This window comes from Buteo buteo, chromosome 11, assembly GCF_964188355.1.
Source record: "Buteo buteo chromosome 11, bButBut1.hap1.1, whole genome shotgun sequence".
Taxonomy (NCBI): Eukaryota; Metazoa; Chordata; class Aves; order Accipitriformes; family Accipitridae; genus Buteo; species Buteo buteo.
In genome coordinates this window covers 3,923,014-3,985,568 of record NC_134181.1, presented here as the reverse complement: position 1 = coordinate 3,985,568, position 62,555 = coordinate 3,923,014, and the positions used below count along the sequence as shown (strand labels likewise).

General features: G+C 37.7%; 1 protein-coding gene across 1 annotated transcript; it reads left to right on the top strand.

The window, feature by feature from the left end:
• Positions 1-4,676: 4,676 nt before the first annotated feature.
• USP10 (ubiquitin specific peptidase 10) lies at positions 4,677-60,767 on the top strand. The gene is made up of 14 exons (XM_075039917.1): positions 4,677-4,798; positions 25,501-25,569; positions 29,267-29,312; positions 34,038-35,063; positions 41,009-41,100; positions 42,654-42,763; positions 43,231-43,286; positions 44,708-44,811; positions 45,588-45,687; positions 46,957-47,137; positions 50,773-50,938; positions 56,058-56,202; positions 57,199-57,264; positions 59,691-60,767. Exons 1-14 carry the CDS (start codon positions 4,778-4,780, stop codon positions 59,876-59,878), a joined length of 2,370 nt encoding a protein of 789 aa, XP_074896018.1. The 5' UTR covers positions 4,677-4,777; the 3' UTR covers positions 59,879-60,767.
• Positions 60,768-62,555: the final 1,788 nt, after the last annotated feature.

Below are 62,555 nucleotides of genomic sequence, written 5' to 3'. Positions count from 1 at the left end.
ACCTCAGGTTTTCTCTTCCCACGCTTCCGTGCCTGTATCTTGGCATCAGCATGTCAAGGAGCTGCTGCCTGTAACACTGACGTTAGATAACATAAATCCCTCGAGAAACCCTGAGGAAAAATTACACTGTGGTGCGAGATGTAGTTGTTTTGAAGGCTTGAGAAAGAAGCTGGAAATATTTTTGTTCTCAAGTTGAAACCTTAAATTGAGAAAAATGGGCCTGGGTGTCTGTCTTTCTCCATAAGAGATCAGACTGCTTTCTTCCAAATGCTGGTGATTTTCTATGTGCTGTTTAGGATTCAGTATTCTTACATGACAGCAATAAAGTGTCTCGTGTCTAGGGAATTGAAAGAAATAGTTTAACCTTTAGTACTCTTTCTGAGAAGCAATTTAACTCACAGAAAAAAAGTCCAGATTCTAATTGTGATTGTTGCCTTGCCAATAAGTCTTAACGAAGCTTTGACCAGTAAGAAGTTTCTATGGAAAAAAAAAAGCTAGCGTGACAAGCTTTATATATTCTTTTATTTCAGTTTCTTGTCATATTTCGGTTCTCATGAATGTAATAATGAGTGAGAAGCTAATTACGCCTTCATGAACTTACGGCTTTGAGTTGTCTGACGGACCAGGTCAGGGCAGATGCATCCTCAGTGCAGAGAGAGATGTACTGTCACTGCGCTGTGTGAGTCAGAGCAGAGACGAGCTCCAGCTACTTACAGCTTCCTTCCCCCTTCTGAGGACGCCGCTGCTAAATGAGAGACACACAGCCCAGCAGCGGGTTTGTTGATACCACACACATTTTTTAGCATCACATAGGCTTTTTCTGGAGCTCAGAGTAGCTTTGGGAAAAAAATGTACCTTTGCTTTTATCATGATGGGTTTGGTGACAGAACATGAAAGGAAGGTGAGATAAAGACTTGCAGGTTCTTTTGAGACTGTAGCCCTAAAATAGACGATTGCGTGAGAAGAGAGAAAGCTCATATTTAAGATAAGGATGAATAAGTCACAAATAATTCAGCCAAAAGCTCTGCATAAATAATTGAAACACAGATCGTATTGAGCCAAGCATCCACATGATCTACCAAAGGCTTGTCCAGACTTCAAATTTGTTTCAGGTTAACTTGAACTAGTCCATGCCTAAGTTCCTTACATTGTGAAATTAAATGTATTTTTTACAAATTTTCAGCAAATTTAGGAATATGGAGTTTGAAGTCAGGATTGCATTAATGCATTTTTGGAATGAAACACCTCCCATTGGTGTCCTGTGCTACTCTGCTCACTGCTGCTACCTGAGTAATCATTCCTGCGCTGCTGCAGTCTCAACTTCCCTTCATAAACACTGGGATGCCTGTTGCTGACCTGTGCAATTTAGGCCACAGAAAGTTCAAAACTTATTCTGCCAGCTTGTTTCAGTACTCAGAGTACTCTGAAGTATGAGGCTTTGGGAAAACCTCAGGAGTGACTATCCAGCATGAGCAGCTGTCCAAAAAAGAGGTTCGACAAGAAGGACCTAAGCAAGTTCTATAAAGGAAGGAGAAGCACTTTACCGGGGCTGTAAAAATATTTTATTATAACCACAAGCAGCAAAAGGGACCTGCTTCAGCAGTGAATTCTGTTCCTCTTCATAGGCACCACATCATATAACAGCTTTAGTGCCCCCGTGACCACTGTGAAAACAGCTCGATTTACCTCTGGCAAAGTTCACGGCGTCTCTGCGGACCTTACGCTGGAGGAGCACTGTCGCAGCTGCCTCTGGCAGACTATGCCAATGACACCTCTGCGGACGTTGACCTCGAGAAGGCTGGTTTTCTACTGGAAACTTAAAATACAAGGAGCCAACTGACCCACGAGCAGAAGCCCCTCCCTGAGATCCAACCAGGGAAGATGACTGCTGCTTGTAAATCCTTCACGGTAGGCAACGGTGCGGATGGAGTGAAAAGAGCTCCCTCCCCAGCACTATTTTTGTGCCATTACGGGCACGAGGCTGGTACTACCATGGTCCCTTAGAGTCCTGGTGGTTTAAATAATGTTTCTGGTTTTTCTCTACACAGCAGCTTTTAGTGTCTTGGCCCCCCCAGAACACAGTATAGTGCTGACTGGTTTTTTTCTTCCCAGTTGAATCTCATTACTAGAATGACTGGCAAAGTAGCAAAGCCCTTACTATACCTCGAAACTATTGGGACAAAAGTTCTGCATCTCTGAAGAAAAAGTCTGCAGAGCTCCTAAAGCTCTTAGCCCTGGGAGGAAGCTTTACATGGACAGCAGTAAATCTCCCGCAGCGATCAGCCAGTTCTTGCAACACTGCAGGAAGACATTCCCTTCTGCCCCTGAAAGAGTGGATGTGTGGGTCCTGGTTGTTTCAGAAAAGTCATACGTATAAATCCTTCACCTCCTGGGCAGTGCCGTGAGTACAGGCCTTACGATCTAGTGAAATCATGAGGAGTATGGTATGGAGGGGTGAGCCATTCCCAAGCACTTTGCATTTACAATAGGATAAGAACTGCATAGGATAAGAATTGCAGTAGTTACTGGGAGGCAGCTAACTTGGGAGTAGTTTATTCAGCTAACCAGCTAACATCAGACAGTCCTTTATTTCCCTAGCCATGGACCTCATTCGTTGTTGAACAATTCACAAAATAATTAAGTCAGTACCATGTTGTTAGGAACATTACCCCATGAATCTTAAGAACATGGATACACAGAAAGAATACAGCACCATTTTTTTGAAGTTGGAAAAGCAACATGTTGTTTGGGAGGTATAATTTGTGGCCACTGGCATAAAGGATGGAAGAAAATAAAACCGATTTGTGCAATGCAGTAAGCGATAATGCACTAACAGACCACTAAAAATGGCAAAAATGAATGACAAAACAGAACTGAGGTGGAAACTTTCCAGCAGGTAAGTTTCTTCAAAGCATACTATTACAATAAAACTTACAAAACTGACATTATTACAAAATATTGTGGTAAAATGTTAACAGACTTCACAATGAAACTGTATTAAGACGGGATAAAATTGAAGGCGTTTTAAATATTGCTTAACTAGGAGACAGTGACATCCTTTCTGCCCACATCAGTTTTCACCATCGGCTGTGGCTTTTAACAGTACTGGTATTTGAATTAACTGGTTTTCAGGTGGGAGGCACTGCGCACATTTGTATTTTCAGCCATTTGAAGGGGCAGCCTTTCCAGCAAAAACAGTCAGTTTACTTAGGCAGTATTGTGGGCAGAAGGGAATTTTTGCCGTCAACCAGATGAGCTACGGAAGGGTTTTCACTCCATTATTTACCTTGTAAATTAGACTCCCGAGGGGAGAGGGGGTTTCAGATGTTTGAAATGCTGTATGCAAAAAGCCTATACATTTGTCTCCCTTTTGTGTTTCTCTCTTTTAGTATTCAACAGCCGTTTTCACTGCTAGTTCTCTGCCTTAGGACAGAAGAGCAACATTTGCTAGAAACAAAAGAAAGGGAGCGGCAGCAGGGTGTGTCAACTGAAAGGACAGACGCTGATATAGAAAATCATTTACTGTCATGAGCACACATTAAGTGTTGCACTTCATGAAACTAGAGGAAATATCCTTATCGTAGAGAGGCTGATGAATTCTCTTTCCGCTTCCAGTGAACGTTCTCTTTGAACGGCCAAAGACGACACAAAGTTCTTTTTTTCCTTTTTTCCCTTCAACTTTCACGGTAACGTTAAGCTTTCTCTAACACTCGCTTCCCAACTGAAGTAGACTTCTGTAGGGTTTGGTAGTTTGTTCAAGGAAAAAAATATGGAGTAAATTAGCGATTAATTTAATGAATTCTTGCCTGGGGGCTTCAGTATTCAGTTATGACTCAGTCATCTCAAAATCATGAGATTGGCTTAGTCACTAGATTTTTATTTTTTTTTCCAGATACAAACACTGAACCCATTCCCACTCTCGTTATTTGGGACAGACAGGGGTCAGCTTGGCTCTGCCAGCACACGGCCACGCAGCCTACCGCTCACCTGCCGGCGTAACCCTCGGCACGGGGCCTTTTACAGACTTTTGAGGTGAAGCCACCACTATTCCTTTGGGCCAGGCTGGCTGCTTGCACGCTTGCATTTTTTCAGCTGCGTTTCTCCTGCCCGGCACGACCTCGCTGCAGTAGCACTGGGCCGGCCGTGCTACCTTGCCCGGGTTCCTCAGCTGGGCGAAAGGCTGCCCGGCTCCAGCTCCAGCAGCCTGGGAACCAACCTCCCGCCACCGGCTCTGGAGGCGGCAGGCTCCCCTCAGCCTCGGCTCTCCTCAGCCCGGGCCCGCCTCACAGCGGCCTCATGGCCGCCCGCCTCACGGCAGCTTCCCCCATCCCAGACGCTGCCTGGGAGCTAAACGCGAAGTTTCGGGGTTTTTTTTTTTTTTTGGCAGCCTCGCCCACCTTCCCGCCTCAGGCTCGCCCCTCTCCCCCCCCTCCACCCCGCCTCAGGGAGGCGGCCCCACGGGTGGCGACCGCCCCACGGGTGGCGACCGCCCCACAGCTCCCCGCCGCCCGGGCCCCTTCCTCAGGGCCGCCCCGCCCCCCTAGCTCGGCCCTCCACTGCGCCTGCGCCGCCGCCGCCCGCCACCGCCGCCCGGCCGGCACGCATGCGCAGAGGCGCTCCCGCCCCGCCCCGCCCCTCCCCGGCGGCGCTGTGCGCAGGCGCAGTGCGGTGCCGCCTGCCCGCCCGGCTGGTGCGTGCGAGAGAGAAGATGGCGGCGGCGGGGGCAGCAGCGTGAGGCGCCCGGGAGACGCCGAGCTCCCCACGGACGCGGGGCGCCATGGCCGTGAACAGTGCCCAGGTACCGGCCGCCCCCGCGCTGTCGGTCGCGGGGTGTTGCGGAGGGGGGTGTCTCCGACGGGCTCCGAGGGGCGGCCGGGCCCCGCGGCGCGGTTCGCCGAGGGGGGGAGCGTGGTGGCCGGGACTAGGCCCAGGGTGATTCTGCAGCTTCATTGAATCTCCGAGGGGCGGTGGAGGGGCTTCGCTGCCGGCCGGGACGGCGGTCTCCCGCGCTCCTGGCGGCGGTCGTGCCCCGCCGAGGGGCCCAGCGTGCCGGGGCTGGCCCCCTCCTCGCCGAGCCGGTGTCACGGCGGCTGGGCGAGGGGAAGGGAGCGGAGGGGCGGAGGAGGCCTGCGGGAGCCCTTTGCGGGCTGAAGTCGGTGCTGGACCCCATTGCGAAGAGGGGATGGTTGGAAGAGTTGATAGCTTGGGCTTTTTCTTTCTTTTTTTTTTTTGGGGGGGGGGAGACAAGCGATTCTAAAATGAGAAGGGAATAAGGAGATTTGTAAACTAATCTCCCCCCCCCCCCCCCCCGCGCCCAAACACTCAATAAACCTCAGTGCATTGGGGTGCAAAGGGCTGAGTGTTGCAAGATTACTATGCATGGGGATGCGTGTGCAGTTTCCCTGTCTCCCACGAACTAAGCCAGCCAGAAGATATGTGCACGGAGTGAAAAAAAAACCCCAAAACTGCAGTCGCGGTAGTTTTTCACTGGAAGTTAAAAGCTCGATTCCTGGTCTAATCTAGTGTGTGCTCAGAGCAAATGATTGAATGGGTTAACTTCAGTATTTCTTTCCTGTAAGGCTTTTCTCCCAGAAAGCTTTAAAACAAAAATGTCAGGCAATGTGTGTGGTGCACTGAGGTGTTTATTTGCAAGACTTCATGCAACTTTGTTTTTAGCAAATAATGAAATTTAGAGAACTTTCATCGTGTTAAAGATAATTCTGTTATGAAACCATGTCTTTTGTGGTGGAAAATATCTTTCATAAAATCGAAGTGTTTCAAACAAGGTGATGCTTTTTTCTGAATTCTGTATTTTTTTTTTTCTGAAGAGCAGTTAAGGTACACATCTAATGAAGTGACGCACTAGTTTCACTGACAATTATTTTTCCATAAACAAAAGCTTGTAATCAGTGAAAACTATCATGACATTTCTTGTCCAGCTTGATTTATTTATGTTTGAGAGAAAGAGGGATGTGATTTTATTAATGTAGGTGTTCTGAGGGCAGTTGCCGTTTCTGGAGTTTGCTTAAAATTTAAGATTGTTTTAAAATTTTGTATCGTTCAACTTTTCTTTCAAAGTGGAGGAAACTCACTTAGTTTTGGACTTTTTTTCTTACCATCCTAATGAATGATAGTTAAAATGCACATATATCAAAAGGATTCAGTGTCCAACTCGGAAGCTGTTTTACTTGCTGCTTTCCCCTCAGTACTAGGCAGCAGTTGGTGCATGTGGTCAGTTTGATAAGACTGGGTTTTACATTGCAGCTTTTTTCTTGATTTAGAAGAATTAAGGACACTCTTGTGTCTGTACTTAATTAAGTTGGTGTACCTTGAAACAAAAAAAAGTTCAGTTGATGATGTAGTTTATGATGAAGCGCTGCATAGCTGTAATTAAAACTAGACCGTAAATTCATCTTTAGTAGTAACTTGTACGTAGACTATTTTAAATCAACCCCCTCTATAGGCAAAGGTAGATATTCAGGTCTTGTGAGGATTACTGCTTAAATTTACAGGAGCAAATCTGTGAGATACCTTTCAGTTAATGCTTTGTTCGTGTCATTAAATACAGCTTATTTTTGTGTTTAAGTCCGTCCGTCCCCGTCCCCCCCCAATGTAAACAGTTTATTTAAATGCTGTCTGGGACTTATGTGAATACATGTTCTAGACTAATATAGTGCTATAATGCTGAAGGAAGGTAATAATGTTTTGGACTCTTTTGGATGGAGAACCTGAAGATAAGTTCAGGGATGTGGTTTTACATGCATGTGTTTCCTTTTTATTTTAGGATGGTAGTGTTGCAGATCAGTAGAAAAACTAGAGTTTTGATAACAGTTGTCTGTTCTGAGCACAAGACTAAATAACATTATGTAGTCCTTATGTTTGTGTCATAATGCAGAGACGTAGGCAAAAGTGCTTTGTTTTTCCATGTGACTGTAATTTTGGTGTACTGTAATTGAGACCTTTCTTTTTGTCACACGGGAAAAAAAGTTCAAGAAAATCATGCTCTTCTAACAGCTAAAATGCATAGTCAGATTTCTGCCAATTAATGGATTCATGTAATAATGGGCAGAAATATTTAAGTCAGTTTGCACGTTCTAACAAATGAATCATGAAACATGACCGTATCGTATATTTTCAAAGGAGCATTAATTTTGGATGGCCAGCTAGTTGGCAAGCACATGAGTATATGGTGACACAGTTTAGATATTGCTGGTCGTTTGTACCTCTGTATTCCATGTCATTATTTCATAATCATTTAATGAGATATTTAAGTGTTGCTGTCAGTTTTCTGGGTGTGTTCTGAGTATATTCAAAAGCTGTACTTTTTTTTTTTTTAATTAAGGTGAGCTAGTAGTAAACCTGGTGTATCACTACAGGTTTTGTATGACACTACAGATGTTGAGCTGATTTAGCACTGGATATAGTTGAAACCATTTGTCATCAAGGTCATCTAAAAATCTTCTGTTAAAAACAAAAAAGAAAGACTTTAAAAACTATTTCCCTGTTTGGAAAGAGTAATACTCTGTAGGAACTGTATAAACAGTTGTTTTAGCCACTTTTCCTATTGTTTTTCATAGAAAGAATTAATACAAACGCATCATTTATAAATCTTGTGAAAACAAGTTAAGCAGAAGAAAGGATACCATAGCAGAATGAATCATTTATGCTTGTTTTGTTCTTTCACCATTACTGTGGTGTCACATTAACTCAGTGCCATTTTAAATGTACCACATTGCCCCCAAACCCAGCTGAAGTACAAACCAGTAGAGTTTGTGTTCAGAAAAAGCTGAACAAGCTCATAAGCTGCTCATCCTCACCCAGGCCTGTGTCTGGCCTGGCAACCAGAATAACTGGAACTCAGAACATGGCATGCAATCTGACTCCCTGAAATACTGCACTGCAAACTACCGCTTTTATGGCTGGCTTGGAGTGTTGCTCCCTGGCAGGGTGTAGTTTGATGTTCCCTTAAGCCAGTGCTGTTTCTGGAAGGAAAAAAAAAAAAAAAGCAGCAGTCTGTAGGCATTTGTTCTGTGCTGTCATTACAGTGTATTGCCTGATGTTTGTGGGTGACCTTGATTAGGAAATTGATCTGTCTCAAAAATAATCTTAAAAAATGGTTGTTATGCAGCTGAATGAGTTTCTTGTGCTAGCTTGCTTGCATCCATGCAGATGTGTCTGATATTACAGTGTCCTTACAGGCAGAAAGAAGTGTTTGGAGAGAGGGCGATGTGGATGCTGTCAGGTTTGTGAAATACGCTGAAAACTATGGGGGACACCCTGAACACAATATGAAAGGTGTCTCTGGGCGAGGGCTGCCAGTGGGTGGATTTGTGAAGAGGTGTTTGAGTGCATCATCTTGCTGTAGCTGCTGTTTCTCCCCTGTCCCGCTCAGTTGCAGTTCTGTGTTTTAAAGAGGTAAAGAAGCTGGATTTGTCTCCCCCTCTCCCTGTTTTTTTGGTTTTTGGGTTTTTTTGGTCCTGCTTTCATTGCTGAGAAGGGCCTGGGTTTGTCCTTTTGCTAGAGCTTTTGCCAATGGAGTGAGAAGCTGTTCTAGGCTTCCGTGGTCTTGGGAATTTAGGCTGCAGCTGAAGCTGTGAGTTTAGGTAGCCAGAAGGTATCATTTGCCTTTCTAAAATGTGAATGGTGAATCCATGCAGAGTACAGTGGGTGAATGTGGGTTGGTTAACTTAAAAAAAGGAAGTCTGGGAAAACTGACATAGAACATAAATTTGGAACTATATGGCAGCATGCAAATAATAGAAGAAAACCCACAGGTTTTGTGAATCACTGTTACTTATTCTGTGCATTCTAAACTATAGCACTGATTTGGAGACTTTTTAGAATGGATCCAGCCATTTACCTATTAATAAAGCCAGTTTTTGTAGGCAGTTGCTTAGACACAGTGCTTTTTCCATTCATGTAGCTGTTAAAATACTTTTAAAGTTAAGTGGGGTTTTGTTTATAGGTAAACTAAGCAGTCTCATTTCTGTTTAGCGATATACATGCAACATGCTGTGTCGTACAAAACAGCCAAATCTGTTGTAATAGAAGTTGCTGGCCTTGGGCCATTGGATTATAGTCATTTGTCACTCTAATGCCATTTCAGCAATGTAGATGTTCATTTCCAAAGAATTAAACGTGCTAGAACTGCGGTTTTTCTTTTTGATGGAAGTGTCTTATGTGTGATCATTAAACATACAACTGGGGATTATGGAACAAAGGGTTATGCTTCATGGTGGAAAAAAGTGTGTGTGTGTACATGCGTGTGTGTATATATACACACACGTGCCAACACTCCATAATGGAGCAGTCTGGTGTTCTAAAATTGGGATTCTAAACCCTATTTTACTTAATGAAATTGTAACGTGAGTGTTTAAGACTCCATGTTTTAAGTATTCCCAATAATGGTGCCATGTTGATTATTTTTAAAACGCTTTAAAGGTTTTCATTAGATTAGCGGTCATGTTAATATATTCATTAATGCACTAATAGAGTAAAATTTTGAAGTACGTTAGTCTTTTTCGTTTTGTGTTTGACTTTCTAATACCTAATTTAATTGCAGATGCTCTTGATATTTTAGATATGTCTAAGAACTTTTCCTCCTTGTTCGACAGCATAAGATTTACTGATTTTTTTTTTTTGGTCTGCGCTACAAGGTCTGTTTTTTCTTCAGCTGTAGTTAGGCAGAAGGTAGCTTTAATCACAGTAGCCCTAATAAAGTGTTTGTGTAAGGTTTATTTAAATCATACACCTTACAGAAAAGCATGTGTTTAAAATAAAATTAAGAAAGGTCTTCCTGAGATCCTATGATAGTCACAAGTGTTAGTGCTGTACAAACTGAAAGAAACGTGCAAGAGTGCTTTTGGGAATTTTGCAGCTTGTAGTATTGTATGTGGCTTCATATGATGTATGGAAGTTTTAAAAGAAGCATTGTATGTTATTTGCATTGGAATTACAGTAGGAAAGAAAGGGATATGGATCACCTTCTGTTGAATGGAATATTAACACAAACTGGAAAATCACTTAAGGGTTCTGTAACTTTTTTACTTTGTTAAAAAAGTAAACCCCCTGATTTGGGTTCAGCTTTGAGGTAGAAGAGAAAAATGCCCTACCTGTAAGAAACTGTAAAGAATAACATATCTATAAAGGTTGTGTGAAAAGTTGCATTTAAAAAAAAAAAACCTATAAGAAAGTAGGTTTTCTTCAAAGAATTCTGTGTATGAAAGACTTCTCTCTGTTCGTTTGAACCTGAAACTGAACATAGTAGCAGAAATAACAGTGCTGTATTCCCTCAGTGCAGTGAGCATGTTTTTTCATACAACATTTAGAGCCTGTTGTAGTGATTCACAGGTTTCCTGCCTCATTTTTCCCCATGAATGTTGCAGGCCAGCAATGGATTTACCAGTGTAACTTAAAATACAGAAGTTGTACATCATTCATGCAAAGAAGTGAAGACCTTTGTCGTGAAAATGTTCTGTCTTGGAGTGGGATTCCTTTGTGGGTAGTGTAGCAACATGTTGCCAATAGCGATTCTTACAAGTGTCAAGGCAATGTTCCTATTTTCACGAGTACTTAACAGCTTTGCCATATGCACATACCTGTCTCAGCAGGAACATGTATGTAATTTGCTCTTTAGCCTGTATTGCAAAAATACATGTATGTTTTATGTTGGTTGAAGATAACCTGTTATTAGCATTGAAAACTTCTAGAATGCAAGTGGGATTACCAAGTATTGAGTGACAAGAGTGACTTCAGATGTGCTGACTTTCATTGTGTTAATGTATCAAGACTTCGAATGCTGTATGTGGTATGAAACCACAGGTATTCTCAGTCCTGGTTGTCTGGTGAAGCAGAGTTCCTGTTGCACATGGCTCTCGTTTGAACAGGCTGAGTGTAAGTTTTAAAGAGTGAAATGAATTTAAAGCTAACCTTCTTTACAAGGTGGGAGTTGAAATTACTCTGACAGGAAAAGAGGGGAGATAAAGGCAAGATATTGATAATCGCTTTGATTCTTGCTGTAAGCGTTAGAACAGATGGAGAGGGAAACGGAAAAAGTTCAGTTGCTTAGCTTAATGGTAGCAACAAGCAATTAGATTAATTGTATTCAAATAATGTTTTTGGACTGTGCTACTTAGGAGGGTATTTGGTTAAAAATGATGCTATACCAGTACGTAATATGGGATGGTTTTGTCTTTTTAAACCTGAGTAGGTATGATAAAAGAAGAGGGAAATAAATCAGAGAGAGTCATTGTGAGCACAAGTTAAGTTCCATTGGAAGAAGAATCAACTTGTCTTGAGTTCCAGTCTAGTTCAGTCGATCCATCAAATCGTATGGTCTCTAATAATAGCTAGCTGTTACCAAAGAAAATAAGAAATAGTGCTGTAATGTCTTTAAAGCATGGAAAACCTCACTTTCTGTTCCTCTGCTGCCTTTGGGATACAAAACCAAAGCTGCCACTGTTTGAAAATTTCTGTGGAGCACTGTAGTTTGTTGATACAAAGTTGGAAAAAAGTCAAAGACAACTTAATTGGGCAATTCCCAATACTCCTTTTCTTTTTCTCAGCTAAAGGCTGTGACCATAGGCTATTGGCCCTTAAGAAGAAGTTTAAGCTCTCAGGTAGTGAAAGCTCCTTAACAAATCTTAGGACAACAAAAAAAGGGTTTATGCTGTTAATATGCTTTCATAGCAAGCAAGAATGAGATAAATAAAATTATCATCCTGGCATTGCAAGCGACAGAAAACGTAAGTGCAGCAGAATCATAATAGTGTGAAAGAGTAGTCAGCTTTCAGAGCAGAAGAAATAAAGCTCTTGACTTTGCTCATGTCAACAGGTTTGCATTCTCAGTCTTTTGAACTTTACCTTTGTTCAAACACAACACTGCATTGTGGTGGTCACTCTCGTTGCTGTGAGTCAAAATGACTGTAAATACCAGATGCTGGCATGCAGTGTTTCAGATGTTGCCAGACTCAGAGTTTCCTTAACTGGGGAGGATAAAGGCAATGGACATGTATTACACTTAGTACTAATGATTGTCACATAAAGGCCATTATGGTTTTCTGCTTTGGTGTAACTGCATCCTTAATACAGATTTCCCTGAGGTCTCATCAGTGTTCACCCCTGGAACGATGCGTTAGGGCAGTTGTGCACACTTTTTTTCCTTCGCTTTATGCTGTTGCTAGTAATGGTGGATACCACCTTCAGAAGTTGTGGTGGACTAGAGGGATCCCTCATTCCCAGAAGCAGTGCTCAGTTGTGTGCTGAGCTACACAGCATGTGCGTGTACAATATTTACATGGTAGTACGACTTTATAGTTAGTCTGAATTCTTCACAGTTTTTTCTAGCCAGAAATCTTAGGGTTTAGCTAAGAGCTAAGGTGTTTTATAGCCGTTTGGTTTGCATACCAAGTTTTGTGTGTTTGTGCTTCAAATTTATTTATTTTATGACAGCTTAAAAAAAAAGCGCTTTTAATTAGTGAACAACTGCTTATTATATTACTTTTGAAGGTCAGCTCCAAGTATGAGTGTCCAACACATCCAGTGTGTTTACTGAGTATCCAGAGGTTGCAATATTTGATAATGGTAGATATCACTAATTTGAAACTTTTGTTCAGTTTGTTTTTTCTGTCTTATTTGCAAAACAGCCATTTTGAACAACCGTATGAGTGACTGATTGTGTTTACCAAATGTTTTTATGATTTGCAAGATTTTTTTAATTGGATTTGGGACCAAAGGAGGTAATGTACAGCCACATGAGAAGCATGTTCTTTCAAAAGCTGCCTAAATTGGTGTTTTTTGGAAGTGGAAAGTATTATAAATTCACAATACGCAGGCTGAAATACGAGGGTGTGGTTTCATCGTTGTTGCTCAAGCTTGTCAGCGTTGTGGATTAGATGGCAATTTGCTCATATTTATGTGGGGTCCCCTAAAATGCTCTTGCTCCTTTGTACCGTAGGCGGATGAGGGAGAGGATAGAAGGTGCTGGAGTTGCAGACGTGCTCGTGGAGGTGAGGGGTGTGAGCAGGGACGCTGCAGACAGCAGCTGCTTCTGTCCTTGCAGTGAGTAAGCTGAAGAGCCAGTGCTGTGTTGTGTTTGTCTCCCCTGCCGTGTATCCATATTTCTGTTTGTAGATGGCTGGATGTGCAGGCCAAGGAAGTGGCCGTCTCCTTCCTGGATGGAGGGAGTACATGAGCTATTGGTTGTGTACTGTCATCTCAGAGCCTCGTGGGCCTTAACGGTAATAGTACGTCAGAGTATACTCTGGTTTAGTCCCCCTTTCCTCCTCAGAAAGCAAGAGAATTTCAGTATCTTCAATATTGTAAACATGTTGGGAAATATCTTGAGTGCTCTGTTTTGCATTCTGTTCATTCATATGTGCAAAAGAAATCTGAATGCTAAGAGAAGATCTCATATAAGGAAAGACATGAAGTAGCACCACTATCAGTGTTATTCTTTTGAAATGAGCTACCTAAAAAACCCCAAGTTCTAAAATTGACAGTTTTGTTATCATACAGTAAACCTACTGCCATATTCATGCCCAGTTTTTAATGCTGCCATGGAAAAATATGGGTGTTTATTAGGCTTACTATCTGTGTTTTAGTTGCAGCAGTGTATTAATTTGTGCATTTGTTTTAACAGTTATCTTGCATCTACATAAAATTGTGTTGCAGATGCTTAAGCTTTAAAACTATCTCAGGAGGAGGTGGCGTATGTGTGGTGTCCCAATTTTCATTTTAACTCGCATGCCACTTCAAAATACAAAGTTGCTGTCACGGGCAGTGCCAGATCCTCGCAAGTTTCCACCTGCCACTTACCACACATCAGGCTGGTAGAGGAAATGGATGGCTGCATATATACTGAGAATCAAAACAGTAGATGGTGTCCTCAGTTTCTGTCTGCCAGGGGGACGTATGGCATACACACGTCACGTGATGAAGTAGTGGAAGGGGCTTGAGTTCCTGCAGAGAGAAAATAGAGTAAGAACCTCTGTAGAATTACTCTCAAACTTCAGCAGTTACAGAGCTTAAAATATAGGAGACTTTATTATGTGGTGGTAGTTGTGTTTTGTTTCTGTGATCCCCTTGAGTCATTTACCAATCATTGTGTTTTTTTGCAAGTTCTCTGGTTTATTTTTGGCTGTTTCTCTCTATGAGATTATAACCCATTTTTGGCAGGTCACAATTCACAAAGGGGAAAGTCTCATTCTTTCTTGCTCCTGGCCACTTGCATCTTTTGTTTTATGCTGGTTCCTTATCTTCTATTAACCCTCCTTCCCCCAGTGCAATAAATAAATAAATAATCTGGATAATTTTCTCTCAGTTTGAGTATAATCGTCTTGCTGATCATTCAGCGTGTGCCACAACTGGCACAGGGGAAGAGGTGGGATTGTGAATCCAGCAAAATGAAAAGGTGAGTAAAACCTGTGTGGCCTTGGTGAATGGAGCAGGTGATGCTTGCTTTTAATGATGGGCCAGTGTTTTCTCTTACTGTCACTGTTAAAGGTGTAGTGCCTTGCCGGGGTGGTTACCCCTGTACAAGCTCTGGGTATCATTAGCTTTTGCATTGTCTTTTTTTTATTCTCAGTGGCCAGTGTGGTTTTGATAGGACTTTGCACCACATTTAGATTAATACTAAACTTTCTAGGTTAAATCTCATTCAGCTGTAGGTCTAAGCATTCAGCACTTCTGAAATGTAGGGTTGAGATGTGAAGTTAGGCCTTCAGAAGAGGTGTATCAGTCCTGGGTAGGTGGGCTCAACTGCCTTCTGAAGGTGCTAATCTGTATTCCTTGTCAGGATGGAGTCCAGGTAGCTAATTTTTACCTCACCTAATCTTAGCCATCTTAAATCCTGCCCTGAGTAATTGCTTGTGAAAAGCATTGTGTGGGTGACTTGGCTAGGCATGGTGCTGTTAGGGATAGATTTTAGTTTTCCACAACATTTAGCTGCACTTTTCCTACTTTTCTTTATCTTCCAGTGTATTTTTCATCTCGCTTTTCAGACTGGAACAGCTGTCTCCTTATTGCCCAGGGTGGAATTTTCCCCTGGAACAGGTCTGTATTGATCCTGTGAGGCATTAGTCCTCGTGAAGATGTGAGTAGTGGAAATAAGCAAAGAAAATATTGAATGTACACAAAGTAGTGGGAATCAAATGAACATACAAGAAGCCTTAATTTTTGTGCACCTTTGCTTTTGATTACTTGATTTTAGAGGCATAGTTTTTAGTGTAATTTCCTTATCTTAAATAATAGGGTGCCATCCTGAATCTCACATGCTGTATCTGCAAGGTTAGCACCTTTGCGTACATGAAAAGGGCGTCTGCTATTAAAGCGCATGAAGCAATTCACAAGAGAGGGAGTATTATTAAAGGAGCTGAGATACATACTGCTGTAACTGAATCAAAGAGCCTTCTGACTAACAGTTGAAGGATTATGCGATTCCAGAATTTTGGGTGACAGTTCAGCTTTTGGAGAGGAGGGTGGTCTGGCAGGCACAGATCAGTTCTTTCAATTTCTTTTTTTTCCTGTGCTGTCTCTACAAATAACTTCAGATCCTGTGTCATCTCTTCATCTAACTCTTGTTCCTCATCTTTGGCCTCATCAAGCCAATTGTAATCTCCTTGAACCACTTAAAAATGTGCTTATAGTCAAACTTGTTTAATTTCTTAAAACTCAGGGTCTCATTGCACTTTCTCTTCCCAGAGCTCTACCTCTCTTTTTTTTCTTCTTTTTAATAACCTCATCCAAGTCTAGATGTATTAGTTTTTACTTTTTTAAATCATGGATTTGGTGGATAAAAGTTGCCTGTGAGGTAAATGCAAGTGTAGTAAGCACAGAAGAAGAAAAGCTTTTCTCTGCCAGGGCGCTGCCAAGCACCTCTGAAGCTTGTTAGCTGGAAGCCATTACAGGGAAAGCCTGTCTTTGTACTGGTAGCCCAGAGCATCCTGCCTTGCCGGAGTAGGAATGTACTGGCTCCTCAGTGCTATGAACTATGTGGATGGTAGAAAAGATAGTGCATGGGCTGTTCTTCCACCTGGAGGAATTGAGAGAAGCTCTTTGAAAACAATCCCTCAAAATCTTAGTTGCTAAAATGCCTGCTAAATAAAGATTTTGTAAACCTCAGAAAAATGCTGATTTATATAGCATGTCTGGAATTTGGGTGGACTGCTGTGACGTGTTCAAAGACAATTTGCTACTTAATGTGGCCAAAGCAGCGTCCTCTAGATGCAAAACTGATTTTACTACCGTGTTCTTAGAAGTTTGTTCTGCTGTAGGTATCTGGCACAAAAGGTTGCAGCCCTAATGATTTTAGTCTGGCAGGGAAAAAAAATGGCTAACACCAAGGCTTTTCTGCTGGGAAGTATTAGATAAAATTAGTCAGATTGTTTTGCCTGCCCCACCTATAATAAAATAGTAGTTAAACTGGCTGCATTCTTGAGTAACTTCATGTTCCAACTTCTCTCTCCTCAGTACTTATCAGGCTATAGTAAATCAGAACAATTCAGGTGTTAATTATTTTTCTTCTTCATTATAGGAAGAGTTTACTATTTGTACATTAGACTCAGTAACTAGTTCAGTGCAAGCAGAGCTTGAAGTAATGCTCAATTATGAGCAACCAGCTTGAAGCTGGTGTTTTCAAACTCTTCAAGGGTGTGAAGATAGAGGCTTAGCAACAGGTGTTTTACCAAGAATGTTCTTGAATTCAAAACTGAGGAAGGACCTATCTACACATTTTGGAAGTATTTATTTTTCTTTTGATATTTGCAAGGACTGCTGCTTGGAGAATTTAATAGGAAAGTATTTTTGTTTGGCTTTTATTTTGATTTAACATTGCAAGAAAATAGATTGGAAAATGTTACTTCTCTGAATCACTGGCAGATGTTCTGTGGGCTTCTAGTGGTGGAGCTGCTGGTGTAAAGGTGTCAGAAATTCCATCATTTGCTCTCCAAAAGGCTAAGATTTGATGTAATCAGCCCTGACAATTCAGTTGTTATCCTCCCTCTTTCTTGCTGTCTGGAGTGCACTTTCCAGGTATTCCTGCTGTAGTCCCAAAATGGCTGCTCTTCACTGCAGCTCTTGTTTGTGTAACACATGAACGTATATTCTTACCTTAGGCTCTGGTGGAAGGTACAAGGAAGATACTTCCTAAGCAAGAATACCTGATGCTCTCTAACAGGATACAAATGAAAAGGTCTATAAAATGTATATGGAATCATCCTGTCACTAGGCTGTTGCTTTATGATCACATGTAAGTGATACAGCTGCATTGCCCTCTTTATACTATTATTATTTACAAAATAAAATTGTGGCTGGGTTTGGGCGTAATTTTTTTTTCTTTCATTTTGTGGAACAGAGGAAACATATCAATTGGGGAAAGCTTTAAATGTGAAAGAGCAGAGGTTTTTTGCTGGGGTAGTCCTGCTTTTGAGACCAGAAGATAAGAGAGTCCTTCTGTAGTTGGGGAAGGTACTCGTAAATGCAGTGGTGTCTGTGTAAGATGATGGGGGGTTGTTCTTCCACTCCCTTTTTACCCCCTCTACTAACTACAACCAGCACTTCATAGACAGCTTCCTTGGGCTGGTTGTGCTTTGTAGCAGCTGCTGTTTGTTTGAAATGGAAGAATGCCAACAAGCACCTAACTTTTGGTAATAGAGTTGAGAGTGTACATAAACAGAATTTGTTTGGGTGTAAGAAATTGACTCGTGTTTTGGAAGCTTTTTGTATGGTTGTTGTTTGGTGTGTTGCTCTTGCTTGAAATACGTAATGTGATTGAAAATGAATAATAAAGAGTCCAACATGCTCTGTTTTTGTGAAGATTTGAATTACAATCTTCAGGATAAACTGCTCTGATCCATGTTGTGTCCCCATGATAGTGTCAGGCTGTAGGGGCCATTTGTTCGTTAAACCTGCCCTTCCAGTAATGCTGCGGCTACAGCTGAAATTTCACTAACTTGTGCTTTCATACTAGCCAGTGATCTGTTTTTTCCTCTGATCAGAAAATGAGCTTTTGAGAATGATAATTCTTTTTTTTTCATAATGGAATAAATTCCCCTCACATTAATTCATGTAAAATGTGTGGAAAATTCCTAACTTTCTTCAGCTGCAAGAATTCTGTAATAACATCCAAGAAACCCTGAATGGGGGGGGGGGGAGGAAGGGAAGGTACACTTGTGCTATATTTTTGAGCCTTTGCTTAAATGGTAGACAGGCAGAGCTGCATTGACTCATGGGCTTAGTTGACCTACATTTACCTAGCTGTGATCTTTCTCCAGGCACTGTGTAGATTTGTTAATATCCTAGTTTTAAGCTGCAGGCTAGTGATAAAGGACTATAAGCTGTACTAAGAGTTTGCTCATGATTCGTTGCATTTTCAACTGTTAAAAGCTTTAATATGCAACTACTCCGTATTAAAGTACAGCTTCATTTCCATATATTTTGTTTATAAAAATGGACTTTATTTTTCCATAAAGAGAATAGATCAGCATCGGATTTTTTCAGAAATGGATTTGCCTAAAATACTACTATTTAGGCTGTGATACAGCTGTAAATATATGGCCAGTGGTCTTCATAGCACCTGGTTTTGGGTTGTTGCTTACAAATTCAGAATCTAAAAAAAACCAACCCCAAACCCAAACCTGTTTTTCAGTCTCACAATTTTGTCTGTGTTTTTATAAGCATTTAACCAGTAAGTTTCTTGAGATTTGGAAGTTAGAAAACCTTGTTGTATCAAATTAAGTAATTGTCTGTGTAGTAAGACTTGATGGATTTCAGCTCAAAAGGAAGGAGAACATGAGGGAAGGTTGTCTTTCCCTACACTTTCCAGAAAAAAACAGACAAACCTTGACAAAATGAAAGAGAAGTAAAGGGTGAGGGAGAAATAACCTTACTTGCTGCTGGGATGACTAATGTAAGAGCTTTTTCTCTGCTAATAAAACCCAAGTGTAGTCATATGCATGTGCCCTTTTTTCCTTGCCAGAAAACAGACTTCTGTCTGAATGTTTCATTTTCTTCCTCTACCACAGCCTATCCCGGTAGCTTTAAGAATAAGTACACTTTGTAGAAGTAGCTTGGTGAGCAAGATTGTATAGTTTATGGTATACATAAACTATTTCATAATTTCAATTTATATGTGAACTAGTTTTGACTTGTTAGGCCTTCTGCTTAGATACAGTTGAGTTTATTCCTTGCCACTATTAGTAAAAGCTGTATTTTTAACTTGTTTGTGGAGAAGCGGTTGAAATGGGTGTATTTGCAGCTTAAACTAATTTGACTGGAAGAGCTGAAGCTCTTGGGTTAATAGGTGAAAGCCATGTTAATTCTTCTTGAAAGCAGTTGACACTTCATTTTCCTGGCTTTCTTCTAGCACAGGTGATGCCAAGATGATGATGCATCAGCAGTGCTATTTCTACCCATTTTTCTAGGACAAGCAGCTGTGTAACACGTACTCTTCCTCCATGTATTCCTCCAGGAGAGTGTTCATGTTGCTACACTGGAATACCAGTAGAGATTTCATTACAGGCAATGGGGTAATATTAGCATTCATTTTTTAAGTGGTTAAGGAGAGCACAGCAAAAACAGTTGACGTGGAGAGAGCTTGCATGTCAGGCGTTTTAATCTTTTGTGGTCTTCAGAGATAGTTAAGATGCCACTTGGGCAGTTACGGTAATCAGAGTTATTGTATAAATATAAAAGTAATCTTACTTTCATTCCTGTGCGGTAGAGAACAAATTTTCTTGTATAGATTTGGTTAATTGGTTTTATGTAGTTTGTGTTAGTTACCTAGATGTAGTTAGTATCTTGACGATGTAAAGGTGGTATAATTGATGAAATGTTTTGTTCAAAGTGGTGTAGAATCTGCTGGACTGCAGATGTTATACTATTGTAATCATATTATAGAGATTAGCTTAGAAACTGATTCTAGTTTTGTTGCAACTGGTAACACCAGTGACTGACAATCAGGAGGGTTTGGGTTGTTGCTCAGAGAGGTATTATAACAGGTGGGTTTTTTTAGAGAGAACTAATGTTGGGAGGCAGGTACTTGATGCAGGAAAATTTGATCTCTTACAGCATGTCAGACTGAACGCTAAAATTGGTGAGACCAGCTCGCCTAGTGAGCTTTGGAAACACAAGCTGAAAGTCCTTTCCACTATAACACCTTCAATAGTGTCATTCAATATTCTTGACTTGTATTATATAAAAAAAAAATGTATTGCAAGTGTCATATACTTTTAAAAAAAATTCTCATCTGCAGAGTATTTGTATAATATTCTAGTCTCACAATTTTAAGTTCTTCAAGAAAGTGACAAAGATACAGGTCTTCTGATGTCCTCTCTACAGGAGTTCAGAACTACAGTTGTATCTGGTTCTTTCAAGCATTTTCAGGAATTTAGTTGTAACTTTTTTTTGTACTCTCCAAAGGTGTATGAGAATGTTTTGAATTCAATCCTCAGACTTTAATTGCAAAATCTTGATGGGTAGAAATAAGGCAAATAAATCTGAAGTACTGGTAACATAAGAAAGTTTAATTAAAAACTGGAGTACCCATACCACCAGCAACTTCATGTGAAAAGAGATGCTGTTTTAGAACTGCACAAAGTATCTTTAATTTTGCATTGATTTTTTTTTAATCTATGTGCTAGTTGTTGTGTCGGTATCTGGAGGGAGAGATTTTGTGTCTGTCATGTATCCTCTGCCTAATGCTATCTCATTTTTAAGGTTTATTCCAGCATTTTTTTCTTTTATTTTCATCTTTGGTCTCATAGATGTGAGCATCTGCAAGAAGACATTCACATTTGAAAAATCCCAGAAGTTCAGAGTATCTTGACACTAGCATTTAAAAAAAGGGTGGAAACGAACCCTGGTGAATAATTTTCTTTTTAAAGCGATTGGTTGATAAACCTCAGTATGGAAGGCACTAGATGGAAAAAAACATTAATATCTGATCATGCAGTGTAAGAAAGGCATTTTGTTATGTTGGTATATGTTTACTCACATTAGTTAAAATCATGTTAATTTTAATGTTTAATAACATACTGTACGTCTCCAGTACATGTTCAAATTGGGTTACAGTCATGAATTGCAAAATGGAATAGATCCATCAGTATGTTTTGGGTTTGCTATCTTGTTTTTCCGTTCCAAAGGAGAGGTTTGGAAACACTGATGAGAAAGTGGAAAGGTAGTAGAGATAGGGTCGTCCCCCCCCCCAAGAATTTCACAAAACCTTGTCCTCTCCACACCCTCATGCCCCTGTCTCCCCCCAGAGGAGACTGTTATTTTCCATCTGTTTTTCTTATACAGCTGCAAGTGGAAGATCATTGAAATTTATATGATACTGTTTTGACATTGCTCTTAATCTGTAGCAGAAATCAAGCTCGCCAGAGTGAGCTATCTGAAGGGATCCTTGAATACACTTAATGCAAGGCTCATGATAGCTCTGCAGAGTTGAATAATCTGGAGAGTAGTGTGAGAAATGCAGTGTGAAATATGTGCTCCCAAAAAACTGAGAGAGGATTCCTTCCCAGGAGCCAGAACAGAAAGCTTCTATGTAGGTTGCAGAGATGGTTTGAGAAAGAGGGAGATCAGATTTGACTCTGAATTAAGCCTCTTAGGGATTATGTATCTTTAAAAGTAAGTCTCGGGGTAACATTACAATCAGAATTTTTCAAAACTTCTCCAAATCCAGGGTTGGTGTAAGACTGCACTCTCTCTTCTAAGCATTGTTCATGCTCTACCTTGTGAGTTACTACTTATAACATTGACTACTATTTAGCATGTTTTTCAAGCAGATGCTTTTTTTGTCTGAGCATATAAATAAAAATTAGCTTTTGAAATATGTAATTGAGTGCCAAACAGTATTTTTTGCTTGGAGAAAGCTTGATTTCCCCCTCCCCCCTTGAAATGAAATTTGTGTAGAGCTCTAATTAAGCTTCAACTTTTCACTGGTAGTATTTTTAAATATTTGGGGTTTGCATGTTGCCATGCATGCTTTAGTTTATGTACTATCAATGGTAATAGGCATGGATTTTGCTAACTGGGACAATTCAGCTGTCTGTTCATATGCATTGTCACAGCGATTGTGCTCATCCTTTGCTCAGGTAACTGTACAGTTGTAGTAACTGTAAAGTAAGAGGCTGTTGATATACTGACACATCGGTAATGGTCGGCATGACAAGCAGCTTACCTCCGAGCAGATCACAATCCCTTGCCTGCATTAGGGCTGATGGTAAGCAGGCTGTATCTGAAACCCACTTTTTGCTTGGAACTTGTGTGGTGAAGTCCCAGTCTATTATCTATGATTGAGACCTCGGAGTACTGTGACGTACATGTAAGTTTAGAGGTTGATACAGTGTAGGGCAAATTAGAGTTTGGCATTTAAAGGAATCAATTTGATGTAGTCCTAATGGATATGTTTTTCTTGCGCAAATGCACACCTGAAAATACTAAAACTGGAATTGAAATAGTGTGAAACAGCTTTCGCAAAGCTTTAACACATGCTAGTGTACCTCTGCTCTGTGTTTTAAATGTTTTTTACAGAATGTGGGGTAAATTAATGCTGATCGTGAGAAGCTTGTATAGGAATTGTGTAAATAATTAAACTTCTGTTTGATTGTTCCAAATTGACAAAATCTAATTATTGGACAAAAGCTAACTTTGAGGCTTTTGAAATTACGTGGAATAATTTAGAGTGTACAAGCTAGGACCCCAAAAGCTCCTACTGATAATGAGATTATTTCTTGTAAGAGTGTATTGGTTTTATAAAATCCTAGTGCTCTCTTGCTTAAATATGCTTACTACTTAAGCATTTCAGTTGCAGAAAAACCTTTTACATTTGAATTAATGGTTCAGAGCAAGTACTACAGTGATGTTTTTCTGAAGCTGTTTCACAGCTAAACCAAGTATTTTCTTACACAGATCATTTGTATAGTGCTAGGCACACTAATTCATTGAGATGTAGGATGGACGGACAGCAGGCAGGGAGCTAGCGTGGTATTTCAGGTTGCTTAAAATGTAATGGCTTTCCCCTCCACGTCCTTTTTTGTGTAGATTGTTTTACTTCCCAAGTGATGTGAAATCTCAGTTCTCTTTCACTTCAACATGTAGTTGTGCCTTAAAAAGGGTAGAAAATTCTGTCGTGCTAGCAGAGGGTGCTGTGTGTGCAGCTTGCAGAAATCTTATTTCTTGAGAGCCAGAGGACAGGAACGTTGGTTAAGTTGGGTAGGTTTAATGTCATCATCAGTCATATGGCCTAGTAAATTTATTTTGAAACACTGTTTTTCTCAGTTATGCAGGCATCTTTTAACTGGTTTACTTTGTGTTTGCAGGTGTAAAGCATCATTAAATAAAGCCATCAAATCAAATAAAATTCTGGTTTCTTCAGGCCCAAATGGGACGGGTTTTTTTGTGCTAGAGTCAGACTAGGATTAGTTTTTGGGTTAGATGTTGATAATGTGTTTTAAATTAAGAAGAAACAGTTGCATAGACACAGCATTTCCCTATGTGAATACATCATTATATAGTAAAACCATTCCATTAAGATAGTATTAATGATCATTTTGTTTCACTTTTGTTTGGTGTTCCCTAATTAAAAAAGAAGCACTTAATTTGCTCAGAAGTACCAGGCCTGTAACATCTCAGTTAAAAATGCTGGTAAATGAAAAGATTGTCTTATTATATGGAAGAATTAGGGTTGGATTTAGATAACTTTTAGTAGTCTGGAGTTGAGATTTGTTTTGTTTTGAGGCATGACTGCATCAAAAATATCTCCTAAAAACATAATTTAGTTATGATTCAGCAAGTGGGTTTTTTAGGCATGTTTTTGGAATATGATAAATTCTAGATGGTATGTTACTGAATAAAAATGACTTGGTTATATTGAGAGCATAAGCCAAGTTTTAAGTCCTGTGCCAAGAACTGCGAAACCATTCACAAGTACAGTTTAGGGATCCTGTTCTGTTTAGGTGTTGTACTGTCTCAGTTGGTACTTAGCAGCTGATTAGTGAAGGGGTTTTTTTTAAAGCATTAATTGTTTCACTGGACTTCAAACATTGTATCACAGACGTTCCAGTTAATTTTGACTGTTGGAATTGTTTGTTGACTAAACCAGATTATATTAATATTTGTTTAAAAACACTGAAGGGCATTAAAATGGTTAAGCTCTTTCCACACATAAGTGATACACATATAAAAAACTTTTTGTGTAAGAAAATACATTTTGTAACTGCTGTGGAATTTAACTTAAACGTTGAAATTTATGAATGTAGATGACTGAGTCATGCAAACAGCAAGTACATGAGTTATTGGAATAAACCACCTGAAGTCTGAGAAAAATACTGTGATTGATTTACTGTATCTACAGTTTGTGGCAACAGTCTGTGCTTCACTAGAGGTGATTTTTCAAATTTTAAGAACTTTTTTCTATGTTTCAACTCCCAGTCTAGTTAGTTGTATCTTGATATAGCCAAGCTAAGGATTTACCATGAGCAAGACTTGACACTGCTGAAAAAGCTTTTCTAATGGAAGGGTGGAGGATAGCAAAGAATGACTGTCAGAGTACAGCGAAGGTGAATGAGAGTGGTATTGTAAGGTACTGGACCAAACTGACCTTTTTTCCATAGCCATAATATTTGTGACTGGTGACTCTTAATGTGAATATCCTTCCACATGCCAACAGTTTATGGAAGCTTCCAGGTGCTATGAAATGCCAACATCAGGCCTTTTTATTGGGAATGTTACTTTTTATTGGGAATGTTTCATTTTCTGTAAACTAAATATAAAATCTCATTTTAGTGTGGGGGTTTTTTGTGGTCTTGTAAGGTACTTTTTTTTCCTTTTTTTTTCCTTTTCTTTCTTCTCCATAGAAATATAGATGCAAAATATCTAAAGAGATGCAAGGAGATAATGTTGGGAAAAGACATTTCAACTTAGGTTTGTTGTGCAGACTTTCAGGCACAGGGGTAACAAAATTTGTAAGAGCAGTTGTACCAAAATTGATGATATTTAGATCTTGTGTATTTTTGTACACCTAGGCAGTTTCATTTCTGTGCTTGTGCACTCAGGTAGTGGTACCATTAGTCTTGCATAATTCATTAGTTTAGCAGAACTCTGGAAAAGTAATTCCTGTGTTTTCTGTTGTGAAGGGTAGGTATTTGTGTTGTTTTAGAAGGTAAACTAGCTTGTGTCTAGGGCTTATATGAACTGATGCAACTTCTGACTGTACATGTTGGTTTAAAACCAGTCATGGGATGAGCTGCAGTTTGTGCTGTGATTACCTCTAGTGGGAATTTGAAGGAAAATGCATTGTATACAGTTTTAGAGCCTGAAGTACTTTGCTAAGGCCTCGGGAAAGAATTAAGATGAGAGTTGGGATGCAAACAGGTGAGTTTCTGCATCCCAACATACAGGTCTATTTGAATGCTAGTACTTGAATAGATTTTTATCATAAATTTATTAATTGTATTGAATATAAATAATTCTTTAACAAAGATCCTTCTCTTTTATTTTTAGTATATTTTTGGGGAGTTCAGCCCTGATGAATTTAATCAGTTCTTTGTGACTCCACGATGCTCTGTTGAGGTAAGATCTACTTTAAACCTCTTTTAGAAATAACGTTTTAAAGCTACATCTCTTTGTCTGTATTTGAAATATAACAATACAATTATTTTTTTATCATTCTCTTAGCTTGCTAATTTGCAAACTGAAGATATTGAACAGGAGTCATTTTTCCATGTATGTGGATGTTAAGTCAATTTTTAGAAATAAGAAATTAATTATTCCACCTTCTGCTTGTCATCTTTCAGAGATGGTATAGCTGACATAGTAGTGATAGGATATTGAAAGTGAGTTATCCAGCCCTATTACCTCAGCTTTGATTTATTTATTTATTTTTTTTTTAGAGGTGTATCTATAGAAAACTTTTTCAGCAGTGCTCTTGGTTGTAATTAAGGTGGGCTTCTAAGTCTTGTGAGCCTTTTGAAGCACAGGGATTCTTAATATTTTTTGACAGGTGGAGCACTGCTAACTGTGAAAGCTATGCTTACAAGGAAGGCTGTGCATGAGGTCTGAGAAGTGGATCAGTAATGAACTAATTACAGTGACAGTGAGGGCCATGGAGTGGAAACAGTTGTCTTTGTGTGTTTGAGTTCATAACATACTACAGATAGTAGACTCTTATTCTCTGTAGTCCTTGGTAGAGAATGAAGAAACCATTTCCCTTTGTATGGAAGAGTATTAGGCCATTGTCCTAATCTCCAGACTTGAAAAATAATTTTCCTTTATGTCAATTTCCATGTTTTTCCTCCAGACATTTCCATTCAAACATTTCAGTCATGCTTCCGTCCTCCCCCGTCAACATAAAGGAAATGAACACTTCAACTGTAGATGGGGAAATCCTTTTGTCACATTTTACAGATCTGATGGCCATTGTTAATGTGACTTAGTTTTCTGTAACTTAATTTCCAAGCATGGTTAGTATAGTATACCAGTAAACAATAAAAGTGCATGAAGGGAATGGAGTGAGGTGGGGGAAGTTTAGAAAGAAAAAGATAGCTTCTACTTGCCTTTAGGGATAGCTTTGTATCTTTTTCTGGTAGGTGGGAAGCAATGCAGAGTATATCTTCAGGTAATAGTGTTTCTTCTGATTATATTGCTGTTTTCCCACCATTAAATACAGTAGCAGCAGTGTGACGTTTGCATCCTATGTAGTGTCACCTTAAGGGTCCTACATGAGCTATTCTAATGCTTACATTGTGGAAGATGAAAATGTCATATCTTGAATTCTATAATGCTGTTCTCAAAGTATGTTGAGGAAACATGAACCTACAGCATTAGAACCAGTCTTACTTAATTTTATAACTGTATCAAGTGTACCACTTACTGGTTAGCTATCAAAATAAAAAACTGTGTTGAACGATGTTCCTTAAGTTTGTCCTTGATCTGGTTCAGTTTAATGTTTTAATTATCTGGATGATGAAATAAAAATTATGCTTATTAGTTTTACACTGTGCAGATATTTTGGAGAAAAGTGGTCTGAAAAAAATAGGGTGAAATTCAAGAAGGACAAGACTGAGATTATAATACTGCAGTGGTGTTTGACATACATTCTCTTAGGGGCAGTGTCAGTTCTGGGAGTCCCAGCATCTGTTGATGCTGGTGTCCTCCTGAAGTCCCTTACCTATGGACTGAAGGGTGGACTGAGGCAAGGGACTAGTTAAAGCTAAAAGTTGTCTAGAATGTCTCTTTATACATGGCGGTCTTAATACATGTTCTATTAGATACCTGTTGACTGAGATGATTCAGATGACCCAGTTGTACAAAACAGGTCAACTCAGAAATCTCTGCTTCACAAAAGTGCTGTTGATTAACCAGATATGTAGGGGACCAATAGGTGGACTACTTTTTTTTACTTTGTATTTTCTTAAGCCCTTTGAATTGGAGAAAAACAAGAATTACATGTTTTATCATAAACTGATAGACTTTTAGGGTAACTTTTTCTTAGCTCTAACTATAAAATTATATTGAATCTGTGTTCAGTATTTATATGGATAATAGGTTCTTAACAGCTTGGAGCCTCTTTCTGACCCATTGATTCTTATTTGCATTAAGATATATTATGGTTTATAAATGGATTTTACAGTATGTGTTCTTTTTATGCACTTTTTTATAATGTAACTTCAGAAATATTTTTCTTGCCACTTCTGATGCACTGTTGTCTATAGTGCTTTAAGAAGGCAGTATGTAAGTATCTGTAGCTTCAGAGAACTGAAGACTCCAACAGAGAAATCTTTGATATTTGTTACACCATTATAATTAATATTTAGAATAGCATTATAAAACTGCACTATACTCTCTCTCTATACTGTTTTATCTCCCTCTGCAGAAACAGTTCAGCTGTTCTCCAGACAGCTGCTGGATTGTAATGTAGCAATGGCTGCCAGTTCACATGCAGACACAGGAAAAGGCTTTCAACTTCTGGGGGAGTTTGGGGGCAGGCAAGGTGGGGATTAGAAATTGCCCACCTGTATTTACACAGTAGCAGGGGTTCTGTCAGCCACTGAGTCCATAAAATGATGCCAGTGTTCTATGCCAGTGTTTTATACCAGTGTTGTGGTTTAACCCCAGCGAGCAGCTAAGCACCATGCAGCCGCTCACTCACTTCTCCCCCACCCCAGTGGGATGGGGGAGAGAATTGGAAGAAAAAAGGTAAAAGTCCTGGGTTGAGATAAGAACAGTTTAATAGAACAGAAAGGAAGAAATTAATAGTGATAATAATAACAATAATAAAATGACAATAACAACAAAAGGATTGTAGTATACAAAACAAGTGATGCACAATGCAATTGCTCACCACTTGCCAACTGATGCCCAGTTAGTTCCCGAGCAGTGATCCCCCTCCGCCCCGGCCAACTCTCTCCAGTTTAAATACTGGGCATGACGTCACATGGTCTGGAATACCCCTTTGGCCAGTTTGGGTCAGCTGCCCTGGCTGTGTCCCCTCCCAACTCCTTGTGCCCCCCCAGCCTTCTTGCTGGCTGGGCATGAGAAGCTGAAAAATCCTTGACTTGGTATAAACACTACTTAGCAACAACTGAAAACATCAGTCTGTTGTCAACATTCTTCTTGTACTGAATCCAAGACATAACACTATACCAGCTACTAGAAAGATGATTAACTCTATCCCAGCCAAAACCAGGACAACCAGACATATTTGCAATCCAGATAGAAACCATATGCTATGGTTACATTATGCTTAGGCTGATGATCAAAAATTTTTGTTTTTTAAAAAATATGATTAAGAGTACACCTTAGCTGAAACATTTCAAGGGCAACACTATAGCTGAAGCAGGTTGAGAATCAAAAGGTTTAGGTGTCACTATTGTCTGTGCAAAACTTTGTTTCATCCTTTCGCAGGTAATTTGGTCTATCTTCAGTTTTTGCCTAAAAAGAGGATATGTTCCTCATTGTAAAATTGTGGTGAGTACTGTTGATGAAGGAGGATCCTGATGCTGTGAGGTGAATTGCTTGAGAATTTGATGAGCCTATGGTGTGTAACCAAGATTATCTTTCAGTAATTGTGGTAATCTGCAAGGACACTTTGAAGCTACAGTGTGGGATTTGATAAATATAGAAGCATGTGTTCAAGACATACTCTCAGAAAATCAAACCTTAATAATGGTGTTACTTCTAAAGGATTCAGATGTTTCAAATGAAACTGATATCAAATGTTAATAGAGTTGCTTTGTCTTTAAATAAGTTTCATTTCTTTTTTGTACAGCTCCCCCCATACAATGAAACAGTTTCATGTGGTATTAAGTCCACAGGTAAGTTTTATGATGGTAAGAAATCAACATCTATTTTTTTTAACTTAAAGGTTGTGGTGCTTACCTTAGATTTACTACAGCCTCTCTTTAAATTTAATCTTTAGAACACATTCAGCAGGTATATGCATATATTCTGCAGGTTAGTTTTTTAAACAACTTTATTGAATAAGATCCATGAAAGTATTTGAAAATGCTGCATTGAACATCAGCTAATTAGAGTGGACATGCTTACTCCTCGATTGTGCTACCACACACTTTTAATGTCTTGCTCAAATATTGCGGGATGTAGCTGTAAAAATGTGGGGGGCTGAAGTTCGCTAGAGCACTTGTACTGAAGAAATAAGTAACCAGTGTGGCATTCAGCTGGCCCTCCTGTAAGAGCCATAGCATGAATATTTTCTGGCAGTTGCAACCTGAAGACAGCTCTACAAGCAGTGCTCTGTTTGGTGTTCCTTTTGACTCTTGTTTCTGTCTGGCTTAGCTATTTCTCTGGAAAATCCTTTTTCTTTTGGTGGAAGTATGACTCTTGATGTAAAATGCATTACAGAGTTCCCGTTGTAAAGCTGTAGCAGTCACACATGTACTCTGTCTCAACCCATAGTTTAAGCCGAACTTTCACAGTATTTTAAGTGGAAGGTAAATTAGTGGGGTTATTTTTGCCTGAACCAGAGGGAGAGCAAGGAAGCTGAGACTTACCCAGATCTCCTTCAAAATAACGCAAGTGTCTGACTGGACATTTCTCAGAAGTACTTAAGAGGACCAAAATGCACATATTGATGTTTAAGAACACCTAATCATTGTGCTTAGCTACTTTGGCCTTGATTTAAAGGTAAATAAGATAGCCAGTCATAAAGAAGGACAACAGGTCCCATTTGAAAGCAGATATGCAACATTTCTGAAAATTTGGAACCTTTATTTAGTACAAGACCAGTTTTAGGACCCTGAGTAGTTTTAGGTAGAAGTTTGAAAAGTTCATTAAAAGGACCATATGTTATAAATTGTCAACTGTTGTTGATGACGGGGTGTCCAGTCATATATTGCTTTGTCTGACTATGGATTTAAGTTCTGTTCTTTAAGACTGAGATTTTAATGTTCACAAGCCATACAGAAAGCTGGTTTGTACAAATGTTTTTCAGATCATTCCTAGATCCTGAGAGAACCCCTCCCAGCCCTGAGATTAGGTAATGACAGCAAATTAGGTTTTGCCTGAAAAATGTCTTTAACAAGCTTGCACTGTACTGTGCATGCATATTGTCACTGTGATGGCTGCATAAGAAGCTGTGGAAACTAAAATGGAATGCTGTGCTTATGCAGAATATCTATAATTATAATAAGATGACATACACTGACCATGTTGTCACTCCCCATAGTCTAATTTTTTTTCTATACTTATCTGCAGTATTTAACTTTTATGGAATTAGAAGTTCTGTTAATACTCACTAGGAATAATCAAATCATGGCTGAAGCTCTAATATGCAGAATTCTGTTCAGACTGGTTAGTACTGTGTATTCAAAGCTTTTGCTATTGTACATAGGCTTTGTCCTTGGAGTATCTGTTGATACTTGTTTCAGTATGCGTGTCATGTTCACGACAGATATACCTGTTTCAGTCCATTCAGAAATAGCATTGTGAACTAGATTGAAACAAAGATGCCCAGAAGCAAAGTGGAAAGTCAAAACAAATAGAAAAAAATCCCTCTCACTTTTTTGAAACAAACTTGACACAATCTTACGGCAAATGAGCTTCTGCCAATCATTCCATAGACTAACTATACATTAGCTACTGATGTTTATTATTCTAATCCTGCTGTGAGGTGTAAAGTTTAATTCCTCAGCTGTAACTTCCTAATTTGTGTGTTAAATGCTAGAATATCAGTTATGCTCTTGGCAGGATTTTAGCTTACGATGTTCGTGTAGCACCTTCAGCTAAATTACCATTGTGTCATAATTGTAAGGGATGTGTTTTGTTTTCTGCTCCCCAGTTGCCCTGAGTTGGCTCTTGTGATTGTCTAGTGTACAGTAAGCTGATAAGTTCACCAAAAATGGGGGGGGGGGGAGGAAATACTCGCTCCGATTTTTTTTTTTTTTTTTTTTTTTTTCCCCTAGGTTAGCTTTTGGTAACACAGCTACTGGAAGCTTGTTGTAGAGTAGAGGAGCAGGACAGGAGTGCAGAAGCGAGAACTCTCACTTTTGGCTGTCGTAGACTTAACTTGCCCACGAAGGGGAACCATGTTCTTTGTTTTGAAGCAATTACTATTTTTTTAACAGGGATTTTGGAAAAGCAGAAGTCCCAGATTATTTTGAACTGGTAGGGATTTGAAATGTGCCAAATAATTCATTCTTCTCATGGTTGGAGGAATATTAGGTGTTATCAGTTGTTGCTTGTGCTTGTTCCTGTTGTAACAAAGGGTAAAGAACTAGCTCTTGGTTCATGCTTGAACTAACAAGTTGCTCTGTAAGCAGATGAACTAATGAGAAATACTTTTGTTGTGGATTTGTGTCCCGTACCCCTTAAAACCCCATGCTCTGCATTTGCAAGCAACTGAAGCTGTGGCTGGTTTCGAGCTGTGTGTGTCCTGACAGGTCAGCCAGCATATAGCACTGATAGCCAGTTAGTGTTGCTGCTGAACAATTAGGTGATGTCCGAGATCTCCCAGCCCTTCCCTCTTAAGTGGATATTGATATCAGGCAGCAGCTTTCCAACTCCCTGCCTCTAGGGTGCTGATTTTTTAAAAAGAAACTTAAGCCCTCTTTTCTGGTTGGAGATAGCAGGTCAGTGATTGCAGAAGTAGTTGATGAATGGTGGATTGACAGGCATGGTGTTATAAAATGCTTTCTCATGGGTGTAGGGGAAGGGTGAAGAAAATTTGAAATTTAGGCTCTTGTTAACATGACTTAGAGAAATCAGATGTGTAGGGAGAGGTTTTCGTTCTTTTTTTTTTAAAAAAAAGTTTCCTTTAGTCTGACTGGCAGCAAGATTGAAATGTGTTTACTTCTCATTTAGGTTAATAGATAAAAGCAGAAAAGCAATTAAAATCTGTATTATATATTTTTGTTCATTAATTCATAATATGTTGGTATTGCATGTGTAAGTCAGACCTCAACACACATTGAATGTTTGTTACCCTTCATTTGATATTAAAAAAATATGTACCTTGTAGGTTCTTTTTCTTTCACTTTTTAAAGCTAAAACTTTCATCAGCAGACTTCTCTAGAAAGTATTTGGAGAGTTTCAAAACAGTTATATTGACAGTTATGTATCAAAACATTCTCCACTAGACTCTGTTCTCCCATAGGATTATTTCTTTAGTTGTGCGAATAACTTTTTTTTTTCCTTAGGAACTGTTGCTTGCTTTTTGTTATGTTGTTGGGTTTGGTTTGTTTTTTTTTTTTAAAAAAACCCACTTCATTCTTAGTGTCTGTGGTACAGTTGAAAATAGGTATTTGTTGATGTGTCAAACATAACGTATGTTGCACAAAATCTTTGAAGTTGCGTGGTGTATTCACTTACATTCCTTTCAAAATACCTACCTAGTGTTATTTGGTTCTCTAGTAACAGTCTTAAAAATTTGAAATGTGTTTTAGCCCCCCCATCTTTGAGGAAACAAAATATTAAAATGAATGCCTTTGAAACAGTAACATATATATCACAGAAAGACCTACAAAACTTTAACTACTTAAATGTGAGCTTAACCTTTAACATTCCTGAGATTCAGTTACATTAATTTTAGGTCTTTATTTGATAGTTATGGAAATAGTTGTAACTGAAGTATTCCAGTGTGACTAGTTAGCACGCGTGCATTATAAAACTAATTAAGTTCCATGAAATTGCAGTACTTTGACTATTTTGTGATACTGCAGCCTGCCATGAGAATATTTCTTGGTGTTTTTTTAAAGAGCGTGTAAAAAATTCCCAGGTAAATAAATAAATCTCAACAAAACCTGAAACAAACCAACCCCCCCAAACCAATCCTGTTCATAAATTTTTCAGTACTGCTTGTATGTACAAGTTGAATGCTGACTTACGCTGAGGCGTATCTGTTACATTTCTTGTCATAGAATCATAGTCATATATATTGTATTCTCATATAGTAATAAATTCAACTGTGATAAAACTAAAGTTATTGATAAGCCTAGAGTTTCAAAAGCTGTAATTGCAGTGTTTCCATACAATTAATGAAAATATTTTTCAGTTATTAAGGATGATGATAAGTCTTTACACACCAGGAAAACCAAAGCACGCCCCCCCCAAACCAAACTCCACACGTGGATATTTTTAAAAGTTAAACAGGTAAAGGCTTGGATTTTGTAACTGTCAGTGGAAAAGACTGGCTTTAGAAAGCAGTGTGGAGTTAAATATTGCACTATATTTTATATGCAATTATCCAGTAATTAACTTAATGCAGAATATTGCTAAAGTCATTGAGCTTTAATGGGTTTTTTAATAGGTGAATTTAATAGGTGTTATTTGCAGGAAGTGTGCAGTGATTTGGAAAACTACATACTCTGCTTAAGAAAACCTGAATCGTACTCTGTTGTCTTTAAGAAAATGACATTTTGAAATAGCCTTCAGGATTGAGATAGAGAATAAGAATTATTTTTGTTTGAGGGAATGTAGTTTGTTTTCTGAGTTGCAGGAAAATACCGGGATTTTTTTTTTTCTTGATTTTGTAGCTTTTTGATTAGATGTCATTCACTAACTTATGTTTGCTTTTGCTTTTCCAGGGGAAGAGTATCAGAGGATTGAATTTGGTGTTAATGAAGTTATTGAGACACAGTCATCTGTACTAAATAACACTGACTACAGTATTTCAAGTACTCTGAATCCTCAGGCTCCAGAATTCATTCTCAGTTGTGCACCTGCTCAGAAAACCCCTGATGATACTCTCGGTGAAACAAACTACAATTCCATTGACTGCCAGTTCACTGATCCAACCCTCGCTTTGGACAGCGGTTCTAACGCTGAAAACGATGGCTTGTCTGGAGGCCTTGGGCAAAGGGAGCGTAAAAAGAAGAAAAAAAGACCCCCTGGATACTACAGTTACTTGGAAGATGTCAGCGATGGCATTGCTCCCACAGAAGCTCTTGTAAATGGCCATGCAAATTCATCGGGACTAAACAGTATAAGCACGGAGGATACGGAACTGACGGGAGATATACCCTCCCTGGCCACACCAAGGACTTGCAACAGCCCGGACAACTCTGTGGACTTCGTTAATGAAGCCGTCTCTGATGATTCTGTTTCTAGCACACTAGACAATACCAGGACTGCAGGGCAGCCTGAGGTATGCCGTGTTACTAATTCTGAACAGTTTTGCATCCCCTCAGAGACTGGCAGAGATAGCCCTTTAAGGACAGCTGTTGTACAGTCTTATGCTGGTACTGATACTACTGAAAATCTTGGCGTTACTAATGGACAAACACTTGAATCCTCTGGTGAGGACACAGCTGCCAATGGGGTAGAATTGCACACTGTGGAAAGCACTGACTCAGACCAAGCTAAGCCTGAGGAAGCTTCACCTACTACTGAGGCAACAGTCCCGGTTGCAGGATCAGTCCCTGTTAATCAGCCTGCAAAATCGTGGGCTAGTCTTTTTCACAATTCCAAGCCCTCTGCTTCCACATCTGTGGTCTATGTTGAGACTAAGTATACCCCTCCTGCCACATCTACTCTGGTCCCTGAAAAACAGGTTGAAGTCAAAGAGGGACCTGTTCCAGTTTCAGAGGATCCTGTAGCCATAAAGATTGCAGGTATAGTTAATACACATGAGTGGATGTTACACTGGAAGGGTATTAACTCTGCTTGTAAACAGTAGCGTGCTGTATTGATAGAGAAGATTCCTCTGTTAATGTTCTTAATGAGATGACTGTTCAAACACTGCTATGGAAGATGTAATTTAAATAAGCTAGTTTTGTATCCCCCTGAGTAAACATTCCAACAGGACGTTACCATGTCTTTATCCCAGATGTGGTAAAACTATTGCTACTTGTCAAACAATATTTTTAAGTGGTCCGTGATTTTTAAATAGGCTGGTTGCATTCAGCTGTGTGCTATTGTAATAAGGAGAATTATGTTAGAAAAGTTTGTTCTGAAAATGGTGTGTTATATTATCCAGTATTTACAATCTTGTAATGCCTTCTGTTACAAGAAGGGAAGAACACTGATATATTTATGCCAAAGTAGCTGAAGTTTCTGGACGCTTACAGTACCTTAAGTGTAATGTCTAAATAGGTCTTGCTTCAGAAATTCTAATTCAGGAAATAGTTTTTATATTTACTGATTTGCTGTTTTTGAGAGGTCTGTCTTTCAAATTTTGAAGATTATCCTTCACCATTACAAACAATATTATTTTATTCAGAAACAATGCTAGCTATTGCCTATTCAAGAATAACCACAAGGAACTGTCCAGAGGGTACATCAGGAAAGGCAGTGCATAACATAAGGGCTTTGACAGTTGGTCCTGTCATATTTGTGGTTCTAATGAGAAATGCTAGAATGTGCATGAGATCGTTTTTGCAGATTCAGTTAGAAAACATGAAGAAGAATATCCAGTTGGTTGCATTTTGTGTCACTGACTGGTGACTGTTGGAACAAAAATAATTTTTTTAAATCTGTGAAATAGTCTGTATGTGAAAAGGCTTGTACCAAATCCTGCTACTTATGCTACAAGCTAATTTACAAGTACAATAGTGTTTTGTGTGTGACAGCTTCAAGTCAACACTTTTTACTGTAACCAGAAGCCGACCTGGAGAATACCCAGAAGTATATGCCTGCCTCTCATCCCCTCCTTACACAGTAATGGTTTCACTACTTAAAAGTATTGAGACGAAAGCTGTCAGAATAATTTATATTTCTGCGTATTTTTACTTAGGAGTTACAAATGCAGTTGACTGTATTAAAAAAAAAAAAGTATAAGCAGGTGATTATGGATTATATGAACCCATACATGTGGAGTTTGTTGTACTCTTAGAATCTTAAGCTGTCATTTGGTAGTGAATTTTAACTTAAAACTATTTTGTGACAATCGTAAAGCTAGAACTGCTTGCTATAGATGAAAAGGGTTTTTTTCTCCTCTTGTCCAAGTTGCTTCAGCTTTAAGTTAACTTTCTAGACTTTTACTGTTTCCATACTATTTTTTGCCACCAGGTGGGAGCAGAGCTTTTTATTTTGTCTTTAATGTATTGAAATAGCAATGTAATTTTTATACAGTTTTCTTTTGCACCTTCACTATTAGCTAGCTGGTTTTGCAGAGGAACAGTCTGAGTATAGATCCTTTTTCAGTGAAAAGGAATTAATCTTCTCGTTGTAGCTGATTTAGGTAGGAGTTATATTGCTGCAATTCCTGTAATTCAGATGCTACTGATTTCAGTATAAAACGTTTACTTGAGGATCTGAATGCCGTGTAATCAGTGCTGTGCTCTGTGGAAAAAGGTGACTTTCTTCATTGTCTGTTCTTTTTTTAATGTTCTCTGTCCTGTTTGTAAAATGGGTACATTAGTGCTTTGTTCATACCCCCACACTCAAAAATGTGTTACATGAGTTTCAATTTATGGTTTCCAGACAGATAATTTGCTCTGTTCTGTACATATTTAATTTCAAATCTTTTGCCTAGGTTAACATCATTGTATAAGGGTATATAGCAATCCTGTATATTTTTCATAGGTAGCTGCTGATTGTGTTCCTTGTTTTCTGTGTGGCTGAGTTGAGATCCTGTTGTTGGATTTGCTGGGAATTCACCAGTTTCAACTCGTGCCAATGGGAATGAATTTTTGACCACAAGTGCCGTAGGGTGCTAAACACAGGTAAAATCTAGACCTAAAGTATCTCGAGTTTAGCAAGCAAAATTAGCAAATCTTCTGACTTGATGCTGGAGTTCTGAGGCTTTTCTGTACGGTTTTTATTTAGAACAGCTGCTCAGGACACAAGAAGATAAGTTACTTTTCCAGGGACAATTTACTGGTTTGTGCCGTAATTTCACCAGTTCTTACAAGGGAGGTTAACGATTCACAGGCACCTTGAAGATTGTTTAATGCTACTTGATTCAACTGCAAAGGTCTGTGGTTTCTTAGTCCTCAAATTTAAACAAAAGCTACATAAGATAAGGAGATGAAGATCAGGACTAGAAGATAAATAGAACAGACAAAGAAATTTCATGTTTATCTTGATGAGAAAAAAATACCAAAGAGTTAATTTTAGCAAGTGGGTAAGGTGCATGGTGAGCTTTACTGGCACCACTAGTGAACCAGTTAAACGAACTTCTAAAGCAAACTATGAGCCATTGATGTTTATTTGGCAAAACTCAAGGCAGATAGCATCAGAATGGTAGAGAAGTAAGGTACAGCACTTGCATATTTAGAAAGGGATGACTGTACTAATTATACACCTTAGCCTAATGTAGATGCTAGGACAAACATTTTAATAATTCATTTCTAAGGGACAGTAAGGTTATAAATAGTCCATATTTGTAAAAAATAAGGCTTTCTTCCAGGCTTCACTTGCCATGTTTCACAGTTACTACCCTCTGATGCATAACCTGATAATAGTTAATAATGCCTTATGTAATGTTCTAAGTAACTAGGGAAATAAGTGATTGGAAAACTAGCTGTTCTCTGAGTAGTCTTTTAACTGTTCTTGGTAATTTTAGGAAAAATTTCAATGGGAGAATCTAAAAAGATTTTCTGAGTCATGTTTTCTTGCAGTGTTTTCATTGTGGATGATGGTGGAATTAACAGTGCACGTAAAATATGTTAACAGCAGGCAGAATTTCAGATGAATTGAAGAACACAAACATTTAAGATCTGAATAAATCTGGAATGATTTTAAATTAGGAGGGGGGGGAATCCAGTAAATGCAAGTATGGAAGGATACACCAGAACAGAAATCAAATGCAAGCATACAGTACAAAGAATAAATGGTTGGTAATAGTATTAGAGAATAAAAGGATCTGTAAGTTCTAGGGAATTGATAAGCGTCTGTAGTAAAGCTGAAGATGACAAAGTTTTTTTCCCCTGTGTGTTAATACCAATTTACATGGAAAAGACGGAAGATAACTATAATTCTGTTGTTGCTGTTGAGGACTCAATGAAAATTCTAGTCTTTGGGCATTACTTCTGAAGGAAGATGTAATAGTGCAGCAGCGAAAACAGAAGTAAGACTTGAAAACCATACTCTCTTGGCAAACATGGAAAACTTGTATTTACTTTGTCTCCAATGAGATTGTTGGAGTCGTCATGGATGTAACTTCAAATACATAAAACAAATTAATAAAGAAGATGACAAGTCACTGCTCTCCCAAGACTGTAGCGAACAAGATAAGAATTACTTAGTTTAATTTGTAACAAAGGTGTTTCAATGTTACATAGTAGAAAAATTATTCTTACTAATAAAGCTAGGTAAGCACTAGAGGAAGTAATTGTGGCAGGGAGGCAAGCAAGATTTGGGCTTTTTTATAAACAACTTCAGAAAGTTATCCTGTTGTACTATCAAAATGCAGTCTTGCAGAAACTGATTTTGTGTAGGGTTATCTAGCAGTGTTGTCCTGGCATTTTTTTATCATTGTCTGGGTATGAAGGAAGATGTGAGTGACATATGTGATATTTGCCAAATAATAGTCTGAAGCTAAGCGTTAAATTGCTAACTTGTAACGCATATCTCTTCAGCATGGAGACCATATCCACATGGTTTCTCTTTTGTTAAACTTTGGACTTGCATTGATTAGGGAATTATCTTTTTTTTTTCCTAAAAAAAAATAATAAAATGTGACAGGTATTTGTAATAACCCCACCTGGTGAATGAACTTTAGCAAAATGTTTTCTCTTTACCAACAGAAATTTCTAAATATGATAATATTATTCTAGATAGATATGTTTTCAAATCAAGGCTGTTCCACAAGTCAGTATCCACCAAAGTGAATGTGAATTCTTTCTGGTTAGTGACGTGTGCTTTATAACAGGCTTTGAAATTTTAAGAAGGTTTTCTCATGGTTGTAAGTTTGTTTTTTTTTTTTTCTTCTGATACTCTTTTTAAAAGTTCCTTTAGTTATTGTGTAAATGTTAGATATGAGATGAAAATGTGGTATTGAATGTAATTGCTGTACACAAAAATAATTCTTTGTTGAAAGAAACAAAACTCGCTGTAATTGCTCTAGACATTGTTTACAAAGCAGTTTTATGACCACAAGAGGATGCTAAAGGTCCTAATAAGTTTTATTTAGTATGATACAAAAATGGGGAAAATACAGTTAACTTAAAAAGTTACTGATAGACATTAAAAATAAATACCTTTTTCATAATTTTTATCCTAATTTTCCTAGTTATAGTTATTAGTTATCCTAATATCCTAGTTATATTAACAAAAAGATTGTATGTGTGCACAACATGTTTCAAACTTAGCTGCTTTAACAATATATTCTGAAATACTTGAGCATTAATAATTTAATAACAAATACGTTTCAACACTTGCAGAGGAATTTTCACCTGAATCTGTGCTAGGTGCTGATGTCTTCCCTTTTTACATCTTTTTGCTGTCTGCCCTTTCAGGTGTCAGGTTTTTTATGTAATGGAAGACTGATTTAAATATTTTCTATTTTTTGGCATGTTTTTATTTGGTTGGAACTGATGGTGTCATCAGGAAATATGATCTTATCGCTAAAGAGATAGTTTGCAAGTAGAAGGACATGGATTTTGTTTGCAATTCTGCCACCTCCTCTGCTTAGTCATGGCTTTGTGCCGCTGCTTTTCCACCTGTGTCATGTTACCTTGTCTGTTTAGATAGTCCTTCTAGTGAACAGCTCAAACTTCTAAGTTTATGTAGTGTAGCATATAAGGGCTTTAGAGGCTCTCACATTTATTGTAAAAATAAATAACCTCCTTGGTAGACAATTGCTATGTTTATTTGCGTGTTTTACTCTGTCTTGTATACCTCTTGTCCTTATTTTGCAAATTTAAAATATAGCAGATCCAATATTTTCCTTAAACAGTTTTTATTTAGGTACCTAAATAACAGGTCAGACTTCCTGGAAAATCTTTCCCCTGTTGCTCTCAGTTTCATAACTGAGACAGACTTATTTATGTACAGTGGTTTCTAATTTTTAAACTCAGGCCATTGCTGAAGTTTTTGAAAGCAGGAAAAGAGTACACATTATATTGTCTAAGCCTGTTATCTTGTAGATTTTGAAAGTCTTAAACCAGTAAATAAAACATACTGTTCCAAAGACCATGTTAACATCTGTCTGTCCTGTTTGCACTAAGGTATTCTTGTTGCAAGATAGTGTTGAAACTTGTAAATTGAGACTGCTGTATCAGCTTCATCTCTCTTCAAAGCAGAAGAATTTGGGAAATACTTCATATGATTGGTGGCAAGGGATTATAGCTAATGATATTTTTATATCTATATAAATAAAAGTATCTGGTTTTAGGAAAACTAAAAACAAATAGGTCATCTCAGTTTTGAAATTACAATGATTAGTTTTTGTACCAGCATCCTCGTGACCCAAATTCCAGGATGTCTTTGGTTGCAGAAATATGTCTGATTTGAAATATGAGCAGTGTTTAAATGGAGCAAAAATTATTTGCTGAAGTTTCTGGGAATCTTGTTAATTGATTTGAAATATTTTGTAACGCGTCAACAGATATTTGTTTTGATGGCTAGCATGTGCATTTTGTTGATGCTCAATTTACTGTTTCTCATTCTGCAGAAATACTGGAAAATGTAAGACTAATACATAAACCAGTGTCTTTGCAACCGCGAGGGCTGATCAACAAAGGAAACTGGTGCTACATCAATGCTGTATCCTTACCTTGGAAAAAATTAATACATTTAAGTTAAAATTTGTATATTATATCTGTCAAAGTTTTTCTGGATTATTCTGGTAAGTATTTTATAAAAGTGTCTTCCCATATCCTACTACTGTGGTTAAAATGTTTAAGGGTAGCATCTAGAAATCTAGGGGTATTTTGGATCATTGAACCATGTGTCCAGGGTTCCCCTGCAGTTGGTTGCACAATCTTGTTTACAATTTGTTTCTGTTATCTCTGTCAAAATACTTCAGAACTGTTAACTTCCTCATGACTGAAAACCTTGTAATTTCTGGTTATGTTTACTCATGACTCTTTGTGCGTCAACTTAAGTGGTTATTGCTCTTTTGTACTGTAAGTCAACTATTCTTACTCTTAGGCTTTGTTTTGGTGATTTGGTAAGTGGATCATTTGGTTTTCTGTTGAGCAGGCTGTCGCTATCATATCAACTGTGTAAATGTGGTGTTTAAAATAACCCGTTTACAAAGGGATGGAAGATTAGCTCACTCTTAATGTATTAAAATTGTATTCCCCTGCAAAAGTAACTTGTACCTTGGGTAACAGAAATCATCCTTTTTCAGTGCTGTCTTATGATAATTTTATCAATAATTTTTTTTTTATTAATGTGTCTCTATCACTTATGTTAACAATGGCTCACTGGAAGTGACAATTAGGATACTTTAACTGCTAGTGAAAAATATTACGACCAATTTCAAGACTGATCATTGCAGAACCTAATAACCCATTTCCAGACCAGCGATTGTGCTTTAAACGCCAGCTTTTATCTCACATAACCAGTTCTGCACTCGTGTGATTGTATGTATTAGCTCCCATTTTTTCAGTCTTAAAACGTTACATGGGAATTTGTTACTCAATTTTTGCACACTACAGGGACCAAGTTAATATATCTCTCTGGCTGTAGAGGTTGCTGCCTTTTCTGTCATTTCACTGCCTCTCCAGTTAATACATTTCCTCTGTTCACTGTTCTTGCCGAGTAGCACAGACTTTGATGTTTTTAAAGTATTTTCTCCCAACGTAGGCTGTAGTTTTACTGGTTACTCCAAACTCTTCCTTACACTGCAGAAAGTTTCACATCACAGCGGGTTTGTTTGGTTTGGTTTGGTTATGGGGGTGAATCATCACCTTTAACTTGAAGTCTGTCAGCTGGCTTCTTCCATTCTTTTCAGAAAGCATGTTACAGGTTATCACTTGCCAATTTTCAAATTGTTAATTTTATGAAGTCTTTCCTATGAAGGTTCTTTTCCTCTCCTGCTCCTGGACTAAATTGTTTCCTTTCCCCTTAATTAAAGTTTTTGACATTATTGAAATCACTGCATGTTACAAGATGCCAGGGGTTTTTTGGTATAACTTCTGTACATTATTAATGTTGTGATAAAAGTCCGTCCATCTGTTCCAATTTAGTTATTGGATTGGTCTACATAATAAAGAGTTAGCTTTGTTTTGCATATAATTTTAAATATAATTGAATATTTGGTTAACATGCAGACTACATTTTCTGAAGATTTCCTTAATGCCACTGCATAGACCCTGCAAGCCTTGGTTGCTTGCCCTCCAATGTATCATTTAATGAAGTCCATTCCAATGTATTCAAAATCACAGCGACCGTGTACCTCAACACCAATGATAGACAGTTTGTAAGTAGCTTGTTAAAAAAAATACAAAATAAATCTGTGATCTGACTAAGCTCATTCGGAAATATCTAACAAATGATTGTTTACTGCAATTGTTGAAAGTTGATATGTATCCAGAAGTCTTTTTTGTGGTTTTTTTTGGTGATACATGGTTTTTATAATCAACTTGGTATTTTACAATTGCTTGACTAGTCAAGGAAGATAGTTCCTGTTGCCTGAGGAAGATCAGTTTTAAATAGTGTTTAATATGCAAAACTGAACTGTGAGAGCTGCAAGAACTAACCTAACACCTTGGTTTCATTGGCAATGATCAGGTTAATTTTTGTGTGAACTTTACTCAGACTTATTATGATATTCTTTGGGTTTTTTTTTTTTGGCGGTCAGTAATGACAATGATCTAATTTTATTATTTGTCCTTCTAAGTCTTAACTTGCTGCTCATGTCTAGTTGTTCCTTCCATTCTGTTTCAGTGTTCGTTTAATGAATGAGTTCACTAATATGCCTGTACCTCCTAAAGCAAAACAAGGTGAGTGGTAATAGAGGGAGAAAAGTCTTAAAATCATGATGAGAATGCTTTGTGGTAAGGATCTGCATTGTGTGATGTACTTAAGACTTTTAAATACTGGTGCTTGATCCCCTTCATGGCTCTTTGGACTTTCGGCGTTTCTTGATATCTTAAAAAGTTTGTTATTGCTTTTCTGTCAGTGTTATGTGTTTTCTTACTGGTGATTCATGTCAAGAAGTCATAGGTTTTGCACCTTAAATTTTTTCTTTTATTTGGTAGACCAAATGTACAAGTGCAGTAAGAATAGTTTTTGTTGAAGATTAGCTTAAATGTTAAGATGTCTTCTAAGAACATACTCTTTGTAACAAAATCATTTGATATTCACTGTATTTTACTCCATTTCCTTCCTTACATATTCCTAGCTGTTTGGTTTATCAACTTGCTGGATTCTATCACTTTTCCTTAAATACTAAACACTCACTTTTGTTTGGAACAAAATGGGGCCATAATAGATCTCTTTAGCAGTTAGAGATGACCTGTAGGCATGTTATCATGGCTTTTAATTCCTCCCTATCCTATGCACTATTTCAGTGTGAAAACTTCAGAAGTGTATGGGTCTTGCTAACACGTGTTTAGGATTGGTGATGATTATGTAGTGAGGAATAGAATGGATTTTTTTGATGCAAATAAATTATCTTGTAGGTTTCATTTTTTTTTAATCTCTGAACCAAATCTGTTGTATTAAAAACTTATAGAAATAAGAATAGTTTCAGGAATGTGTTTATGTAACATTATAAGAAAATATCACAAGGAGCTGGTTGTTCCAGTGATTTCCAAACAGTTCAGACATTTCTGTGGTTTGCTGCTTAAGTTTTGTTTCTGTAAAACATATCTTACTGTCTTATGCAACTTATTATACTTCTAGGTCATTTTATTGTATTGTGTAGTTTTCAAATATAGTTTCTGAGGCCTTGTATTGCCACTAGGTTGAACATTCTGTCAAACTGTTCCTTGTTTGTTTTTTTGTTTTTCCTCTGCAGTGAGGAAAAGTGATCTATTAGAATTACAAATATATAAGAGACTTAAGGAAGCGTTCTTTGAGTACAAAAGTAGTACAAAAATTTAAATAGAATTATTCTTTTATGATTGTTATGGATATTCTTGCTAATCTTCAGAGTGTTGACTATAAAAAGAGTACTAACTTTTCCAGACCATCTGTAAGTCTATGTAGGGTGACATAAGACGTTTTTAAAAAAATGTGTACGGATAAGAGAGTTGTATCTTATGAATTCTGAGCTTGAGTCACTAAAATTGTAATAAGACTATTAATAAAAAATAATTTTGGATTCCAAAATGTAGTGATGTGTGAAGAGAGTGTTAAGCTGTTATGTAGAAAAACTTCTATATATTGTTATTTATATGTATTTTTTTTTGCCTTGCAGCTTTAGGTGATAAAATTGTGAGAGACATCCGACCAGGAGCTGCCTTTGAACCTACATACATTTATAGACTTTTGACGGTTATAAAGTCAAGTCTGTCAGAAAAGGTGTGACTTACAAATCTTTGACTTCTGTAATTGCATTGCAAGGCAGTAACTGTCATTAAAACAATATAAAGCCATACATCAGGTTCTGTGCCTAAACGCCACTAAAATCAACTAGTTGATAGTTCATTATAATGAAACCAGACTGTCTTGGGACTTAAATTATAGGAAGATGTTAATTACAAGTTTGGCAGTTCGATATGTCAGAATAATAAATTACTATTGGAATGGAATATCTCTTTTTATAGAGAAGGTACCTATTGATTTATATTTAAGAAATGAGCAGTAGTTCATTTCTGCTTGGGATTCAGCTTGGAATGGTTGAAGGTCCACAGAGACTTCAAAATACTATTTCACGTTTAGTTTTAATTTAAAGAAAAGATAATAGTTCAAACCATCTTTTGATTTGGCCTTGGTTTGACAGCAACTTTTAATATTACTTTTAAAAGAAATAGCCAAAAAACTCAACCCCACCCCCCCACCCCCCCCCCCCCCAAAAAAAAATTACCAACTTGGATGTTAAATTGAACTTGTATTGAGAAGAATGCAGAAATGCTTGTTTCCAGGTCAAGCTTATGTGTGTACTTACTGCTTATGGCAGGTTAATGAGGGGTTGTTATAGTAAAATTTAAACTTTATTTAATTTTACAACTTAGCTAATTTACCAACTGTTGAGTCTAAATTTACAGGAGAAAGCTAGATGTTCAATGTCATTAACCTTCTGTTAAAATGAAAACATGAAAATGTCATATAATAATTGAAAAAAACATTTTATTCAGGGCAGGCAAGAAGATGCTGAAGAATACTTGGGATTTATCCTCAATGGACTACATGAAGAAATGCTGACCCTAAAGAAACTTCTCTCTCCACATAATGAAAGTTAGTGAAATTTTTTTTTTTTGTAGCAAACTTAATTTATTTCAAATATTCTCCTTTTTTTGTGGTGATTCTGTAATACAGAGTAATGTTTGGAGTAGATGTTGAGATAGGGATAGAGTGCCATGTTTTAGGGGACTCAAAAGACATTAACAAATAATCTTATGTTAAAATGTGTCTGAAGGATAAAATGAGTCCATTCTGTCCAATTTATGAATGATCTGAAGTGTTACTGGGATTTGGAAAAGCATTATCATTCTGTAAATACTCTGAATGACAATAATAATAAGCCATACACTTGGTCCTCCTGAACAATGAATTTCTGTATTGCAAATTTTTACTGAGCTCAACTGAGCATTATTTGAGGCTAACTCAAGCTGACTAGTCTTGTCTTAAGCATAGGTACATTTGTCTGCCATTCATAATACCTGCAATGTCAGTTGTTTACTGGGGTTTTGGCTTTCTCCATGGTAGTTCAAAAATACATCGGTGTGTTTTTTCACTGATCTTTAAACCACTGTTAAGATCTTTTTTTGAACTGGAAACTTCTAGACTAATGGCTGATTTCTATCTAATATAAAACAAAACATACCAACTTATTTTAAAATTCTTATTGACGAAATTGAAGAAAAATTTTCTTTGGAAGAAGTATTAGAATTTATGCAGAATAAAATGCCATTTTATTTTACAGTGGCTTTATGTTTGGGTCCCCTATTAAAAATGAAACAAAATGCTTAGTCTTCATAGAATTAAGATCACTAGTTACCCAATTTCTCATTAGTAGGGTAAATTCTTTGTGATATAAAATGATCATTTCATATTTTGTTCTTTAGCTGTGTGCAGTTTATAGCCTCCTGACTTTGGCACTTGCAAAGAAAATATTTGCTAAGCCTTGGGTTCCCTGTAAAATATCTGTGCAGAAAAGGAGTTGTATTTAATAATGGCATAATTATGTTTCCAGAATAACACTTGACTTCTAATTTTCTACCCCATAAATTTGCTACTAAAAATATATCAAACTTTGCTAGAAAACTACATTTGTTTACATACAGTCATCAGTGAGCTGTATTGTGTTAATGCATGGATATGTCCAGCTGTGAGTGAGCCTGGAACATACTTGTTCTCATTTACTTTCTCAAATACATGATCTATGAGAACATTTTATCATCTGAAAATTATTTGAATTGCATTTTTTTGCGTTTCAAATTCTTTATCTGTATACATGTTTTCTTTGTAAAATACCAATATGGTTTTTTTCTTCTTCACTTTAAGAACTCTCAGTTTCCAATGGCCCTGAGGCTCAGACTGTTCATGAAGAAGAGGAGCAAGATGAACAAGGGGAAGGCAGTGAGGATGAATGGGAGCAAGTAGGACCTCGCAACAAATCATCAGTCACTCGACAGGCTGACTTTGTTCAGACCCCAATTACGGATATTTTTGGTGGTCATATAAGGTATACTATCTTTTTGTAGAAGTTGTTGAGGCCATAGGCTGCTTTGCTTTTACATTTAACATTTTCCTCTGCTTTGCTTTCTGTATTTTTCACCATTATTGGATAGTTGGATGGAAGAGACTGCTACACAGTTTGTTCAGGCCAGGAGAGGTGAACATTCTACCATGAAGCATTTGTTATGCAAGAGAGAGTTCAGAAGATGGAACAGAATGATCAAAGGATTGATCAATGATCAAATGATTCTATGACTTACTGTAGAGTCTGAATCTTTTTAAGTGTCTTAAAAGAACAGATTGTTTAGAGAACAAAAGCCCTGAATTGCACATAGAGGAGGAGTTTGAAATATGTATGCTTTGCTTATTAATGTCTAAGAATTCCAAAGAACTTCACAGCTACCTAATTTTTGTGGCCTCTGAGGAGTCTTGACTCATTTTGTAAATAAGGATACTAAGGGGTAGTGAGATTTGCAAAGAGTTAAATCTGGTCAGTAAAAGAATGACATAAAATTAAAAATCATAAACTTTTGGTTATTTAGACACTTATGCTTCCCAGAGGCAGGAAAGTTATGTGTAATAGTTAATGTTAAAGGGGAAAGAAGTTTGGAAAAATGTAAATTACTACAAGATGTTACAGGAATGAAAAGAATGTGGGACATTACTTGTATTCAGGTCTGATACCAGATGAAGGCAGAAAGTAGATACTGAAAGAATATTTATTGGAAAGGAAGCCTTATGACTTGTTTGAAGAAATGTGTAATTTAAAATGAAAGCAAGGTAAACACTTGCTGAAAACATATTCCAAAACAAAAATACTAGACTTGAAGAATTATTTTTAAATTGGAGACAGACACTTAATTGCTAGTGTTTGACTCCCTGTGTTGCCAGGTATTCAGTCTAGAGGTGTGAATAATGTGGGCTAGTGCCTTCTGCCTGTGAAATGCACTGAAATTATTCTTCTGGGATTTGAGTCAGACAGCTGGCAAATAAAATTATATTTTCCATAGAAATTGGCAGACAGACGTTTGTACATATTGATGAAGTTTCACGTTGATGGTGTGTTCACATACCCAAGGTATTGTTAATACCCTTAGTATATTTATCATGGTCAGAATTGTTTAGATCTTTACATGATTCCATTAGTTTTTAAATTAAGAAGACCAAGCTCTGTCTTCTGCAGAAGTCCACAGAAAATGACATACAGCAAAGGTAATGCTGAAAAAAGGCAAGAACTTGCACTGAGCAACAGAACCACAGGGTCCAATCCAACATCTGTTGTCTGCTGTCACCACACCCACTTTATTTAGCCTCCAAACCAGGTCACAGGGTTTACTGCAGAAACGGTATCCCATGTTGTGATGTTGGAAAGCTTCATCCTCTGAAGCTGAGGGTGGAGATAGGAAGGATTGAATACAGAATTACCAGTAGAATTCCACTAAAGGAAAGCATCAGAAATTGGAAAAATCGAATGGAAAAAGCAGCTAGGAAAACATGGTTTGGATTGGCATCTTTTGGCTTGGGAAACTTTAGGCTGTCCTCTCAAGGCTTTAATTGTCTTTTAAATGCCTATTTAGGCATAATTGGTTAAAACCCCCCCAACAACCCGAAAAGTCTTTCTTAAGCAATGTGAGACTTAAATGTGTAAGTACAAAGATACACAGTTGTATCAGGGTCTGGTTTGTTCATGTGCAGGAGTCCCTTTTGACTTTCAACTTGTGTGAATTTCAAGTATTTGTTATGCAAGCTAGCTCACAAGCCAGTTAGGAGTCTGCTAAATGTTTCCGTAAGTAGTACCAACTTTTCCCTTCAAATGCACTGTTATTTTAGAAGAAAATACATTAGTTACATTGTTGTAGTTTAAGCAGGGTAGCAATGGGCAGTGCCTGTATTCCTGAAAAATTCTTACTGCAGAGTTCTTGCAGGACCTGAGAGTAGTTATTCATTGAGGATGATGCATTTTCCTTTGACCAATTGAAATTTGTAATTATTCTAATAAGTGGTATTGTTACAGAAAATCATAGTCCAGCAAAGGTTTTGCTATCAAATCAGTTTCTGCATATCTTTTTGAAGAAAATGTTTTGAAGAAATGTTGCCATTTAAATAAAAATATTAATAATTATTCCTGAATGTTATATTTTCAGAATATTATCCATATTATTAATTGAATCTTTAATACATGGATTTGAAAACTGTTGGGAGTTGTTAGCATTTTTCTGTTGATTATTGCACTAAATAATAGTTAGCTTAAAAAGGGTTTGGGGAAGCGTATCCAAAAGCAGCAAGACTTAAACAGTGAAGGGTTTGTTTGTTGAAACACTGCACTTGCCATGTGTTGAAGGTTTTGTCCTTAAATATAGCCAAGGAGGAAGTGTTAAACTGAAATAAAGATGCTACTGTTTTTCATACGCTGTCTTTCCTCTGAAGGATATATATTTGCCAATATAAAGATGCATTGGCTTTCTGTTGGTGCTTCAGGGCTTTGCCTGAGTCAAGGGGCTCTTTTGATAGGAGTTTGCAGTACAGGCATTAAACCCATATGTTAACATATTGTACGTGACCTGGAGAAATTTCAGCATGGCTACATGAATGAATACTGTGTTAATTATCTTACTTTCAAGCTTTGTAAGGCACTGTGAGAAGCGTAACAATATTGTAAATGAATGATTTCTTTGGCTGTGTAAAACCTCATTTTTGTAGCATCTGGAGCTTTTTGATGCAAGTACTGCTTTCAAAATAAAATAAAAAAATTCTTGAGCCATGTTTGATGGTTTTAAGTTTTCAGCGAAGTTTAAGAGAAATGAAAATCAGGAAGAGTTCACTTAGTGCAGTGATCTTGTGGCTGAAGAGTGTACTGTCTTGTTGCACAAGACAATGATCACCAAGCCAGGCTACTTAAAGGCTGCAACTGAATACACTTCAAACAAAAATAAAACCCGAAAAAACAGGAAACATGTTCTCATGCCCTAGGTTGTTACTCCTGCCAGTTTTCCAAATGACTCCAGTTTATGTACAAAGGAGTAAATGGACAAAGCCTGGATGCAGAAACTGATGGGAGGAAAAGGAAATGCCAGTCTTTGATGGAGCATAGTTCATACTTCCTATGGCAAGATTTAAGCTAAAAATTTAAAATCACTGTGAAATTGGTTTTAATGAAGTGACTACAAAATTTATGTATTTTTGTTGGAGAATCTGGCATCAGTTGTAATGTTTACAGTAGAACATGCAGTTAGATAAGCACTAGTATTTTGCACTTCTAAAGATCTGTTTGAAAACATAATTTCAAAACACTTAACAAAAAGAGTCCACTGGTGAATCTTTTTAAATGCATTATCAAAAATTTCAGTATTTTTCTTTAAACTTGATGCTTATCCAACAACTGGTTTAGTCCTTGCATAAGTAAAACAATTCAAATATTATCCCATTCAGTATGCTCTAAGTGCGTGTGAAAAACATTTAAATTGCAGTAAAGTGGATTCAAATCATTGAAACTTATCCTTAATCTTGTATTTGTGTGTGTTGCTTTGGATTAACTATAAATCAAGTTACTAAAGTAGACTTCAATCCGTTCTTACTTGAAGGTTCTATATTGTTGAAAATGACTCTGCTTTATTACATTTTAACTTTTTTTTGTTTCCATAGATCTGTTGTTTACCAGCAGAGTTCTAAGGAGTCTGCTACACTGCAACCTTTCTTCACCCTGCAACTGGATATCCAGTCAGACAAGATACGCACAGTTCAGGATGCGTTGGAAAGTTTGGTGGCAAGAGAGTCTGTCCAGGGTTATACCACAAAAACCAAGCAAGAGGTGTGTTCTGTTGACCCCTTTTTACAGCCAAATACTAAACTTTTTAAAAGGGTTTTTACATAGCTCTTGCCTTACAAATAGTTACTTGAACACTATTACTTATGTTAACAAAAGAGGTACTAACCTTTTCAAAGTGTCCTGCAGTGGTAAAATGTATTACACTTGAACACATACACTGAAAGGAAGAGACCTAACTCTTAAACAAAACCATGCCTGTAAATAGGTATGTTTTCTGAGTTGGTGTAGTAATTGGTTGGAGATTTTACTGGAGCATATATTAAATTAACAGGGTGAACTGTGGTAGTAATACATACTATTATGAGTAAAATAGCTTGTAGCTGATCTTAACATACTGATTCCTGGGGATTGCCAGATGTTCTTAGTTAAAGGAGCAGCTCTTCAGATTATTGCTTGAAAGTACACTCTAGCTTTAAGAAGAAAACTCTTGTAGCAGAACACTTGCATGGTTGTCTGTGAGGCTATCCTCGATGGGTTTTGATTTACACATTTCACTTACAAATCAAAAATGAAAATATTTACTGGTGGTAGGCCTGGTAGAAGTTCATCTAGACCTCACTAGAACATCTGATGGTCACAGTCTTTCTCTCTGGATTAATAATCTGAAATCTTTCAATAGCCAGTAACACCTCTGTTCAGTGTCCTTGGCACTAGTTGACTGGTTTCCTGTACACAGCCCTAAAAAACCCGACTTGTCAGTAATACTGTATTCAGTTTTAGGTCATCAGTTCAAGAAAAATGTTCTTCACAGTTGGAGAATATCTGGAAAAGAGCAATCAAAATGAATGGTAGTATAAAATTTCTGATGGAAAAGGAACGAGTGAGGGGGAGGAGTTCAGCATCAAGAAGAAAAAACATGGAAGTAGAGAAATGGAACCAGATGTAAAATTTAATATGCCAAAGGCTGCTCTGAAAAGGAAAAGACTGATTTTTCTTAGTGATACTCAAGCAGTAAATAGGAATAGGACCTAGACTCGGTATTACCTGTGGTGCTTGTAGAGTTGTCCTCGCTGCTTTAGGAGAAGGTTGGAGAAACACCAGTCAGGGCTTACAGAAATCGTTATAATTGATTCAGAGGGGATGGAGTGGAGGACCTTTTGATATCTCCAAACCCTGTGATTCTCTGTCACTTTCAAGTACTAGGACATTTTATGCTGTATTCTTGTGCAGCTCTGCAATTTTTTTTTAATCTTTTCAAATAATACAATGCATAATAGTAGTAATTGCAGTAGAAAAATACTTCATGGGAAGAAGAGCATGATTTTGGCATTAGAGTTTGAGAGCTTGTGATATAGGGTAATAAATTAAACTTTTTCCCCACTAAGGTATTGCCTTGCTGCTTATGGTGTGCATTAGTAAAACCATCATCTCTCGTGTGCATGGTTTGCTCCCATGGAAATTTTGTGTGTGCTATGCATAACTTCTTTCAGTAGGCCAAGATGGAAGGAGGCTCTTGAGTTGTAGTTATTCTCTCTGACATTCATTTCTGTATCTGTATGTTTTCTAAATACTCCCAATGAGAATATGGTTAGATGAAGGAAGGATGGAAAGGATTTTCTTTGAAAAGCTAAAGATGGATAGCTGGAATTTGTCTGCCTTGTATACTCAGTAGGAGTGTTAGAGAACATTTATTTCTCCAGTTGTCTTCCATGTGAAAGAAACATTTGCAATGCAAGCTCATCATGATTTACCACATAGATTTTGTTTTGCTAGTCGTTCATTTTTTGGTTTTTACTGCAGATGGTTTTAACTTCTTTACTGACAACCCAGTGCTCAATTACGGGGTTTGGAAGAAATGGGTGTTCAAATTAGGTGCTGGAGGTTTGGTCTGGCTTGTATTTTAGAGTCTCAATGGAAATACAAGCATTCATAATGTCTTTTAGATCTTTTTTTTTTTTTCAAAAGTTAAAATAGCCATTCTTGTATTAAAATTGTAGTGAAAACACTGAACATACTGATTGTAGGACAAGCGTAGGACTTTGCAGATAGTAATTTTCAGAATGTATTGCGGAGAAGTATTTCATCTCTATTTTACAAAAGGGGAGCTCAGGACTACTGATAAAGCGAAAAAATAATATTATTACATTATTAAAAATTATTACTGTCTTCTGATTGTTTTAATCTGGACTGTATTCTTTACGAGTTGTGGGTATAAATAATAGATATGAAAAGAATACTCTAAATATATGTGGATGGTTTCTCTTAAAGTTTTTTTTAAATAAGTTTGAGCTGACTTTGAATTTTATGTGCATATTAATGTAAACAGGAAATCAGGTTTTCATGCAGTATTTAAAATAATTAGGCTTTTAAAATGAAAATAGGTGTTTAAAATGGAGTGGCATTCTTTTGCTGTTACTGGTTTAATTTTACTTGTTTACCAGCATTTGAAGAAAGTTGGTTTGGTCCTTCTGGTCTTGCAGATCAGTTTGTTAAATCCTGAATATTTCAACAGTTAATATGCTTTTTTTTTTAAAGGGCTTAATTTTTATCCTGACTGAATTGATTTTCTTTTCAGTCTCTTATTCCTATTTGCAGACCTGCTCATGTTGTCTAACAAAAGTGAAGACTCTTGAGTAACAAACTAGCCTTACCTCATTTGCTTTTCCAGGTTACCTTCCATGTACTCCTGAGAAGGAGTCTTCACATCCCTTGGAGTTCTCAAATTGCTCCTTGAGGATCTTACAAGTATTTTCTTGGGACTCTGACTCATGTTCGCTAAACAAACATTTATGGCACTTTTAGCTGGTAATGTTGCTGCCAGAAATCAGGGCCCCTTCACACAGTCAGGACAGCAGAACACGTGCTTATTCCTCAGCTGCTGCTCTTCAGTCTGGCACCAGAGAAACACAAAACTGCTTTGATCTGTGGTTTAAGCTAATACGGAGCTGCGCAGCTGAGGTGCAGGCATCTGTTCGCATACGCCAGCTCAGTTACTGAGGACGGAGAATGGCAACTGCTTAAACCACTGCAGTGACGTCTTCAGCATCCTCTATTCCTGGGCTGGGAGCTGTTAAGTTCTTTTTGCACAAAACTCTGAATTCAAAAACTTCCGATTTGAGATTTAAAAGACTCAATACAGGAAAATCTTGAGGTAGTAATAACTGGGTGATTCAAGTGCATGTTTTTTTCTCTCTATAAAGCCTGTCTGGATTTTCTTGCTAAAAGCAGAAGTTGTTCCATGCTGAGATGCATGGAAGATGCATGCTCTCATGAGTTCATGGAAGAATTGCGTGAACCTCATGTTGTCACCTTCACTTTCAGAGTTTGCCTTCTAACTTCTTACTCTGCATGCTGTTTCCTGGAAAGTGAGGAGGTGGGCACCAGCAGGCACTTGTTGAATGGAAAAGAACAGGGTCCTGTTTAGCTTGCTGGTTTTAAAAGAAATTCAAAACAAAACAAACAACTCCTCTCAGTGCTCAGTGAAGCCGCTGCTTTTGCCAGAGTTTTGATGGGTTTTGGATGCAGAAGGTCATATTTTGAACCCTTGAGATACAGGTGAAATTTTACACAGTTTGTTGAGGCTGTTTCTGTTTCAAATGTAGAATTGCTTCTTGTAAAATGGATCAGCTGAGATCCATGAGGAAATCAAGTACTCTACAAAATCTGCTTGCTTCAGCATCCAAAGAGGTTTTACTTTTTTGTGCTTGGAAAGGGGTAATAGTTTCTATTCCACACTTAGTAGGTTCGAGCAGAAAGAGGGCCAGTATTGAAAAATAATATGCTGATGATTACAATAAAGAGATTTTTCTCAATAAAAAAATACAGAAAAACCGAAACCAGTTATTTGGAGAAGTGTTTTTATGTCATAATTTCTAGGAAGGCAAAACATTTTTGTTCTGCAATTCTGAGTTCAATTTCAGGTTTTCAGACAGTAACTTTGCGGATTGTTTGGTTATAATTATATAAAAATCAGTATTTAGTAGAAAGCAGTAAGGTTATAACTCGTACTTTTCTCTTTGAATTTTCTTCAGAACCTTTTAAAGAACCCAGCATATTGTTTTAGAAAGAAAAATGTTTAACTACCAATCTCTTCCATAACAGCTTGTCATGACGGCTTACTCATTTTTATGTAGCCTACGTAACAGCTCACTTTGGTTTTTTGAGGAACTTCTTGAATGACAAATATCTTCTGGTTAATGTGAAAAAATTTTTGAAATGTTGCAGTACTGATCTCATAATACATTAATTGTTTTTATCCTCTCGGTGAATAGGTCTGTACTTTAATGATACTGTTGTGAGAAGGTGTTTTTCAGCAGTGTTTTAGGATTCTTTTGGTGAGAAGCAGGAAATAAAAACAGTACTAGTTAAAACTGCAGGAGTCTGGTGTAGAAACTAGTATTTCAGTAGGGAATCACGAGGTGTGCTCAGGATACTCTTTAAAGGACACAGCATTCAAACTTTTTAGCAAAGTAGTTGTAATACTGCTTTTCCATTTCAATCAGTATTTCTGGAGCATTCAATGGAAGTTCTCAAGATAAATGTAGATTTGGGTGCTTACATCAAAATCTTTTATTTTAATAGTTTGCCTTTGTTTTATAGAGATTCTTTTTTGATTATAATTAATTTACCTATTGAAAATTAAGATATGATTCAGATTAGTTCTTGTTTTTCCTCCTATTCAGATTTTTGTGAAAAGGTGTCTGCTCTTAGACATGAAAACTTTTGCCTTGGGTACTGAGGTGTGGTGCTGTTGTCTTCTACAGTTCAGAGTTCTCTGAATTCAACATGTGTTACGAGTTATTGACCTTCGATTAGAGTATAATAGCTTGCTAAGAATTATTAATCACTAAACTGTCATGAGCAGTTTCTCCTGAGGGATCTCTAGTAAGCTCTTTTCAGTACAAATATCTCTGCTCATTCTAACACGTTGCATTCTACTAAAAGGCATTGGAGTTCTCCTTTAAGACAACACTTTGATTGAAGACCCAGTCTGCTTTAAGTCATAAACTGCAGTGTTTATCATAAATATATTAATTTTAGAAAATTTGTGTTTTATCTGCTAGTGTATGTAAAATTAAATATTCCTCTATTACAGGAGTAATTTTGAGCAGCTAACAAAAACCAACAGTTTTTCTTCATCTTTGTTCTATGTCTGTTTTAGGTGGAGATCAGTCGAAGAGTGACACTAGAAGAACTCCCCCCTGTTCTTGTTTTACACCTCAAGCGGTTTGTGTATGAGAAAACTGGTGGATGTCAGAAGCTTATCAAGAATATTGAGTATCCTGTTGATCTGGAAATTAGTAAAGGTAAAGATTTTAGAACAGAATTTTGTCCTCTTTAGAGAAAAGGTAATGTTGTGTTTCCTAGGGATATCTGTTTGTGTTTTTCAGTTTTCTTCCTTACTCCCAGCATTATGCACAAGATTTCTTCTCCATTGTTGTCTAGAAACTTAGTAATTTGGATGAACGTCTTGTATGGGGTGTGGTGGTTTTTGGGGGGGGTTAGTTGGTTTGTTTTTTTGGGCGATGGTGTGTTTTTTCCCCATAAAAAGAATATATTTAGGTTTCTGGGTTCAGTCTTGTGCCTGTATGTGAGTTTGGGCATCCATTTTGCAAAGAACATTATGGCGAAAGATCTTAAAAGCTGTGGTACATCCTGGATGTTGGGTTGGCCAAGTAAGAGCTTCCTGCAGGTTTAAGGAGTAAGGTTATAGACTGCTGAGGACAAATATTGGAATTTATCCTGTTGAATGAGGGGTATGTCCCTATACAAGGCTGTTGCCAAGTAATGCTACATATTTTTACGTCAGATTTCATTCAGAGAAGTGGCAAATTATTATAATAAATAGTGACTGATTAAAGGAAACTGTTGTTTTACAGAAAATGCAACCTGAAGGCAGACAAGTAAGCTGGAGTTCATAGGTTAAGCAACAAAATTCGTTCTTTTAACAAATGTCTTAAGAGATACTGATTTTACAAAGTGTGAAAACTTTCATATAATCCAGCATCTGAAACTTGCCAAATTAAATGCATTTTGTTTTGATCGGACAAATTGACTGTTAGCCAGCCAGTAGTTCAAATAGGAAATAAATAAAAATGATTATTCATGTCTCAAGTGAAATGCATACTTTGTCAGACAGTACACAGCAAACTGAGTATTAGAACCTTGACCATTCTTTAAAGGCTGCAGAAGACAATTAATCTATGGTAGTGTTGGTTTCTCTTAGAAATAACTGATCCCTTTGAAATGGAATTTTAAAATTGCTAACTGTTGCCTTTGTGCCTTTTTTTTTCCTCCTCTAGAGCTACTATCTCCTGGTGTGAAAAGTAAAATTTTTAAAGGCCAAAGAACCTACCGGCTCTTTGCAGGTATTTTATCTATATGCCTCTAGTCCCTGTATTGCCAATACAAATTCTGCATATAGAATTCTAGAAACACTGGAGTTTCCTGGATTATATAAAATATTTTTCTTTAAAATTACATTGAAGTAACTTGTGGGTGTCAAGTTCTTATATTTAGTGATTTCTTGCATATGTGCATATACACATATATTGCTATATCTTTATTTAAATATCTGACTGATCCAGCTTGAAGCTCGTGCAAAAACAGTTTTCTAACAGATCCACCCTGAAAAATATCAGAAGCTGAAATACGGCTGTAATACAACTATGCCTAAAATACACCACATATTCTCAGAATAATGTTTCAAATGTCTTCTGAAATGGCTGTTTGAATGCTGGCTTTGCATCCCTTTGAACCCTCAAGATGAGTATTGCTGGCAGGGTATGAATAGCATGTTGTAGGTGGAAAAGTTTAACTTGGAGACCGTGATTTTTGTGTGAGGAAGTGATGTTTTTAAGAGTGTCTGCGATGTATATGAAATACCTAAATTGGTAGTTAAGATTGGAAGTTTGTGTAAGAATTCAGAACCTGCATTTTGATATTGAACAAAACAGTCTCTGGGCGGTAATGAATTTCCTGAAGTTTAAAACTCCTACACAGTTTATGATTTGCACCTGCTTATTTGTGTTGGTGTCAGGAGAACATAATAAACTGGAGAACCAGAGGTCTTAACTTCTACGTCGCCAAATGTGTGCCAGTACTGGTGGCCTTATGTGACTTGGTGGTTTGGATTCAATTTTGTGACCGCTGAGGTTACAGAAGGAAATAACATACCTGTCTCTTGTGGAAATTCAGGACTGTTTCTGGCAGTGTAAATTTTTTTTTTTATTGATAGTGGTTTTCATGGGACAAGTTTAGACAGTGTATTTAAGGTGGCTTGAAGAAGATGTGTTACCACTGTAATTTTTTCTAACTCCTATGGAAAAGTACAATACCTCAGCAGTCTTCTGTCAGTCTAGGACTTCTCATCCACAGAAACTGAGCTTGTTAGATGAATTTTAAATTACTGAAATAAGCTTTTGAAGAATTATGTTTCAGATATCATCCAGGGTTTGCCTAATTATCTAACAAGAAATTTTAGAACATCAATAATTCAAGTTTAAGCTACTGTAAAAAAACTATTTCCTAAATTCCCCCCAATGTATATATGTAGTATATTCTGTCTTTTTGCTTTGCTTAAGTCAAGTTATTCTGAAATGTTTATTTTCATAGAAGTGTGAAGAAAGAAAGAAAGAAAATCTGAGTGAGCTCGAAGTGTGACTCTAGTCTGAAAGAGCGTAAACAATTTCATAATTGTATACTTCTGCTCTTGTGTCAAATACAGCAGTTCCTTTCGTTTTTTATTTGTTCTTGTTAAGTGTATGGTTAGGGCTCACATGTTTTTAGAAGGAGTTAAATGCAGTTTCTTACGTGCATCATTAGAATTACATAGATAAAAGATCTCTTCCATTTGGAGGCAGTTGCCGCTTTGGGTTTGGTTTCTGCAAGGAGAGCTGAGACGTCTTTTCTGTGGAACGCTTCTGGCAATGGAGTTAACTGAGGAAAGAAGCCAGTTTGATTGTGTCTTGGAAGTAGCAGTATTAGCGGTTGATCAGAGGTGTTCAGCTCACAATTTTGTTAAGGAGGTTACTGAGAACTAATAAATGTGAAACTTGTCGATTGGTGTTTCAATAGAACCTGTTCGCAGAATAAAATTGCAGTTGAAACAAAACAAAAAGGTCAGAGGGGGAATAACTGGCTTACATTTGTAATCAATGCCATTTGAAAAGTGTTCTGTTGTACTGGGTTGCTTAATGTCATCTCATTTTTGTCTTCAAATTTAGGTTTTTTTGCATGAAGGAAAGTTTTATGATTTTTTGCCTCATAGAATACTCCATAGTCTTGCCCGATTTTTTTTTTTAATAGACTACTAAATAGTTTTACCTGACTTTTTTCTTTTTTTACAAATAATTTCAATAACATACTGTTGTCGTCGGCAGACAGAGCGAAAGTGTAGCTTACAATATCTCGCTAAGTGTGGCAGTACCCGTTGGAAGCTCTGAAGGCTGTGCTGCACTGTTGCAGATGGCCTTTGTGAGGCAAATCCTTCCCAGAAAATCCTCTAGGAATTTATAAAAAGCAATTTGATGCTTTTGATTCTTAATTTACTTACACCTCCTTTTAGAACCATGAGATTTGGTATGCTGGAGAAACTTGACTAATATTACACAGCATCAAATGTAAGCAGGCACTAAACACTTAAAGATTGTTGCTTAAGCCAGATCATATCAACTGGCTAAACCATGAGTATGCTATGAAGAAAGCAGTATGTGACATTTTTTCTTTATTTACTTTTTCAGTGGATATTTATCTACGTATAGTGTATATGTGCATCATGAATTTCTCTTTGCAGTTGTCTATCATCATGGAAACAGCGCAACTGGTGGCCATTACACTACGGACGTCTTCCAAATTGGTCTAAATGGCTGGTTACGCATTGATGACCAGGCAGTCAAAGTGATAAATCAGTACCAGGTGGTGAAGCCGTCTGCAGAACGCACAGCCTACCTCCTGTACTACCGCCGAGTTGACCTGCTGTGAAACTTTCCCCTTTTACGCTGTGTGTGCAAGATACCTGCTTTGTAGAACGCCAACTATCACTAACTTTTTTCTCCTGTAAATGCTCTTTTGAGTGAATCTTTTTTCTTTTTTGTTCTTTTTTTTTCTTTTTTCCCTTGCAACTATGGGATAGAGTGATAATGGAAGCTACCTTGGGTTTGTGCACAACATAGTTTGTGTTGACTTTTGACTTTGCAGAATGAAGTCACTTGGCTGAAAGACTCAGTCTCATGAATCACAAAAATACAAAAAAAGAAAATTAATCTGAGTTAATGCTGAATCCTAAGATAATAAAAGGGGATTTGCATTTGATTCCCACTTTCTAATTGCGTAGTAGAAGAAAACCCTGCACCAGCAACAGAACTTGTAGATTTCTGTGAAAATGTTTTATCTTTACTTAAGTAAAAAAATAAAAAAATAAAAAAAATAAAAAGTGCTCTCTGCTTCCCCAATAGTTTTTGATAAGTGGTAAAATATGAGCCGACGTGTATGAGATGGAAATGGTCCTACGTGCTTCAAAAAATGTACAAACGTACAAATTGCAGAGTTGCTGGTTCCTAATAGGAAGACACATTTTAATAATTGTGCGATGAGAAACTGCTTAAGTACACATTGCAGATCAAATATTTGGAGTTAAGATGTTAGTCTATATAGATGGGTGATTGTAACTTTATTGCTATTAAGAAATTTCAAACTGCATTTATGCTTCTGTGTACATGAAATTAAAAAAAATGGGCAAAATAATTAAGATTGATATTTCTTTAAGTCTGCTTTGTTTAATTTTGCTGTCTGCTCTCCTATAATGTTGAGTTCCTAATTGTACACAGTTTAGTGATATCTAGAAGTATAAAGTTGTCGCCCATCAATAAAAGTCACAAAGTTGGTTTAAGGTGTGTGTGTGTGTGGGATTTGTTTTTCCTCCAGTGTAAATTCTACCCTTGAAAACTCAAAAAATGGCTTTGTAGCGCTTTCACAAGGTGTAGATAGCGATCCCCAGATGAAGGGCAGATGATTTTGTCTTTTACAACTTCTCGAAACTTCAGAAATGTTCCCATTAGGCACTGAGCTGGAACTGAACTTTGAGGAGAGAGGGAACGGGAGAGGAGACCAGTCAACCCAGAACAGCTACAAGTCTGATGCAGGCGGTCCCAGGGCTGAACACCCCTTGGCCAGAAGAGGGAATCGATTCTCTTCTGTATCCTACCTGAAAGCCTTGCGCGGTTCTTTTGGAGGTAGCTGTTGGTTTGTTTACCTTTGACTAAAATATTCCCTTCTTCAGCCAGTTGACATTTTCATTGAAAACTTTGGTAAAAATGTTGCCTTGATCAGCTTCCCGTTGCGTTCCCTGCTGCTGAACGTGATTTTAAAAAAAATAATCTATATGTTTAATCCTTCATTTGATGATAGTGGTGTTACCTGCTTATTGCATCATTGGAAAAGTGTTAACAATTGTAGCCAGTGAAACAGGGCTAATTTGAACAGGGATTGTCAATAAAAGGTTAAACTGCTGATACTCTGACCAAATACTGTTCACTTCTGAAGGTGACATTTAGGAAAAAAAAAAGTTATTTTCCGCAAAGCTGTGGAAATAAAATTAGCTGCATAATTTTACAGGTACTGTGTTCCAATAAATTCCTCCAGCATTTCTTTAAACTGCTGATTTTGTTTTACTTTGAATGGCCTGTCTGTCCAGGAGATGGACGCAGGTCTTTAGTGAGAAGCAATGTTAGCTTTTTCAAGAGAAGGAAGCAGCCCTGTAAATGCCTTTACTTTTCAGCATGTGCCCATTGACACGCTCTTGCGTGTTCTGCCCAAGTCAAACAGCAATCGGTCACTTTACAGAAGAGGGAAAAGTTGTTCATGGCTCCTTCTTGGAGGGAATTAGAGGTGGAGTTGTTAAATCATGGCTGTAGTTTGCATGATTTTATTGTGTAGGGCAGTCGTGGTGGATGTGCGGCTCCTGTAGCGGAAACAAAATCCCTGCGACTTGCCCAGGTGTTGGTTGGGCAGTAAGGCTTGCTGAAGAAAGCCCTCCTGATTTGCCTTCTGACTTTTCTTCCCTCTCATCAGACGGTGGAGAACTTGGGACTTTCCTGCCTGTGAATCACTGCTGGTGATGCTGTTCCGTGTCAGGAATGAGCGTCCAGCCCCGTGGCTGGGGTGCGGCTGTTTGCGGTGGTTCTCTTCTCCCTGTTCAAAGTTGGGTGATCTTCAAATGGATCATCTTCTGTTTCTTTCTTGAATTATTAGGCCATGTTAACTTTCTATCACTACCACAATCCCGATGCTGAGAAAATTTTGTGATTTTTTTTGTCAGTTGGATATCCAACCTATAGTTAATCTTTTCATTGATCAGCAAATTTTATTAGTATTTTCTGATCTGAAGGTTGTGACTGAGACACTGTTCTTGATTTTGGTGGCATTCCACCAACTGCAAAACAGTTTTCTGTCCAAAGCTTGGTTTGATTTTGGCCAGTTCCAGGGAAAACCTCAGCTCCTGGCTGCTCACTGGGCACGGTGCCCCAAAGCTGGGGCTACCGAGGCAGCGTGCCGGGGGCTGCCAAAGGGCTGGGGCTTCCAGGGTTTCCTAATTCAGGGCTGCCCATGATGGGAGCTGCCCCAGAGCTAGTGCTGGTGAGACATTGGTTCTGCTTTGAAT

Excerpts from the sequence above, each read along its gene's own strand:
- USP10 (XM_075039917.1), top strand. The coding sequence starts at position 4,778 with ATGGCCGTGAACAGTGCCCAG. Across the intron at positions 4,799-25,500 it reads TGGCCGTGAACAGTGCCCAG|TATATTTTTGGGGAGTTCAG; the intron begins GTACCGGCCGCC and ends TTTTATTTTTAG. Across the intron at positions 56,203-57,198 it reads TGATCTGGAAATTAGTAAAG|AGCTACTATCTCCTGGTGTG; the intron begins GTAAAGATTTTA and ends TTCCTCCTCTAG.